The following is a 70,112-nucleotide window of genomic DNA, read 5'->3' as shown; positions in this document are numbered from 1 at the left end:
AAACTTATGAAAATGTCAATTTCCTTACATAAACTTATGGGTCACTAGCATTCTTTTGGAAATGAAAATCTCAATCAAATAATGGAATAAATAGCATGTGCTATTTATTCCATTATTTGATTGAGATTTTCATTTCCAAAAGAAGGAAATTGGCAAGTAAGCGATAAGGAATCCATCATCTTGAGGTTTATGATCTTTCTTTATCTTAGTTTGTTGAGATATTTGTTGACATCTCAACATCTAGAAGCCCTTTAAATGTTAGTAAACGACCCAGTTACGTAGCGGAAAACAAAAAACATAAACTCTATGGATCGTTCCTTAGAACCAAGATTCGGGTACAAAAATCACAGTTTACATAAAATAATCAAATCTGCAAAATTAGTTTAAGGTTTAAGAAACCAACCCACGTTTGGAGGCTCCATCAATATTGTCTCTGAACGTGTTTGCTACCGATCTAAGTGTAGGATCGAACCATAGAGGTTCATACGAAGACAATCAACAAGAACCAAAGAGGGATTTGCTAGATCCTCTTTGGCTTTAAGAAATCAAGAAGAAAACAAAAAGTGTTTGTTTTTCAATGGAACAGAAGTGGCGTGGGAGAGTTTTGAAGCTGGAGGTTTCTCTCTTTTCAAATGAAAAATGAAAATAATAAAATAACACACACTTTTCAACTAAAACCTTTTCTTTTATAGTGTTATTTTAGTTGCCTTATTCCCATATGGAATGGGCTTGGGCTCCAACCCAAACACCCCCAAATTTGCCAAACACTCCCATTTAGATATTTTAATTTAATTTATCATTATCTTAATTAAAAGTCAATTAATATATATATTAACATTTAACAACAATGATAATTTATTTAAATATATGCGAACATATATGTAAACGGAATTTTACTTATTTAATTTTTTTCTAATAAATTAAATAAAAGCTACGACCTCAGCAAATTTAATTGCACTGTGAAATTACCAAAATACCCTTTCGCCCAAAAAGATGAAAACGCCCTTCTTTCTTCTTGAGTCTTAAATTATCTTCTATGTGTGTGACCCATAGGCTCCTCATCATACCGGTAGTGTATAGTATCGCGATTAACACCAATTAATCTTCTCACTAATACACAGATCAAGATTGGCCCATAGCAAGGCATCATGGCCACCTGATAGATTCAGATTCAGCAAAGTAGCTACCTGTCAACGATATGGTTACTGTACAATTCGATCCTTTCATCATACGTTATCTCGACGAGACGAAGGCATAGAAATGGTGTCAACCTTCGGTTACTCTCGATATTATGTATTCAATTTCTAGACCAATGACCCGTATTATAATCCAGATAGAGCAACAACTCAATTCCACTGTGGCCACAGTTTTAGTGTCATTGCCATATACTGAATTGTGCCGTGAGATAACTTCTCCCGTACCCGGGAGTGATGAATCCTCTGTCAATCCACCATAGTCTTGATACACTCCTTGATACAGCCAATCACCACCATACTGACAGCTCTGAATAGAACTGCGTTAGGCTAGTCTCAAACTGTACCAATCGGTGCACAAGGCGCTCCGGTGATCTCAAGTCTAAGGATCACATGCACCACCATTCGTTAGAGGATTTGTTCCATAGACACTGGGGTTACCATCCATATGGAATCCTCTGGTGGGTCAGTCCAGTGAACTTGCTGCGGTATATCCGCCTACAACAAGCACCCATGTGTTGCACCAGGTTGTCACCAAACAACCTTGACAAGTGAGATCAGTCACTGCCTTTCGACAGGGTCGTTCAACACTATGATAGCCTTACCGTATTATCTGTGCCCTTACTTCAGAATAATACTGGGGCTACGGACGTTTCTAGAATGGCCACCATATGTGCTCATAGGGTTCTCACTATCAAGATTTGAAACACTTGATACCCTCGTCACGGTTCTACCATTCTAAGGACATATATCAATACATATTGCAATAATAATGATTTACGCGATATAGAATAAAATGTCTTTTATTATTGATTAATGAACATTATTACAAAGAGTCAATTCTACAATAATTGATTGGCTCTAGGGTATCTACTCTAACATTAAATACGTAGGTTAAGAAGAAATTTATATATATATAAAACATTTGCACAATTTAAATACAAAGATTTAGTGGTTGTCAAATTCCATTATTTACTTGAATTTAATGATGCAATAAGGTTATATATGATTTCTATTTTTGTTTAATCACAAATACAAAATTAAAATCTCAAACCTATCTATTTTATATAATCTTGAAATCTCTTGATGAGCTTTCAATTAATGGTGTGAATTGAATGGCATGTGATCTCTCTTTGTTTAATTTATAAATATATGTTCACATTTCAACGTTTAAAAACCCTTCAATTTCGTAGGGTTGAAAACTGATTCTTTCTTTTGTCCATACAAGATATATATTGTTAAGATATCTACTAATATATCGTTTCCTTTCTTTTTCTGTCTTTTAATAAAAGACTTGATTATTAATATTTTCGTAATTTGAACAAAAAATTTGCAAAATCTGGTATTTCTTTGTTTATTTTGTAAAGACATATTTTCCTCTAATAAGACTCCAATAATATGACCAAAATTAGGAAAGTTGATGAGTGAATACTATGACCAAAATTTGTGTAGAAAAACTTGACAAAGAACAGCGTAACCAAGCAAGTGTTTAATTTCCTCCATGTTCTACTCCCTTATCTTTTGGATTCCAACCCATCGTGCATAATCCACCCACCTATTCATAAATTATATGCAAAGTTCAAACACTGCGATGACTAAAATTGAGCAAATTGATATGATATGGCCCTGGCATAGAGTTTCAAAAATCTTACATCAATGATCCCAAAAATGTGTTGCCAAATCGAACAGCAAAACATATTGCACTGAGTATAAGCTTATGTTAGTGTAACAATAGCTCTAAATCCGTTGTTCAATAATTCCTGCAAATACTTGATACTTGTTAAACAAAGAATAGCCATTCTTTTGTTGAAGCTAGCTTTCATCTTTACAAGGATTATTAGGGTAGAGAATCAGCCATATTTGTACTTCTTTTTCCCTAAGTATTGGAATTTCTTACTAGCATAATTATAAAACTGAATTGGTATATCCTTAACAACTTATAGCCATCTGCCAATTAGAGTTACATAGGAGAAATCTTTCTTAGATCCTTGCTGACATCACATCTTTAGACTTCTTGTAATTATTTTGAACCCTTAACTCCAAAATATTTTCCATAAATCTAGTCCTCATCTATGCAAATTTATAACCCAGAAAAGAGAAAAAGGCCTTCTTAGATGAAAAATCGAGGCAAAGGGCACAAGTAGTAAGAGCAGAGAGTATTTTGTGCTGAATATCATTGATATGTGTAAAACTATGTCTCCAACTTAATTTGTCAAAGACAACTCATGATAATCATTTTGGCTTACCTCAAAATTTGAGATATAGTAAGGACATGAAATATTATGTAACCTAATCAAGAAAATTATATTATATGCTGATAGTCATTACCTTAGGTCGCTAGAAACTGCCATGTAAACACCATAGGCAATTACAGTAAAAGACTCATCAAAGGTCTTTCTCATATTTATCAAAGCATTTGTTATACCTGTACCTATTAGAGGACAAAGAACGGAGGAGTAAAGAAGAGAAACTTGAAGCTATATTATTTCATTATCAGTCACAATTTACAAGTAAAGGATCAAAGTCCTTTTAACTAAACAATACAACTAACTTCAGTAACTAACCATGATTAAAGACAGCTAATTAACTATAGTCAATGTAACTACTCTAGTTTATTGTAACAAACTAAAATATAAACAAACTAAACTAAGTTAACTGTAACTACAATCTGTTACTGTAACTGTAACTTCAATATTTTATTGTAACTATTATTCTCCAATACCCCCCTTCAAGTTGGAGAGTGATAGAGATCTAAAACTCCCAACTTGCACAACAGATGATGATGAGTTCTCCTACTAAGTGCTTTCGTCAATAAATCAGCTGGTTGTTCACTTGTATGAACATATGAAGTTTTGATTAAACCATCCTTGAGTTTCTCTCGAACCAAATGACAATCAGTATCAATTTGTTTAGGGTGCTCATGGAACATTGGACTGGAAGCAATATGGTTAGCTGATTGATTATCACAATATAAAGTAACAGGAGCCAAATTATGAAAACCAAGATCAGAGAGCAGTTGAACAAGCCAAATTATTTCACAAATAGTGGAGGCTATAGCCCTATATTCTGCCTCAGAAGATGACTTGGAGATTGTAACTTGTTGTTTTGATTTCCAGGACAAAAGAGAATTTTCCAAAAAAACATAGTAACCAGTAACAAGTTTTCTGGTCATGAGACAGGAGGCCCATCTAAATCACTATATGCTTGCAACTGCATATAGTTAGTAGATGGAAAAAATAATCCCAAGCCTGGAGCAAATTTCACATATTTGACAATTTTCAATGCAACATTCATGTGTGATTGTTTGGGATTATGCATGAATTGACTTAGAAGATTCATAGAATAACTCAAATCTGGTCTAGTCATGCAAAGATACATAAGCTTCCCCATAAGTTTTTGGAAAATAGTTGGGTCATGCAAGGGAGGATCATCAGCAATGTGAAATAATTGATCATAAGTCTGAGAAGTAACCTCGAGATGCTGATCCAAAGGAATTACAATAGGTTTCAAAGCAGATAAACCTGTTTCAGAGATCAATTCAAAAGCATATTTCCTTTGAGAGATATTAATACCTTTATCAGACCTGACCACTTCAATGCCCAAAAAATACCCAATAATCCCAAGTCTTTAATCTTAAAATGTGAGTGAAGCAATTGCTTGGTGTGATTAATTAAATCTAGATGACTGCCTGTTAAGACTATATCATCCACATATACAAGTAACATCACCACTTGAGAGCCATTTCTCTTAATGAAAAGAGAGTAAGCTGACTTGGACTTATGAAAATCTCTAGAGAGAAGTGCTTAGGTGAGTTTAGAATTCTAGGCTCTAGAAGCCTGTTTTAACCCATATAGAGATTTATGGAGTTTACACACCAAATTTTGTCCAAGCTGTTTGACAAACCCTTGTGGTAGATTCATATAAATCTCTTCATGCAGATCTCCTTGTAAAAATGCATTGTCTACATCCATATGGTAGAGAGTAACAGTAACCATTTTGACAACTAGTGAGAAAGTTTATGTATAGTCTATACCAGCTTGTTGAGTATACCCTTTGGCAACTAAATGTGCCTTGTATCTTTCTAAGGAACCATTAGCTCTATACTTCAATTTATACACCCATTTACAACCTATAAGAATCTTACCAGGAGGTAAAGTGACCAAGGACCATATAGCATTATTTTCTAAGGCTTAAATCTCCTTTTTCATGGCTTCAACCCAATGTGGGTCTTTAGAGGCTTGGTAAAAGTTAATAGGTTTAGTAAGAGAAAAAAATTTGGCAAGGCAAGCTTGGTATTTAGGTGGGAGATGATTATAGGATAAAAAATTAGAGATAGGATATTTAACAACAATGGCTACTGGTTTTTGTGAAATGGTAGGACATATGAAATCAGATGTCCAGATTGGAGGCTTAGAGGCTCTAACAGATTTTCTAAGGGGTCTAGAAGGTAGGTTAGAAGGTGATGATGATGCAATAATGGGCTCAAGTGATGGTGAAGCAATACTTGGTTCTGTAATTTGAATAGTTTGTATTTCTCTATCTTAAGTGTAAGGAGATGCAAAGAATGTAGGATCAGAAAATGCTTCTAAATCCATAAAGGATTCAGATGAAAACATGTTTCGAGAGGATTTAGGCCAGGTAAATGGAAATATATGTTGATAAAAGATAACATCCTTTGTAACCTGAACAGTATGTGATTGCTAATTATACAACAAATACCTTTTTTTTGTTAAAGAATAACCTATAAAAACATAGGGTGTAGATCTAGGAGAAAACTTGTCTTTTGAAGAGAGAATAGTAGAATAAGCCAAAGAGCCAAAAACTCTAAGATGACCTAATGTGGGTGCTTTGCCAAAGAATTTTTCATAAGGAGAAATACCTTGAAGGACTGCAGTTGGAAACCTATTGATTAGGTAAACAGCAGCCTGTACACAATATCCCCAGAAATTATGTGGAATATTAGATTGAAACTTTAGGGGTCTTGCTACTTCTAAGATATGTCTATGCTTTCTCTCAACAACATCAATCTGTTGAGGAGAATAGGTACATGAGCTTTGATGAATAATGCCTTGACTAGTTAGTAAATCATGATAGTTTTTATTAAAAATCTCTAACCCGTTGTCTATTCTAATGCATTTGGGAGTGATATGAAACTGATTATGAACCATTAACAAGAATTGTTTAATGGTTTGAAATGCATCCAATTTGAATTGCATGAGAAATAACCAATTTATCCTAGAAAAGTCATCTACAATGATAAGAAAAAATGTAGCATTGCCATGAGTTGGTATCTTATATAGGCCCTAAACATCAATATGCAAAATGTTAGAAATATGATCAATGGTAGAATTACTCAAGGGAAATAGAACTCTAGTTTGTTTGGCTAATGGACAAACTTTACAATGAGGTGGAATTAAAATAGGTAGGTTTTTTACCATGAGTTTCAACACTGAATTAGGTACATGTCCCAACCTTTGATGCCAAATTTTAGGATTACTAGATGATGAACAAGATGCAGAAGGAAAACCAGACTTTTTTATTCAACTTTGAAATAGAGTTTACAACTGGATTGAAATAAGCTTTATTACAAACTGTACTAGTTATCATATCAAGATCTGATACATTGGAATTCATTTTTGAAAAAGGTACAAAGTAATAAAGGCCCTAGCTTTTTCTACCAGTCCCCTTTAACTTGCCACTCCAAAGATCTTGGATTAAGGAAAAATCAAGATAGAAAGTGATGGAGCAATTGTTGGAAGTAGTGAATTTTGACACTGAAAGTAGATTATATTTAAAATCTGGCAAATGTAAAACATTTTGTAGATGAATACTATTATCCAATTTGATAGAACCAGTATGCTTAATGGAGTTTTTGGTGCCATTAGGAAGTCCTACAGATGAATTAATGGGTGAATTCATAATAATAGGAGATTCTAAACTAGAAAATTTACTGGTCATATGATCAGTAGCACTTGAATCTGTAATCCAATCATCAATTTCATCATGACATGAGAATAAGGAAGTGATGTTACCTACAAGATTAGCTGTTGGCGTTACATTCTCCTTCCCCAGTAATTGCAAAAGCTGAGCATATTGTTCTATTGATAAGACTGTTCTTTATATTGTTCTTCCCCTTAAAATCAGCAGGGTAACCATGCAGCTTGTAACAAGTCTCTCTTTTATGCCCAGGCAAGTGACAATGTTCACACTCAAAATATGGCCTTTTCCCCTTATATTTGGAACTTTGATTATGAGTTCTTTGAGAATTTTGTGCATAAAGGCTATAGTAACCTCTGTATTGGTGTTGATTCCAGATAATACCTTCTGACTCTCATCTTGATTCACCACTGAATAGGCTTGTTTACAGAAGAGAATTTGACTACACACCATCGAGTATGAATCATTTAGTCCTATTAGTAATTGCAGTAACCTCTGTTGATTTAGATGATCAAGATAAGCCCTAGCAGATGCACTATCTGGAGGTGGTAAGCAAAATAGAGAATTCAGCTCATCCTAGAGCGATTTTAGTTTATTGTAATAAATCGCTACTGTAGATGTTCCTTGAGTGAGATTAGCTATCTCCTGGTGAATCCCATAGACTCTTGTTCTATTCACCTTATGATACTGTTCTTGTAAATCTTTCCATACCTGATAAGCACTGGTTGAGTAGACGATTCCATTGAAAATCTCTTTCGACACCGTGTTGAAAATCCAAGCTAATACCAAGGAATTACTTCTCTCCCATTGAGCCTTCAAAGTAGAATAAGATAAAGGCTTTTCACATGTTCCATCAACAAACCTTAACTTGTTCTTTGCTCACAAAGAAACAGTCATCGCTGGGCTCCATATACCATTATTTTTTGTGCCAATTAGTTGTTCTGTCACTAATACAGAACCAGGCGTATCTGATGGATGAATATAAAGAGGTGAATTGGAATCAATTGCACTCACTACTGGTTCACAAATTGACAATTTCAAGCTAAAAGAAAAAGGAAACTTTGAAGATAGATTTCAGATGAACTGATAACGAAGCTCGAAAGCTTTAATTGATCAAGAAAGAGAAAACTGGAAGCTATCGCTCTGATACCATGTTAGAGGACAAAGAACAGAGGAGTAAAGAAGAGAAACTTAGAGCTGTATTATTTCATTATCAATCACAAATTACAAGTAAAGGATCGAAGTCCTTTTAACTAAACAATACAACTAACTTCAGTAACTAACCATGATTAAAGACAACTAATTAACTATAGTCAATGTAACTACTCTAGTTTACTGTAACAAACTAAACTAAGTTAACTGTAACTACAATTTGTTACTATAACTATTATTCTCCAATAGTACCAATATGTAAAATGATGCCATTGGTCAAATGTCATCCAATTGGAATTAGAATAATCAATTTTCTTTTAAGCAAAATTTTAGGTTATATAATAAAATAGATTTACATTTATACCCTAAATTAAATTAAAAGGTTAGATACTTTTTGTTATGTGCCCTATTTTTGTCTTTTAACAAACTTTTTATCCCTTTTTAATTGTTTTTACAAACATTTTGATTTTCTCTCTTATCAATGATCATTTTGTTGGCTCACTCAAGTATTTTAAATAATAATGATTGATAATATAATGTTTAAATTAAATTAAACTTATTAATAGATCAATACTTATTTATTACTAAAGTAGTGTATACAAATATTATAGTTTGAAAATGTAAATTATATACAAACGGTAATGACACCGTCATTGAAGTAGGGTACTAAATTCATGCACCGAATGGTATGACAAAATCCTGACCAAGGCATATTTTATTTTGATATTCTAAATTTCTGATTTAGCTCCAAAAGCAGTTTTATAGTGTGAGAGAAAATGCATATATATGCGCTGATGTTTCTGGTACGAGATTGATTGTTTTTAAGTAACAAAATTCTCATCTGTTATCTGTTTATCATTGACATGGTGCTAAAGGTTTCATCTGTTGTTTGATTCACATTGTTCAAAGTTACTGCCATACCTATTCAGACTATGCTTAAATTCTCTTATACACGTTCTGTGTGCTTGCACTTTCCTTTTTGCTTATATATATACACATAGGGTTCAATATGATTCACAATAATCTTATTTACATATCACTTTAATGGTCTTGCTTAACGCTAAACTGCCGATTATGGCAAAGTGTGCTTAACTTTTACCTAAACAAAGAGAGATTTAACAGTCAGTTCATTTTTTGTTTGTTTGTTTCTAGTTTTTTTTTCTCCTATTGTTTATCATCCACATTAATTGTTGTTGAATCAATTATCGTTGTTGTTGATTGGAGGTGGGAACCAATTAATATGCCAACTAGAAGGGTGGATGTATAGATAAATACTATATAATACATCCAGTTTTTTTTTTTCTTTTGTTATGTTGGTACAATGAAATGAATGGTTCATTGTGTTTAGCTTAAAAAAACTGAAAGAAAATGAATAAATAGGTCAGCTGTGAAAAGGTTAATGTTCTATGGTCTCTCAAAATTAAATAGATTTAGAAGTTCTCTTCTTTAGGAATACCCTCCTCTGTGTTTTTGCAAAGGACACTGCTAAAATAGTCTCTAAAACATAGGTTAAGAAAAGTGATACTCAGGGCATACAAAACAGAGGTAAAAGCATACAATTCCTTGCATTATTGAGTTAAATATGATGATGTGAGTACCTATTCTCGTAATGGTTAATAAATCCTGGCTGGAAAGATTTCTCTATTCCTCTACCAACTGCTAGGCAATGAATGGTTATAGTCCATTTGGTAAAAACACAGCTATAACATGAAACTTCTTTCAAGTAATTACTGCATGTATCAATTTCATATGCAATTTAGGTTAATTAAAAATGATAACAGTTTAAATGAATAAAAGACTTCAACTTATATGTAACTGTTCTGCTATTTTTTTACCTTGAGCTTGTGCTTTCACAAACCAAACTGAATTTCTAGTTTCACCAGTTTTCCAACCCAAGCACATAATCCTCCACCTGTTTGTAAAACATAAGCACCTTAAAAGAGTGTTTCAAGATTTATGCTTTCTGAAAGTTAACTGATCCTCTGCTTTTATCTAAATTATGTATTTATAATAAATAATAAATAACTCTTAAAAATTATTTTGTTTACGTTTATCCATGTAATGTATTTATAATAAATAATAAACAACAACATTACCTGCATGATCAAAAAGCTGGCCTCACCTGAACTCCTGCAGTTCGCACGCCAAAAGAAAATCCATGGTGATCTCCAGAAATGGGAAAAAATATTTATATATCTAGACAGTGTTAGTTATGCTCTCCAACCTTTTGCCAATATGGAATGGAGATTTATAGTTGATCATTTGACTATACAAACAAGATTATTGACTTAATATTATATATCTTTAAATTTTGAATTCTACTTATCCTAGTTGTTGACAACGGTGACGATACGAGAATATATAAACAATCAAATCAATCGACATCCAAAACTAGAATCTTTAATACGTAAATATAAAATTACTCATATATGATATGAATAATAATACACCAAGTCACCAACAACCCTCTCTCACAACCCTGACGTGACAACTCGCAATTATTCAGTTCATAAAGGATCCCACATGAGTCCCGCATAGGTCCCACTAATTAATTGTAAACTGACTAATTACAAGATGTTACGTTAGAGTTGTGAGAGAAAATTTGTGAAAAATGATTGTTAGTGTAGTATTACTAATATAGTATATAAGGTAAGAATATGTATCAAAATAGTAGAAAAAAGTCTACGATGTAATCGACTGTACCATAAGTTAATGTATGCATATTATATAGGTTATTTTTAGGTTAAAAACCTCCATTACATGAATAATGTATGCATATTATTGACTTATATATATAATGGAAGTATCATTTAGTAAAACTATATTATTTATGCACATTTAAAGTGAACAAATAAACATATTTTGTTTATAGTATCTGATACCATGAAGAACTTCACAGATACAAGAAAGCAAAAGTAATGAGAGAGAGAGAGAGAGAGAGATCGCAAAAATATTTGGGAATTTTATCAATGACATTAGAATAGGCGGGCTATGTTTTGTATAGTTGTTAAACGAACAAAACGCACCGTTTTTTTTACAAGTCTTCTAATTCTTACACTTAAACCCAAGTAGCTTATATGTTCAATATTTCCCCTTAAAACAAAACGTCTTCAATTAACAGACTTTACTCTGCTCTCTGCCTTTGTCATACTACAAGACCTCTGTTCTTTTTATGATCATATTCTTTTACTACAGACTATTACTTCAATAACACCAACACTACAACATTAACATCACTTCTCATCATTCTGCACTACATATTAACACCCCACCACATTACCAGAGTCAGCCTTCATCAGCACCAACAATACTTCACCTAAACAAAATCAACATCAACATCACTTCACATAAAAATCAGCACTACACATCAACATTACTTCACATAATTCCTTTAAACTAACTAATTAATCAGCAGCACACAACTCAGAATCAACTTCACTAGCACCAACACCACATAAGCAACATCACTAGTAGCATTATTTATTCGGGTAACTCGCAGTGACATTCAGTTCTTCACTCAAGAAAACAAACCTGTTACCAGGAAGTGCTTTGGTCAAATTAAAATTAAAAAGGGGTGTGTTTAAAGCTTCAGAAAAGGCGGCTGCAAGAGTTCTCTCAAGTGTGGTACAGGAGGTGTGGCATTATCCTAATGAGGCCAATCACATCTCTTCTGTTTCCAGTAAGTCTTAATTGTTTATATATACATCATAACACTTGTTATATTTTAGGTTTGATGCTAAATGAAAACGTGCACTTGCAGGAATGGACATAAGAAGGCTGGCTGGTAAAGGATGAATTGATGTGAAAAAGCCTAGCACAATCCACTCAAATCAACAACAAAGCTTTAGCTGGACTACAACAGTTTTGATAGGACTGACCTAAACAACACGAGATTCTCGCACAATCAATTAGAAAATGAAAAATCTACCACACTCAAGCAAAATCATACATGGAGACTGTTCGGCTGCTTGTTGATTGGCAAAGTGCACTTGGTCCCATCTACAAATTTACCCACTTTGATTCGATTTGCGACCCGACCCACATGCACCCAAAAAAGGTGCTGCACCATTCTGATAACACCATAATTCATCATAGGCTAATGCAGATGAAACAAGAACTTGAACTTCCAAAAAAAAATAAAAATGAAAAAAAAATCTATAAAATCTCAGAACCAAAGTTGCTTATCACTCTCACAAAATAAAGTGCATATATATTATAACTTTTATCCTTACAATTACCACATGAACGTATCTCCAAATTTCATGGACATACCCAAACTTTGGCATAGTTAAAACCCCACCCTTGGATGGAAAAATCGCATAATGAAAAAAAATTGTCAAGGGTTTACAATCCTAAACATCTAACAACGTACCCAGAACAAATTTTCGTCCAATCATAACAAAGATGACAAATATCAATGGGGTTGAGAAAAGATAGAATTTTACCACATATTCAATAGAATTGAATCCAAGAACAACATTGTTAGATAAATTGTATTAAATGCAATCCAACCTAATTAAGGATTAGATGAAATTCAATTTTTACTTTAATTAGTTTCCACACAATATTCTTTTAAGTTCCTAGTACAAAATTGGGATACAAAACTATAAAAAGTTCATCTAATCATAAATATCCTAACTATCAAGTGTCATCTTGGCCTCAGACAGTATACTCTCATATATCCAGAACTAACTGCAAAGAGTTTAAAATAACTAGAGGAAGCAGAATTCAGTGAGAAAACAAATTGAAATAAGCAAAAAAACTTACAATAATATAAAGGATTAAATGCGTGAAGATTTATGATCAAGAGGTGCTATATAGAAAAGAAAGAGAAAATACTATCACTTGTAGTATAAATTTACAGACATTCACAGCATTGAAGATGGTTTTTATAGTCAAGCACAGCAATATTCATCATGTCAGCCTCTTGTTGACTTTTGCGGGAAATTGAGGAAGCAACTTCAAAAGTTCTTTATCCTTTGACAGTAAATCCACAACTAGAAAATGTGATCATTTGGTATCACATTTCTGTCCTTCATTTTGTGAAGAAGTTCAACCACTTTAGCTGCCTCATTATTTTGCAAAAAACCTCGCATAGATTATTGAATGTAAAGACATTTGGAGCACAACCCTTTTTTTCCATATCAAATCACAATCATATCCTTTCGTAGTTTTCCCTCTTTACAAAACCCATTGATTAAGATGGTATATGTCATAACGTCTGGCTTTAGGCCTTTTTGAGGCAATTTGTCAAATATCTCCCAGCATTCGATCATTCCATTTTCACACAACCCATCAATGAGGCTGCTATAGATTTCAATACTAAGTTTAAACTCATAGTACTCCAAAGTACGAAACCATTTTGCTGCCTCCAGAACACGGCCATTCTTGCATAGCCCATCAATCAAAATATTATATGTAAATGAATCAGGTGCGACATTATAAATTTTCATCTCAGCAATAGTTTTCTGTGCAGCTCCACCTTATTTGATAGAAAAAGACCAGTCAACAAAGCGTTGATGTAAATACTGCCGGTCTAATTTTCTTTGAAATCTTTCCCTGAAAGACTCATAGCATTCTCTAATTTCCTATTCTTGCCTTGGCATGGATCAAATACTATAACTGACAACGTTAGGCTTACAGCCCTTAGTCTCCATAGAGATTAGCAGCTCCCTTGCATCATCAACTCATGCAGCAAGCAATAACCTCCATCAAGTACTATAAATAAATATGTCTGGTTGCAAACCTCTTTGGATCATCAATTCTAACAATCCATTAGCTTCCTCTATCTTTCCCTCCTTGCAAAACCCTTATAATGTATTATATGTAGCACATTAGGCTGCAAACCTTGATCCGCCATCTCAGTAAACAAACAACTACAGCCTCCTCCAAATTTCCCACAAAACACAAACCGTAAATTAGAGAGGTACAAACGACCACATTTGGCTTAATTCCTCTACTCTTCATTTCCAAAAAAACTTCTTTGGCCCTATCAACCAACCCATCTTTGCAAACACCATCGATAATACTACCATAAGAAACAATATCAGGCCTAACCCCAAACACAGCCATTTTTTTGAACAACCTCATAGCGTCCAAACTCCTATTCTCCAAACACAAACCTTTAATCAAAGAATTAAAAGTCACGGCATCTGGGTTAAAACCCCACCTCACAATCCTCCCAAAAACAACAAAACCATCACAAACTCGACCCACATTACAACAGCAATTAATCAAAATATTCAAAGTAAAAAGATCCGGCAACAACCCAATTGAACACACTCGCTTGTAAAGCGAAATGACGTCTTCATAAAACTTCTTCTTAGCAAGAGCTCCAAACAACCGGTTGAATGATAAAATTGGTGGTTTGGGTTGCATATGAATCATTAAACGAAAGAAATAGCGTGCTTCATCAAGAGTGATATTACCTTGTTTACAATTTTTTTGAAGGAATTGATCAAGCCTCGCTACCTCTTCAACGTTATGTACTGAATCTTGTGGTACAGTTGTAGTCACTTTACATGAATTTGTGAATGAAGATGAGAGTTTGGTTTTCGTAACCGTTTCAGAAGAAGAAGAAAAACGCCGAAGAAAGGTTTTGTACGCCATTTGAGTAGTGCCGTTTGTGGATGATCTCGGGTTCGAACTGGCATAGTCTTTTGTAGGTTTACATAATAACAATAACACAATCTCATCGGAAATGATTGAGATTTGAGAGTGGGATAAAATGTATTTATGTGAAACCTGTAGGGTTCACATGTTATTATCCAGACACCACGGGCATGTTAAAACAAGCAAAATTATAATAAAATTTTATCACTCCCTCTTTCATTCTCTCTTTAATATAATGACCATGGTTGTTAAATCGGGTATTATATCATGTATCGAAAGCCTAATTTTTTGAATCGTATATCGCATATCGTATCGTATCGTATCTTAGGATACACTTTTTTCAAAAAAATTAATAAAATAATCAAAATTTTAAAAAAATTAATATCATTCCCAAGATTAATTAAAGAATTTTGTGGTATTATTGACTTTAAATTATGGTATTACATAATCAAAATTAATCACAAAATTAAAAATTTATATTATTTTCTCTCAACTATTCATATCATTTCCAGGATCAATGATATCTCCACTTATATTATTATTATCATGTAAAATGGGTAACACGTATTCCTCTTCATTTTCTCCATGCAAAATGGGTAAATTTAGACAGGTTTTAGTGAATCGGGTTGGGTGACCCGGTTTCGACCCGATTTTTTTTTTGGGCCTTTAGCCCAAATTAATAAAGTTGTATCGATCTATATTAATATTTTTAAGGATATGAACGGATACGTATCATATCGTAGGATACATATCAACGTATCGAAAAGTTTAAGATACACTTTTGATACGTATCGTTAGCGACCTGTATCGAATCGTATCGTATGATACATATCGAATATCGTAGGATACTAACAACCATGATAATGACACGTATTCATCTTATTTTTAAAGCACATTTGCTTTATTTTATTACAACTTCGTCCATCCTCTTTACCGACCAAACTTCCAAGTAGTATTGTCCTAAAGACAACTTTCACCCTTGTCGAAAAGTATCTTAGAGACTGAATAACCTCCAAAATTCAATGACCAAATTTTAATGAAAGAAACATATTAATACATTCAATTAAAAATGGTGTCCGTTACTTAAACAGTGAATTTAACATTACGATGAAACTGTATGTGAATCGATGTCGGAATCTATGTCCTCATGGACTGGACGGTATTAGAGACGAGTGCAAAGAGCCCTTGGTCTTTACATGAATCAGATTTATTATAGATAGGCGTCCGTCCAAATAATTTAAAAAAAAAATTTAATTTATTATAGATAGGCGTCCGTCCAAATAATTTAAAAGAAATTTGCATTCAATGGACAGTCATCCCTTTTAGATGGATGTCTATCTATTATTCATATTCATTAAATTTTTGTCATTTAACTTTTGAGTAATTGGACAAGTTTCATTAAATTTTTGTCCATAAGATGGATGCCCAATTAAATAAATTAATGTATTAAATAACTTTTGACAACTTTTGGACAATTAATGCATTAAATAAATTTAAAATTTGTTAATATTAAAAGATGGACAAACGTCCATAACTATGGACAATCGTCCTAATAAGAGGATGGGCGTCCATAAACAATTTATGCCAAATTTTTTAAGTTTAAACTATGAACAGACGTTCCATTCTAGGTGGACGACCGTTATATGGATAGTCGTCCATTTCAAATGAACAGCCGTCCAATAACAATAGATGATCGTCCATATTTGATGGACGACCGTTCATTCGCGAAATATTTGTTAACGTGATACATTGTTCGTCTAATTCAGTGGACATATCGTTCGATGTCCGTAGCATTTTCCGTATAACTTTTCATTATCAACAGATTTTTACAAACACATACAATTCTCCGGGACTATATGCAGAGCCTTTTGACTCACATCATATATGCTCACATAAGGAAGTATAAAAGACAAAGACACAATGAACTTTTGATTGAATGTATTAATTTTAATCACCCTACTTTGTCCCCAAGAAAAGAAAACAACTTTCACTTGTTTCCCAAGCATAGATATCCAATATTTTAAGTATTCCATATTAAATAAAATTAACACTATAGTACTGTATTGAATCTTAGTCAACTAAAGGCTCTCAATAATACAATCATGTAAAATTACTAAGCTCATTCAGCCTAATAAAAATTAAATTATAGAATAAGGTGCAAAGTTTGCTTTTGCATCAAGTAAATTTAGCTATAAATCCAGAACATTTGCGTTTCACCATTGTAATAATTTCTATTGCAAAACAAATTAAAATTGAAAATGGTGTGTTTAAAGCTTCAGAAAAGGCTGGCTGCAAGTCTTCTCAAGTGTGGTAAGGGGAAAGTGTGGCTTGATCCTAGTGAGGCCAGTCACATCTCCTTATCCATTTCTAGTAAGTCTTAATTGTTATATATATACATCATAATAGTTGTTATGTTTTACGTTTAAAGATAAAAGAAAACTTGCACTTGCAGGAATGGACATAAGAAAGCTGGTAAAGGATGGATTGATAGTGAAAAAGCCTAGCACTGTCCACTCAAGATCAAGAACAAAGCAAGCCCATGAAGCAAAGAGAAAAGGGAGGCATTCAGGATATGGGAAGAGGAAGGGGACAAAAGAAGCAAGGCTTCCATCAAAGGTTTTGTGGGTGAGGAGAATGAGAGTGCTTAGGAAATTGCTTTTCAAGTACAGGGAGCTCCAAAAGATTGATAAGCACTTGCACCATAAGCTCTACTTGGAGGTCAAGGGAAGTGCTTTTAAGAACAAAAGGGTGCTTTTGGAGAATATTCATAAGTTAAAGAGTGAAAATGTAAGAGAGAAAGAGCTTTTTCATAGTCAGTTTATGACAAAGAAAACTCAATAAATTTAGTTTGTAAAATGCAATCCAACCTAATTATGGATTAGACCAAATTCAATACTGAAATAAGCAAAAAGACTCAAATCAACCTTATTCAACTTTAATTAGTTTCCACACAATACTCTTATTAAGTTCCTAGTACAAAATTGCAAAGAGTTTAAAATAACTAGAGGAAGCAGAATTCAGGTGAGAAACAACAAATTGAAATAAGCAAAAAAAACTTACAAATAATATAAAGGATTAAATACGTGAAGATTTGTCATCAAAGGATGCTATATAGACAATAGAAAGAGAAAATACTATCACTTGTAGCATAAACTTACAGACATTCACAGCATTGAAGATGGGTTTTATAGTCAAGTGCAGCAATATTTATCATGTCAGCCTCTTGTTGACTTTTGCGGAGGAAATTGAGGAAGCAACTTCAAAAGTTCTTTATCCTTTGACAGTAAATCCACAACTACGGAAAATGTGGTATCATTTGGTATCACATTTCTGTCATTCATTTGGTGAAGAAGTTCAACCACTTTAGCTGTCTCATTATTTTGTAAAAAGCCTTGCATAAGAGTATTGAATGTAACAACATCTGGAGCACAACCCCTTTTTTCCATATCAAATAAAAAATCATATGCCTTTTGTAGTTTCGCTTCTTTACAAAACCCATGGATTAAGATGTTATATGTCACAACAGTTGGCATTAGGCCTTTTTGAGGCAATTTGTGAAATAACTCCAAAGCAATATCAAGCATTCCCTTTTTACACAACCCATCAATGAGGCTGCAATAGATTTCAATATTAAGTTTAAACTCATAGTACTCCAAAGCACGTAACCATTTTGCTGCCTCCAGAACACAGCCATTCTTACATAGCCCTTCAATCAAAATTGTATATGTACCTAGATTAGGTGCAACATTATGAAGTTTCATCTCATTAAATAGTTTCCGTGCAGTTCCAACCTTATTTGACAGAAAAAGACTAGTAAGCAAAACGTTATATGTAACAACTGTTGGACTAATTCCCTTCGAAAGCATTTCCTTGAAAAGACTCATAGCATCCTCTAATTTCCTATTCTTGCCATAGGCATTGATCAAAGTACTATAACTGACAATGTTAGGCTTACAACCCTTAGTCTCCATAGAGATTAGCAGCTCCCTTGCATCATCAAATCTATGCAGCAAGCAATAACCATCCATCAAAGTACTATAAATATATGTGTCTGGTTGCAAATCTCCTTGGATCATCAATTCCAACAATCGATTAGCTTCCTCTATCTTCCCTTCCTTGCAAAACCCACTTATCATTGTATTATACGTCAGTAAATCAGGCTGCAGACCTTGATCCACCATCTCAATAAGTAAGCCTTTAGCCTCCTCCAAATTTCCCACAAAACACCAACCGTAAATTAGAGAGGTACAAACAACCACATTTGGCTTAATTCCTCTACTCTTCATTTCCAGAAACAATTCTTTCGCCTTATCTACCAACCCATCTTTACAAAGACCATCAATAATACTACCATAACAAACAATATTAGGCTTACAAATAAACCCTCTTTCACCATTACTAGCAACCATTTCTTCGTGTATCCTAAGCGCAATACTCGTGTTCCCTGTCTGGCACAACCCGTTAATCAAAGTCCCATACGTAATCACGTTAGGCCTAACACCAAACACAGCCATTTTCTTGAAGAACCTCATAGCCTCCATACCCCTATTCTCCAAAAGCAAACCTTTAATCAAAGAACTAAAAATCACAGCATCTGGGTAAAAACCGCACCTCAAAATCCTCCCAAAAACAACAAAACCATCACAAACTCGACCCACATTACAAAAACAATTAATCAAAATACTCAAAGTAATTAAATCTGGCAACAACCCCATTGAACCCACTCTCTTGTAAAGCGAAATGACGTCTTCATAAAACTTCTTCTTAGAAAGACCTCCAAACAACCGGTTGAATGATGAAATTGGAGGTTTGGGTTGCATATGAATCATTAAAGAAAAGAAATAATGTGCTTCATCAAGAGTGATATTACCTTCTTTGCAATCCTTTTTAAGGAATTTATCAAGCCTCGCTACTTCTTCAACGTTATGTACTGAATCTTGTGGTGTAGTTGTAGTCACTTTACCTGGTTTTGTGAATAAAGATGAGAGTTTGGTTTTCGTAACCGTTTCAGAAGAAGAAGAACAACGACGAAGAAAGGTTTTGGAGGCCATTTGAGTAGCGCCGTTTGTGGATTATCTAGGGTTTCAAACTGGCCCAGTCTTTTCTCTTTTGTGGGTTTACATTTAAATTGTGGGATAAAATATATTTATGTGGAACCTGTAGGGTCTACAGTAATTATCTAGACACTGAGGGCATGTTAAAAGAAACAAAATTATAATAAAATTCCCTTTCACTCCCTCTCTCATTTTCTCTTTATTGTAATGACACGTATTCATCTCATTTTTAAACCATATTTTCAAGGTGGAACGACTTACACACAGTATTTTAAAACTCGGCCCGGCTCGACTGGTTTTATTGGGACTTGGAGGCTTCAATGGGTCGGGTTTAACTTTTTCGATTCACCCCAAAACCCTAAGATTTGGGAGGATGATCGACGAACAATCAACGGCCGAAAGGTTGGGGCTTTTGAAGACTAAGTGGCACTGAATGTAATGGTGGTGACGGCGTTGATTTCCGGTGAGTAAATCGATCGGAAATCAAATAAATATAGCAGCGGCAACAATGGAATTTTGCCAGCGATTGGCGAGGCTAACGGGGGTAGGGTGAGCTGGGTTTTGGTTGAGAGGAATAGGAGAGTGTTTTCTGGATGATGGGGAGGGTTGTCGACGCCGGCGTGGATGAGATCTGGCTTGGAATGCCAACGCCAACGTCGGTGAGATCTGGCTGAAATCGAACCTATTTCGGCCAGATATTGGATAGATTTTAATGGAAATGAGCTCAAGGGACGATTGGGGTTGCATCTGCGGTGCTGCCGCCGCCAATCAGTGGCCGGTCGATTTGTATTTGGGGTGCGTTTGATAAAGTTCAAACATATGGGACTTAAATGTAATTTTTAGGGGCATATTTGAATGAATTTAAAAGTTTTTGTCAACCGATTTGACCAACGGTCAAATCGGTTAAACCAGTCAACCCGGGACCTAGAAACTTTGCCAGGTTTCACCCCAGGTTGGGTTTTAAAACACTGCTTACACATACCCAAAGTTTGATGCAAAGACAAAATATTATCCAAAAAGTTTGGAAATGACAAACACCCACTTTTCGTCATGTTTTATTAGGAATTTCTATCTGCTAAAAGACAAAAATGATAAAAAGACTGAAATACCCATCGATCTCTATTCCCAATGCTTACCAGTAAGGGTACTGTTTATCACCGAACTTTGCAAAAAAATGCTAAATCCTGTAAAAAAAAAATCGATCGATGATGCAAGAGGGTTGTGCAAACGGGCTTAGGATGAGAATGGAATTACTATATTGTCTTTTAGTAGACAGAATCTCTAACAGAATATGACAGAAAGTATTTGTTTGTCATTTTTTAACTTTTTGGATATCAATCTGTCTTTATGCCAAACTTTGGGTAGGTGAAAGTCCTTCGGCCTATTTTCAATATTATATTAAAACTTTGCCATTTTCTTTAGGACCGATTAAAAAAATTAGTTTAATTCTAAAACTCTCGTAAGGAAAGGGGGAGCTATAGTTCAGATACAGGGGGTGTATTTAAAATGAAACTAAATATGAGGGGAGGTCGGTGTAACAAACTATAAAAGTTGTAGTCCAATTAAAATTTTAATAGCTCATGTGCAAATCACGTGCATAACTTCCAAACTGAGATTTAATATCCAGAGAGCTTTAACTGCCCACCATACACTGCTTCCTCATCCAGGTTCTCTTTGCACAAGAACACTTTTTTTTTTTTTTTTTCATTTAATTTTAATTTTAAAGTTCTTTTTATTAATTTTTCCATTTCTTTTCTTCCCAAGAAGAGTGCAGTGCAGCCATGGTCTCTCTTCAAAACTTCAGCGGTTTATGTAAAATTCCAACTAGTTCTTTTCATGGTGTTTCCCTTCCACGTNTTAAACTTTTTGGATATCAATCTGTCTTTATGCCAAACTTTGGGTAGGTGAAAGTCCTTCGACCTATTTTCAATATTATATTAAAACTTTGCCATTTTCTTTAGGACCAATTAAAAAAATTAGTTTAATTCTAAAACTCTCGTAAGGAAAGGGGGAGCTATAGTTCAGATACAGGGGGTGTATTTAAAATGAAACTAAATATGAGGGGAGGTCGGTGTAACAAACTATAAAAGTTGTAGTCCAATTAAAATTTTAATAGCTCATGTGCAAATCACGTGCATAACTTCCAAACTGAGATTTAATATCCAGAGAGCTTTAACTGCCCACCATACACTGCTTCCTCATCCAGGTTCTCTTTGCACAAGAACACTTTTTTTTTTTTTTTTCATTTAATTTTAATTTTAAAGTTCTTTTTATTAATTTTTCCATTTCTTTTCTTCCCAAGAAGAGTGCAGTGCAGCCATGGTCTCTCTTCAAAACTTCAGCGGTTTATGTAAAATTCCAACTAGTTCTTTTCATGGTGTTTCCCTTCCACGTCTTCCACCCTTGCTGCATATGAGAGGTCAGTTTTACATTTCATCTCCAAGTGCAAATTTTTAGAACAACCCACTTCCAATTAAGTTTTTTTTTTTTTTTTTTTCTTTTAATTAAAATTTAATAGGGTATTATGAAAATCCCTATACTTGAGTTTAACTATAGAAATGGAAATGCTGTTCTTGCCCTGTTGATATTTTATCAGGTTTATTTCTATGTTTGGTGTTATTTGTGCTGATGATTTAAAATGTTATTTGTGGTTTCTTTGCACCATGAATCCATTGAAAACTTGTTTAAATATTCTGTGTATACCCACTGTAATGATTCTTACATGATTCATCATCGCAACAGGTTTTGTATTTTTTAGATGACCCTTGATAATGAAAGGTAGAATTTACAGTATCATTGAATTATCTTGTTTAATATGACAATGCTATTTATCTGACATGATTTCTGTTATTCTAATTTATTAGGAAGAGTTGTTTCCCAGAGTTTATATAGAAAAGAAAATTACAATTTCCCAAGAAAACGATTCGGCGACATAATGTCAAACAGAGTGAGGCTTACTATCCCTAGAAGTAGTAGCAATTCATCAGACTCTAACAGCAGCAAAGATGAATCTTCTGGTCAAAACAAGGCATGTATGAGCTAAATATAAGTGAATGCGATGGTTTCAATCTTTGACTTATAATTTTCTGGAATTTCATATCTTTCATTGTGCTACTGCAGACACCTTTTGGGTACTCAAGGAAGGATGTTTTATTGATTGGACTTGGAATTACTGCCATTGGATATGGCTTAAAAAGTGGATTAGAGGTACTTTGTAATTCTTTCATTTCCATGAGTACGTACATTTGATCTGGTGACACATTCAGGAAGGCAAGGAGCATCTTTTATATATCGCGAATTCACGAATGGGAAATTTGCTTTATCTTTCTGGTTTGCTGTGCAGTTTGTTGGAGTAGATTCATTGCAAGCTGGGAATGTTGTTGAGTTGGTAATAGTTTTGGGGCTTACACTTGGTTGGGTTTCAACATATATCTTTAGAGTATCAAACAAGGAAATGACTTATGCTCAACAATTACGCGACTACGAAAACAAAGTCATGGAGGTTTAGTTGATTTAGACCCTCTTTTTAGCTTTAATTTCAATGATATGTGGCACTTCTTGCTTGCTAAAAGTGTTCATGAGTATCGTTTTGAAAAATATTAACTTGCATCAAATTTGATCTTTAGATGTGAAGCAGTTGTATCGGAATCATTTTGACCATGCTTCACTTCTTTGAACATTATATAGAACATTCAAACTCTTTATCTATCGTCATAAATAGAAATTAGAAAGTATTTTTCACCAATGTTCTTCCCTTTTGAACTCATGAAATTAGTGTAAATATTATTCTTATTTATTCCTACTGTCACTCAGATTGTTTCGAGTTCTACCTTGCATCATAAAAGTTTCCCCAACACTGATTTTGGAAAAATTCTGGTTTTGGCAGAAGCGGTTGGAGGGCTTGACAGAAGCAGAGCTGGAAGTATTGCTCGAACAAGTTGAAGAAGAGAAGAGACGTCTAGCAAGTGGTGAGCAAGTTAATTGAAAGGTCATTTTGGGAGTTGAAAGACAAAGAAAGAAAGAAAGAAAGTAGCCAAAAGCAAAAGTCTCTTTTTTATGTGTATATTTTTGCTTCATTTATAGTTTTTATACTGGTCCAGGAACTAGAATCCGACTTTTTAGTTGTATTGGGCGCAAAAAAATAAAAAATGAGAATAAATTTGCAGATGAATCAAGCCACTACTCCAAGTTGAACCATACTGGGCTGGTTTGTAATATTCAATGGACTTTTTTCACTTGACCACTTTCATTCGTTTGATTTATGTATTTGGAATGAATTTTAGACCATTTTCATTCGTCAGATTCATATATAATTGGAATGAATTCAAGAGATAGTATTTGTTTAAGCATATTCTGTGTATTGGGTAATTAAAATGAATACACCATTTACCGAGTTCCCATGATAATTAACTCTCAATCACCATTGTTTTAACACTCGGACCAGACTGGTTGGGCCGGTCCAACTGAGATCTGACAGCCTCTCCAGTCTGGGTTTACTGTATTTTACTATTTACAAAATCTCTAATTTAACCGTCAACGAATGAGGGGCTATCAAGCTTTGAGGTTAGAGAGATTTTCTGATGTGAAAGACGATGATTCAAGTGGTAGATTACTAGGATGAATTTTGGCTGCCAAAATCAACCAAAATAGTCAAAACCCAAACAGATCACAAGGATGTATTTACTAGATTTCAAACCTATAGGATTGATTCATCTTTTTCAGGGGTGTTTTTGCAAGATTTTAAATTATTTGGATCACCGGGAAACCCGAGACCCTATCACCTTACCGGCCTCCTTTTAACAGGTCGAGTTTTAAAACAATGTCAAAAGATCCAAGAAACCATGATCAGATAAATCAACACATTGAAAACAGGAGAGTCGAAGTATGGCATTTACTATATCGAATTTTACTGAACTTTTTGTATTATAAACATAATTGAATTTAGGTGCCCAATACATAAAGATCCATATCTAAACAAATATACGAATACTACCTTACTTTGCATACATCTAGGTTTGTCAAATAGTGGCTAGCTAATAGTTATCTATTCAATCTTCATACACAAGACAGGATCCAGTTGAACCCAAAGCATTCACTCTCTTTCTTGTCAACATTTCTACTGTTGGGAACTTCCTTTTACGGCCACCCCTAGGCCTTGACCTGAATTCCTCATCAGCTGCGACAAAATCACCCTGATTCCGAAGCAATTGGAATACTCAGTAACAAGTTTTTGTCCTTCTATGATAATGAATTACACTTAAAATGATGCCAACAAAATTTCGTGTAAAACTTACTGGGGTATAAACATGGCACGAAGACTTTTCGTGGTTGTCTCTCACATGCTTGTAGGCGAATCTCATGTCACAAAGTCCGCAAGCAAAACGTCTGATTTCATGGTGCACAGCTTTCACATGTTGCTGAAGATTTGATTTCTGTGCAAATAGAATTCCCCATGGGAGAAAAAATCAATAAAATACAAAGCTAACAATTCCTTCCAGAAAAACATAGAATAGAAAGCCAACACTCTATCCCAGACTCGAAATAAATGCTACTCAGCTTTTAGTCAACACAAGTTAAGAAATCATATTTAATCAGAAGGAACAAAAGAAGGTAGTAGCATCTTACAGTGGAGAATGAGTGGTGACAACCCTTGAATGTACATTCAATTCTTTCAGGTGAATCATTCACTTCATGTGTGCGAATGTGGCGCTTGATGTTCTTTCTCAACTGCCTGCTACCACATATCTCACATGTAATATGTTGGTGGCAGGACCGAATATGTGCCTCAAGACATTGCTTGTTTGTAAAGTATTTCATACATCCTGACTCAGAACAAAATGCCTCCGTAGAATCCAACTTAACTGTGGTAGTACAGGCATATATCAAAACTTCAAATCAAAAAACAATAACCAGATTGCAGATTCTAAGAAAAGTAAAACAAACTTTACAACGAAATACATTAAAACAAAGTAAAACTTCCACATAAAGAATTTGATATCAAAATAACTTACCATGTGATTCCTCGTGCTTTCGCAACTTAGATTCGTATTTGAATATTTTTCCACAACCAGCTTCCTGGCAGATATACTGCTTCTGACCTTTAACATCAGGGGATGAAGAATTCTCATCATGAAATTCTTTAACATGTCTCTTCATGTTACTTTGAATGGTGAACTCACGATTACAATTCTCAATTAGACAGGTGAATAATTTGCCTTGGTGCTGAAGCAGGTGGCGAGTCAAGTGATCTTTTCTTCTATAGCTGGCATGGCAATCATCTACTGTACAAATAAATGGCCTCTGCAGTAACATCAAAGGTATGAGAAATGGAAACTTCACAGTCAACAAAATTAAAGTTACTGATTCTCTGTTTCTTCTCAAAATAAATAAATAAACTGAAAATTGAAATACACAGATTCAAACCTCCAAGTTAAAACAACGCGTGTTTGAGGCTTACTTAATGAAGCTTCTCAGGAGGTCTCCCAACCTGATACTAGTCCATTAAGTTCAAATCTACAGCCTCGCACATTTTGGAGTTCTTTGTGGGATCCAATGCTTCACGCTATACATCCATGGTCATATACTCAGAAAGCAATAACTTCTGCAAAATCATTGATCATTATTTTATATGAACAATTAGAACAATTCTCTCTGATAACATTCTCAAAGCTGTATAAATGGTGTTGAATTATAAACGGATTAAATGGCCTTCAAATATATCATACAATGCATTTACAACCATAAACAAATAACTCCATTTATTAACTTGCTAAATAATTGTGACAATAATAGACAAAATTATAGTTAAATACCTCAAGTGAATGACTCTGCATGTGTTGCTTTAGGTAAGCAGGTTTCTTGAAACTAGCACCACATTCTTCACAAGTATTGGATTGTAATCCATCCATTTTCTGATCCCCGTCAAAAATTTCTTCATTGACCATTTCCTAAAAGAATAAAGAACATAAATTAGGAGGAAAAAAGCAGAAAATCAATATTGAATTATTTCAAGCAATTTCAAAAGAGATCTAGAAAGAGAATTCCTTCTCTCATGCCAATAGTTCGATTTTAAATCATTCCCATTAATGATCATTCAACTCATTTTTTTAAAAAGCATCCTTTCTTTTAATGTTATTATACAGTCACTAAATATGACAAGTTAACCAATTGATGTAGGAACCTGAATCTGTCACTAATATAAGCTTTAAAGTCTATGATTCTTGATCTTGCACAACATAATGAGCTTCCAAATGAGAATAGGGTATTATAAGTTACAATATGTTTGTCACAAAATATACTTGAAATCTTATTATTAAAATCATTTGCATTCTCAGTCATTGTAAGGGAGGAGCTGAAACCATAAACCAGACAAGCAAAGTCATGAATTTCAATTTCTACCCCATTAGTAACCATGGTATTTTGCTTTGCTAAACAGAGAAATCCCTAAGAAACCATACTAAAGCAGAGCTTTGGATCAAAATCTGAAGAGTGAATCAAATAAATCAACAGATAAATACAACAAGCAGACTAATTGAACCTGGTGGTGGGTGAGGATGTGAGATGTGATAAGAGACTTCTTCGATCTACAAATGCCACAATAATCACAGTAATAACGCCTTATGTCTCTAAATATTGGCTTTTCTTCTCCTCCTATATCTTCTTCCATTTATTTTTGTAATAAATAGATGAGCAGCCAACAAAAATTTACAACATTATAGCCGCCCTAACAAACTTCTCCAACAACCTGCACAAGGCCCAATGATTATCTGAATTGTAACAAAAAAATACTTTCATACAAGAATATAGTAACTTAATGAAACCAAAACTCTACTCCCAACACCCAAACTTCAAAAACCCAAAGCCTAAAATGTCTAAAACTTGAAATCCAGATTATGAAAACCATACTCTAAAGCATCTATCATTTATTTATAAAATTTTCAATTCTACGTATTTCAAATATTCAATCCTACATCCACATAACACTATATTGCTTTCAAGAGTTAAACTACTCATAATTTTCCAGATCACTGACAATCTACAATATCTTAAATTCAAATCATGCAATCATATTTTACAATCATTATGCTTCAAATTATTCACTGATAGTTCTTACTAAACAATAAAATGACATAAAAATCATAATAACACAGACAGCCAGGCAAACCCTAATTAGAATTCATTAAAGCAAAATTACACACCAAATGATAATCAAAAAGAAAATAAAGCTGTAAAATTAAAGTTCAAGCGCAGATCAAAGAGCGAGAAACCATAAAAAAGAAGAAAAGAAGCTTACTTTGCAAGCTCTGTAAGCAGCCGCGAATCCAAGAGAAGCGCTAGGTTTAGTGCAGTGAGAAAAAGGGGTTGCGGCGCTTAATTTATAGCCACTTGGTTTACGAAGGGTAAAGAGGGGTGAATTGGAATTGGGCCAGCTCCAAAGATTATGGACTGGGGCTAATTTAACGAAAATCTATTAGTACCCGTAAAGTTTCAAAAGTTGACAGATAGGTGACAATTTTTGTATTTTTTAGCCAGCGAGGTAAATGATACTTTTATAATTTATTTATTTATAATTAAATGATACCTCAGGGGGTCTATTTTTAACCCATGTATACCATTATATATTTTACTAAAAAATTAGCGTCTACAACCTCTCCCTCAAGCTTTTTCTCACAACCCTGATGTAGCTTTTCACAATCCAGACGTAACAGTTTGTAATTGGTTAATTACAATTTATCAAATAGGACCCAAATGAAACCCATTATGAGCTGACCAATTGGGAGCTATCACATCAAAGTTATAAGAGAAAGTTTGTAAAAAAAAGGTTGTGAGTATAACATTTTCTTTATAATAAACCCTGAAGGTTTTGAAATTTACATTTTCAATTTCAAGGGTATTATTAACCTTTCTGTTTCTCCTCTTTTTATTTCTTTGTTATTCCCATTTTTTTTTAACCAAAATGTCCGAACTAACTTACGCACACCTCAATTAATCCTTACAAGAGACTAGCGCAACAACCCACCGTCACACCCCTACTTAAATCGTAAATGCACAAGTAGGAAATTGAACTAAGACCGTGCACATAACCACACTATCCTTAGTTCACTTTAACCATCAGGACAATCCAAGAATGGGTCCCACTCCTTTCTTCTTCATGCACTTATTGTAAATTGCAAAACCTTGAGGATTTTACTGTAATTACACCTTTAATCTGACAAAATAGCTAGGTCCAAATTTTCTTCATATAAGAATTGATGGAACAACAAATTATATTTCTTTTAAGAACCTTCCCTCTTCTATCATAAAAGCTTACACAATAGAATTAAAATGAGTAATGCTACAGACACCGAAATTTTTAACCGAACGACGTGGCATCCATTAAGACGCGGCCACGTTGGACAGAAAATACTAATTCCATNAAAATTTAAATAAATAGAAATAGAAATAGAAAATCTGAAATTTTTAAAAAATTGAGTGGGGGCCGTGGTCCCCACTCGTCATTCATTAAATCCGCCCCTGGTGGTGGAAGAGGACAGACAGTGGCGATGGTGGTAGAGGACAGACAGCGGTGGTGGTGGAAGAGGATAAATTGGTGGTAGTGGAAGAGGTTTTGTTAGTTTGAAATGGAATTAGGGTTCAAATTTGACTTAGAGGAGAAAGGAAAGAATTTTGGGGATTTTTTTTTTTAATTTTGGAGGGAAACTGATGTGGTATGTTGGTGACGTGGCAGATGAGATGGCTCTGTCATGTTGGTTGCCATGTCAATTAGTAAGGGTGGTCAGTAAGACTAGTATTATTGTGCGTGAAATGTAGCAAAGGCAAAGTCTTTACCCTTTTTTTTATCATTTGTCTCGTTGGTCCACGCCCATCTTTTAATAGCTTTGGATTTCTTAGGCCCATTTCAATTTTAGACTAAATACTCACCATTTATTACTTTATGTAGGGGTAAAATTAAGCCTAGTTAGTAAATATGGATACGGCAAAAAAAGAGGTATGGGAATTTCACAGGTATAATATGGCAAATGGTGAAAAATACGTTTATAAAAATTCGGCCATAAAATTCAGATACGGGAAAAATATGATACGGGTATATACGGGTTTAATATGGTTCATTGTCAATAATACGTTTTGAAAAATACGGCAATATTAATCTTAGTTTTAACACTTTTATGAATTACCGAGTTAAATAAGCTTATTCTTTATGTTAAATAACCTTAAATAAAGTTAAATAATAATTATTATAAAGAATAACTAATACTTAAATTATAGTCTTCAGACTTAAACACAATATTTAGCCATGATTTTTTATTAATTTAAAACTTGATAAGTTTGATATTAAATGCAATCAATTTTAACTTCTCATTAATCCATTAAATTATATTAAATCAAGAACTAAAATTTTGTCTCACAAATCTATATAAAATATTAGGGTTACAATAGTCTAACTATTATTTTATACCTATAATATATGACTTTAATTGTTTATCATTTATTTATTTATTTTGATTCAATAAAAGTTAAGACTACTGGATTACTAGGTTGAATATCAATTATTCTTTATAATAATTATTATTTAACCTTATTTAAGGTTATTTAACATAAAGAATAAGATTATTTTAATATCATTAATCCAATCTAAAACTCCTTTTCCAATCTCTTCCCTTACAAACGAAGACAATATAATTGTATTTTTATAATAATTATTATTAGGAAACCCCATATATTTTTTGTTGGGTTAATTAGTATTTTATTTCGATTTCATAATCTCATGTTACTAATAAATCATCACTTAATTTAGACCCTACACGTCACAGATTGCTTTGGGATTCTGAATTTGGACAAAATAATTAGATCTTGTCCCATTCCACTCTTCTTCTAACATCTGGCTATTAATTTCCACTGATTTGATTTCTTCTTCCCCCACCAAAACGACGTCGTTTCAATCAGTTTCCTTTTGTCAATCATTCGCGAATAATTCGGCAACCATTTAAAAAGTAAACTAGGAAATTAAGATTAAAAGGGATATACAAAGTTGGAGTTAGTTACCATTGTCACCACCTTTCTAATCCTCAATCAAATTCCCCTTTCAACCATTTGTACTGGGTATCCACCCAAATTCAAAGAAATTGGAATCAAAACAAACTAGTTCCTTGGATGTGAAATCGAAACAGACCAGTTTCAATTCCTAGAAGCCAGGAACCGAAACCTGAAACACAGATTCCGGTTCTGAGTTAATTTCAGTTACCCCCTATTTTTTTAAAAATGACAAATAAACCATCTAAAAATTATAAATATACCTCCAATAATTTACAGAATTATAATTTAGTCCCAGTTTCTACCTAGATGACCAGTTCCTATTAGATTTCTTATAGAGTTTAATGGAAGAGAAAACTGCAGGGGCCTATATAGCAACAAATTTTGTTGTATTGGGCCGTCCAGCCCAATAACTTTTCAGAATTTCTCATTAACACTAGTAGTGAGATAATAATTAGTGCCAATTTTAACCTATAAAATATTTTTTTAAAGTTAAAAAAAAAATTTGTAAAATATTCTTAATTAATTTAGACGATAAATNGTGCTTATTGTAAATTGCAAAACCTTGAGGATTTTACTGTAATCACACCTTTAATCTGAACAAAATAGCTAGGTCCAAATTTTCTTCATATAAGAATTGATGGAACAACAAATTATATTTCTTTTAAGAACCTTCCCTCTTCTATCATAAAAGCTTATAGAATAGAATTAAAATGAGTAATGCTACAGACACCAAATTTGTGCACCAAAATTTTTTACCGAACGATGTGGCATCCACTAAGACGCGGCCACGTTGGACAGAAAATACTGATTTCGTGAATGGATGGTTGTCCATCTTACACGGACGACCATCCATACGTTATGGACGACCGTTCATCACGAATGGACAATCGTCCACGAAATATCAATGGACTCCTGTCCATATAAGATGGACACCTATTGAGAAAAGTTTAAAAACAAATAATGGACGATCGTCCGTTGATGGTCGTCCATACCCAAATTCTAATTTAATAAAAAAATTTCTTCAAAAAATTCTACAATGTGAGTACTTTTAATTTATCTCTCTTGCTTTGCATTTTTTTTTTATAAATGAAAAAAAAATTGTAAATTAAAAAAAAAAAATTATTTGAGTATGGACACCGGTCCATCTCATTTGGATGGCCGTCCATCCTCATTAGATAGACTGGCGTCCATACTTTGTACTTTAAAAATCAATTTTTTTTCCTTTATTTCATCTAAAAGTTTTGTGCTTTAAAAATGAATATTTCATATAAAAATTTTGACTTAGAAAAGCCTTTTATAAATGAAAAATAAATTGTAAATTAAAAAAAAAAATTATTTGAGATGGACAGGCGTCCAATACTTTGTACTTTAAAATTATATGGACAACCGTCCATAGTAAAGGGACGAGAGTCCATTGATATTTTCTGGACTCTCATCCATTCGTGATGAACAATCGTTTATTCACTGAATACCTGTGTTGTATCCTACGTGGCTACGTCTGAGTAAAATGCCACATAGATCGGTGCAAAATTTCGATACTAGCATTTGGTGTCCGTAGCATTTTTGAATTAAAATACAATCAAAACAAAATTTAACTCTCCCTTATATGTTCTATAAATAATACTGTACATTTTGTACAAGAGAAAACCATGATCATCGACCAAAGAATACAAATCAAAGAATATTGAGAAACAAAACCACAGCAAATCAGGCAAAAAACAACCAATTGGAAACTAAAAAGCCCAAGCGAAAAGAATAGAATGAATATGAACTAGCAAAAACGAGAACGAAAAGGCTTCATGACATGCATCTTACGAGCAATGGAGACTGTTTTTTCCCTGCATGCATTGCCTTCAAAAGTGCCACAAAATTTGATAGACTCTCTTGGGAGAACCATTTGAGCTTCCAAATTTGAGAACTCGTGGAAGTCTTTTTCTTGTGAATTGCGGCAACTTCATTGGAGGCGGTGGCTGAGAGGCAAAAATCTGATGCAGCACATTCAACAGCTAAGGTCACACAACTCTCACTTGCTTCAATGACCTGAAAAAAAACCGTATTTCAAATATATCGATGTAAATATCATGCAACATAACAATCCGCGACATTCAGTTCTTTTAGACTTCTGTCAAAGCCAAAACCAAATCACCCAAGCCTATTGCCACGGCAAGCTATAAACTTCAAAATTTTGATCAGTATCAAATGAATCTGCAGCTATAGCATCTCCTAACATGTGTGTACCAAACACAAACCCAAAGCCACTCCTGCATCTCATATTTATCCTTGATGAATTAAACTCCCAAGCCAATTGAACTTCAAACAACTACCTCTAGGATAGTTACAATAGAGCACATTCTCAAGGCCACTCTACAAAGAATCTATAGAAATTCTTTTTCCCATCAGAAAATTAGAAAACAAAGATAATCCTTTTACAACTTATAAAGATAATGTTTCTCCACTTAAGACGGCGTCAAATGTATGCTAAAGACAGAGCCCGCTTTACTTTCAAAATGGTTATCATTATAGTGATATCTTATTTGTTATTGGATCGGAGAATTTATGGTGTATAAAAAAGATACTGATGAATGAGGATAAGAGTTTAAGTTACCATCTCAGACACGGCATCAACAGAGCAACATAGATGAAGTGAGTAATATGGAGGGAAAGAAGCATCCACTGAAAAGGAGCCGAACTGCATAAGGTCCTCCGAGCAGACAAGCATATGCCCTCCAATCAGAAACAGTGATCTCGCAAGCCATAACCCCTCTGTTTAGAAGCATGGGAATTTAAGTATTAGAGAATACAAGAATGCATAGCTTTGAAAGTCAAAAATAAAAAAGTAACTAGCTTCTAAACTGAGTTGCAATTTACGCAAACTTGTATTGCCCTTTTGTACCAAAAAAAAGTAAAAGAAAATAAATTCTTTAACCAGGACTGACCAACCCTATCCCACCCATCACTCAAGCACAACTAATGTCCAAAGGCAAAAAAGAATAATGTTCCCTTTCAGCAGAAAACCAAGACAAAACCAAGTCACACGTGCACAGGATCTTTAGCATATTAGACATACGAAATCATAATCAAGATGAACTTGTGAGAAGTATACCTTCATTAGCACTGCACCAAAAGAGTAACATAGAATATTGGAATATGCTCACTTGTGAACCTCCACATATATGTTTCTCAAACAACTCAACCTGAACCTGCTCCAAACTGCCATTTAAATTTCCAAAACCCCAGTCTATCATAACAAAGAAAAACAAAACAATATATAACTGTCAAGCAGTTATTAAATTCAAATTTAAGTACATGATACCAACATACATGTACACAGAGGAAGAATAAACCCAGTATTGAGTTTCAAATGAGTGTGAGGATAGAGATAGATCACCTTCTTAAGGAGCATTTATCATTTGTTGGAACTAAATCAAGAACTTGCAATGTACTAAGTAGTTGCCTTGATTTTTCAATGCTCCTTGTCACAAACAGGTATGCGGCACCAGTCTCAGTTGAAACCCTAACCGAATCATGTAAGAGGAGACAGTTTTAGAGGAGTGATCAGTTACTTGAATAGCCAAAAGTACCAGAAATGACTAACCTCACAACCTGAAGTCCTAGACCAAATAACACCTCTCTAACATCTTCAATCTTGTGGCAACCCAGTAAACTTAAGGTAGTCGCTGTAAAAGACCATTGATAACTTCAGCATCATGAGGTTCAATAGCAAGCACAAAAACGTCCAAATTGCCAACATTAAGAACAAATCAGATAAATTCAGAAATGACTTCATAATCAACCTGATCCATCAAATGAGACACCAAAGAGCAACACATACAACTTGTTCTTGCTGCTACTTATAATGGCTACTTCTCTGCATAGAAATTGAAAATAAAGATGATAAAGAAAAAAAGAAAAGAAAAGAAAAGAAAAATATATATAGAGAGAGAGAGAATATGCAAAAGATAGCAAATAGCTCAACAAATGAATTTTAATAACTGTCAATACCAAGAATTGTTTTCAATTCTAAGGACCTATTAAATATAACCAATGAAAAAACAGGTGTGGAAAACCTCCAGAAAGAAAATATAGAATGACATGCTCAATCAGTAATAAAAGAACAAATTCAGTAAAAATCTTGAAAGGCACAGGTTTGATATATGGAAAGCAAGCCTCATATCATTGAATCTTAGAACTTCAATAGTCAGCAATTAGGTAACAATATTGCACCTCCCACAGAAATTCCAAATCCATATCCATAAATACAAACAGATGGCAATTCTTAGCAATTAGGTGAAAATATGATCCTATCAGTTGTATATTTAGGCAAAAAGTAGTCTAACTCATTAAAAGATCAAGTTAGAAAAGGAAGAAAATGAACATTTCCTAGGTACTACCTAAATGAAGAAACTTCAGAATGGCATAAGATGGCAACTTCATTTACATTCCAAGTACGCTGCAAATTGAAGACTTTTAACCTAGATGACATAATAGATGAGCTTGAAGAACAGAAACAGGGAAGCAACACAATTTTTTTTCCGAATACTGCAATTAATATACAGGACATTCAAAAAGGCAAAAAAAGTTACATCATATTAAATCAAACATGAAATTTATAAATAAATCTCACACAACAAAATCCTGTAGTATTGATAATCTACATCACCATCACCAAACAGTTTGTAAATTTAGCATGTAAAATGGTGATCATTTTCTTTTCGCACATCAGCTAAAAAAAATCCCCAGCCTAATTAATTACAGTAATTACCTTTCTCTGTACATGGAATCTTGCTCAAGCATACAGCAAAACATATACTGCCTACAAGTTTCATGACTTCTGGAATCAGCAATATTTTTATTAAAGAAGTCTTCAACAAAATCATCTCCCATTAGATATGAGCATTTGGCCACAGAAGATCTTCCAGAATTATCAATTGAAGGGGTTGAAATAGCAATTTCCTGGGTCTGTTTCTGGTAGGTAGCTTTCTGAAGATCACTCCAAGCAAAGATTTGCTTTCCTTGTTCATTTTCGAAACCAGCTCCACTAGTATCCAAATTGCCATTTGATTTTTGTGATTCTTCTACCTCGCCAACCATAGTCTGTTCCTCAAATAGAGAAATAACTCTTTTTCTATGTTTCTTTCTTTTTTTCCTTTCCAACCAATCAGCCTCTTGGTTGACTGAATGAGCAACTTCATCATCATTAGGACCAACAGACGAATTATTGATTACGCCATTTTCTCTCACATGATCAATGTCATTTAAATGTCCACAATCATGACCCTTAAACAGGTTAGATGAAGAATGCCCTTTATCAGTCCTATACACATCTTCATGGTTAAGAGACTGATCAACTTCAGGCATTGATGGCCCGTCTATGCAGGAATCATCATCACTGCAGCTAGTATTACTATCAGATGAAGCCAAGGAATAGGAATCTGCAGATAGTTGCAAAATTTCCTCAACCAAATTGTGCCGACGATGCAGAATATCCACTTGGTAATGTGGTGGAGATCCAGGACAAGCAGATGAGGAATGAGCATCTGTGATGTCATCTATTGAAGTCAATGGAGACCCACTAACATTTTCCACCATCCTATGACCTTGAATAGTAAATATATCAGGATAGGAGCTTTTAGATTGCTTGGAAACAGTGCCAACCCCTTCATGTAGAGAAGGTTTGTGATGCTCCTGTCTCAAGTCCATTCTCCCCATCCCTGTTAAAGAAACCTCACCAGTTATCCCAAGGGAACCAATATGGTCAAAATATTGATGAGTGTGCAAACCCATGGGCATATCTACAAAGGAATTATCAGATTCTAAAACGTTCGTACTACTCGCGTCTCCAGAAGCATGAACAGAGTCTGAGACATATTTTGAACTTTCAGCAAAATGCCTCTGGCTCTTCTTATTCTTCAAATGATCTTCTTTCCTTGAATTCAAAGTACTTGCATCCAGTAAATTTCCAGAAGAATGATCCATCCATTCTTTCAATTCGCGTAACCATAGAACAGAACGCTCTTTCTTCATATGCTCCACTTTATTCATCAAATCAACTATTTCGATTTCATCATCAGACATGGGAGTCTCCTCTTTGTTTTGAATCTCATTATCACATGAAATAGACCCTTGGTCAGAACCAACATATGTGCTCTCTTCTTCACTTTCAATAGCAGCAAGACGAGAGACCTTTTTCTGCAAAAGTACAATCAGATTTCATAACTATCTATATGAACACTAATAGCTAAGAAACTGATATATGTAAGGATATATGCATATAATAGTTAGGAATGCTTAATTCCCAAAAAAAAAAAATCACTAAACTTTGAGGCTATTTCACTTAGCATACACTTAAAGGATCTAACAAGTGCTCCGCAAACCCAGCATCAGACCCCAAGGCCAGGTGCAGGGGCTGCATCCATACGTATAAACACATTTAAAAGAGCTTGTCTATATCTACTTTTTCCTTATATATAATATTCATAGTCTAGCAAATTGCAAAATATGTATATACACATATATAAAGAGCATTCTGACATAAAAAGCTAATATGGAAAAGTCCCTATTAAAATAACGCACCCTTTTTCTGTTGTCATTCCCTTCACCATCAGCATCACCTTTTGCAGGAGAATAGAATCCAAAGGCCGCAGGTCGCTTCAGCCTGCTTGCAATTATAATTTGCCTCTTCCAAAATTCTCTTGTGCTGATTTCCTTGTCATCTAATTTCAACTAGTTCGGCACACAACAGAAAGGGAAAGTAATGTAAGTCTAGCCAGACTATAAAGCTCGGTATTTAATTATGCAGTTCAGACTTCAAATATTATACTTTGATGACTCAATTCTTCAAACAAAACCCCCAAAAAGAAATTCTTTAATAAGCCCCCAAACACTACAAGAGGCTGCAAATGTTATCACTGCAAAAGTAAGAACAGAACAATGTAGAGACCTGGGAAAAGTAAATATAAACAAATCCTTACTTTCTCTGGATAGGTGAAATAACTGTACACTTGTGCTCGATACCATCGAGAACAACATAATGGATTTCCCTCCAACCACAATCTCTGTAAAGATGAAAGGCCTGTAAGAAACTCTAGCTCCGTAAAATTGGAAATAACATTGTAGGAAACATCAAGGTCTTCAAGTGACTTCAAATTCTCAATCCCATGCAATGAAGTAAGAGCATTGTTCCTCAAAACAAGTTTAACAATATGGCAGGAGACCTGCATAATCCAACAATACACAAATATCAGTCCGTAGCAAATACCCAAATAGCAAATTACAGCATACACCAAATAGCGGTGAATCACAAAACAAGGTCCACATATAATCAAGTCAAGTGATTTGCCTACAAAAATATAACTATGTTTATCGCTACAAATGACAGCAGTTCATTGTAGCAGCCACTTATCCAACATCAAATCTGACAGATTACAAAGCATCCTCGATAATTCACCCAAACTGCATTCAGTAGAGCAACAATACTTAAGTATAAACTACAAATTAAGCAATATGCATTTTGCATTATTCCTCTAAACAAGCTTAATAATATGGCAGGAGACCTGCATAATCCAACAACACACAAATATCGGTCCATAAACAATACCCAAATAACAAATTACAGCATACAACAAATACCGGCAAATCATAAAACAAGCCCTACATATAATCAAGTCTAGTGATTTGCCTACAAAAAATATAATTATGTTTATCCCTACAAATGATAGCATTTCATTCCAGCAGCCGCTTATTCAACACCAAATCTGACCAATTTTGAATCAAACTTTATAATCCAACCAAACTGAATTCAGTTGAGCAACAATACTTAAGTTTAAACTGCAAATTAAGGCAATATTCAATAATTTTGAATGCGATTTGAACCTCACTGAAGCCTGTAATTGATCTGAGGTGATTGAAACCGAGATCGAGGTGCTTGAGTTTGGTACATTTACGAAGATTATCAATCTTGGCAAACTTGTTTCGACTCAAATCAAGAGTTTCAACGGCCGGCAGAAGTTGCAGCGACTCGTCCATCAAAATCAAACGGTTACACGCACACGAAACAAAACCTAATCGATTCCACTGCGGCGACTCCTTTATCTCCGCTATTCTACTCGCAAACACATGCCGCAATGCATTCTAAAAATAACAAAATTAAATTAAAATTTTAAATCTCATTAACTCAACTTAGTTAGTTCATTCATTAATTTAAGCAGCTGAACTCACAGTAGAATTGTGACAAATAATCTTCTCGAGAGTATGTCTCAACTCGAGCAAGCCTTTGGCATCGGAAGTGGAGAGGTCACAGCCACGGAGCTCGAGAACCTTCAATCTCCCAAACGGCAGCAGCGAGATGCGCGTAGGATCCCGCGCAGGTGGAGGGAGAATGGATACGACTTTAAGAGACGTCAAAAGCCTCAAAATGCGACGCAATTGCTCGAGGGCGCGGTGGTCACCGAGGTCGGAGACATAAGCGCGGAGGTAATCAACCGGAGCGCCGGCGAGGAGGCGCTCGAGCTCGCGCAGGGCCTCGAGCCGCGACTGGACGTAGTGGAGACCAACGGGGTTGAGTTTCAAGACGATGGATCCTTCGAGCAAGGGGCCGGCCTGGCGGTCGATGAAGCTGACGAGCTTTTCGAGGTAACGGTCACCGGTGACGATCGCCATATGAGAAGGAGAGGGGGCAAAATAAAAAAAGGCATTAAATAAACGGGGGTTTGGGAGGGACAGAGAAAGAGAAAAGAAAGGCAAAGCGCCCATGGTTGAAGTTTGAAGAGTTGTGAAGTTGACGGGGGTGTGATTGTAAATTTTTTGTTATTCGGGCTAATGATTGGGCTCCTTAAGTCAAGTCTTTGGATTTGCCTCTGTTACTTAGTTCGTAACGTTACCTCTTATCTGACTGTAAAATCGTGAGTAAGTAAGGGGGTGTTTGGTTGGGGTTTATATGGGATTACTAGAGTAATGTCATCTTATATTACTTGATTATCATATTTGGTTGTCAAGTAGTATAAGATACCAGTAATCTTCAAATGCCAATAGTGGTTACTATTGGTAATATGGGAGTTAATCTGATTACCTTCATTTTCTTAGGTATTCTGAGATTACCAGGGTTATCATTTTTTGTTACAATTTTATCCCTTATTAATAAAAAATTTGGACAATAATACCCCTATTTTAAAACAAATTTACAGTAATATCCTATTTCAATTTTACCCCTGTTTAATTAAATTTTTGACAATAATGACCTTATATTTAAAATAATTTACAGACCACTACTGCCGTCCAACCATCACCATCGACGAGCCAACCACCATGGGCCGCCACCGAAAAATCACCGGAGTCCCTAAAAAAGAACGAGATTCGGTGGGAGACTCCGGGAGGCTTCGATATGGCCGTTTCCAGCCATATTGATGGCAAAAAACGACCATATCGGGCCAGATCGGGTCGAAAATGGATATTTTAGTGGGAATTGAAAGGGGAAGGGGAAAGGGAATTGTAATGGGAATGGGAATAGAAAAGGGAGTTGGAATGAGAATGCGAACCTAAAATTATCTGATAACATTTCATTTACATGATTTTTTTTCAATAGTGTTTACCCTTATTTGTCTTCGTAATTTGGTGGGTATCGTTGCCACTCATCAGGCCATGAAACCGTGATTCAATCAATAACAAAGTGAGATTACTAGGGCCAGTAATGTTTACTCTTTTTTCTTTGTTATGATCAACGTGTTCGGTCTTTTTTTTTTTTTATGATGAAGATGTTTGGGCCAGTTTACACATACCTCAACTAATCTTTAGAACGTGATTTTAAAACCCACTCGATCCGACCAGTTCAACCGGTTGAATCGAGAACCAGTGATTGAACCAGGTCAATTCAACTAAAAAAACTGAAAATATTAAATAACCCAGTTTGAACATGGTTAGACTAGATTTTTTTGTTATGAACCACCAGTCTAATCCGTTCGACCCAACAGTTGAATCGCATTTTTATTATTTTTTATACGTCAGAACGATGTATCACACTAATATCAGTATGATAATATCACAGTTTGATCATATGGTTAAACCTGTTTAATCGATGAACCCAATGACCTAACTGGGTCACTCCTCATATTGGGTTTTAAAACCTTGCTTTGATCCTATGATTGAACCGGTTCAATCCGTCAATCCGATGACCTGTCGGGTCACTCCTCAAATTGGGTTTTAAAACCTTGCTTTGGGATTTATGGAATATTCTACGAGTTTGAACACAAAAATTAATCAAGGAAGCGACCCTTTCTGCAAGGTGCAAGCGGCCAATCCTTGGGGTTGATATTTATACTTACCCGTCTGTCAAATCATGATTCAGTCAATCTAACGGACTGAGTCTTGATTCAAATAAAAAAAAAAATAATAATAAGGAATAAACGTGGAAGGCCAGGCATCTGACGTGGCAGACATGCAACATGGTGGGACCCATGATATATTTGTTTGTATGTCAGTTGGAGTTCGAGTACTGCCGCCTGATCTCCGTTCGCCGACAATCACGCTCATTTTATCTTCCACGGTTTTCGCTTTCGATATTTACATAGTTATGGTACCGGGAATGGGATTTGGGGGTAACGTTACCCGACACCAGTACAAATAAACAAATTTTTAAAATAAAGGTTAATGACGTTAATCTTCTTTTAAGTATGAACTAACAAAATCTCTACAAAATTTTAAAAAACAATATTCACACCATCAATTTTTAAATATTAAAATAAACAGTAAAATGACAATTAGATAATATTTACAAACTCTTACTAGGATTAAATTTTAATAATTTACTAATAATTCGTTAATAATAACGGTATTCTTGTTATATAAAAAGCTTCCAATGTTTTTTTTAATTATTTTATTATACCTTGGGGTTTATTTTTAACTTTTTAATAATTTTATAAAATGGATATATATTTTTTTCTTTTTTTTTTTAACCGAGATACACCTCGATTAAAAATTTTTAAATGTCTGTCTTTTGTGAAGCTATTATAAAATATGTTTATTTGAAGTTAAAAATTTTACATGTTTTATGATTTCAACATAAAATTGATTAAGACTTAAATTAAATAGAAAAAATATTGATAAAAATAACAAATTTGATTGAAAAGTAGATGAAAAAATCAATTCTTTATGCACTTACAAAATGAAGTTTTAAGTTTGTAGCATTGAAGTAGGAAGCACTTTCCTTAATAATAATAATAATATTCCAAATATGTCACAATTATTTCCTACTCTCTTTTCTCTATCTGAGGAAATTCCTGCTCTTTGTCTAATTCAAGCAATCAAGCTCAAACAAAATTTAGATAATACACTCCAACTTCATCCACAAGCTTAATAAATCAATTCAAGCCACTCTTTAGAGGGGAACATTACATTGTCGCCCTCGATCTATGACACGACGATAATCTCATTCTCTTGGTTTTAGAAACTAACAACGTCTTCATTTGTTCGCTTGAACGTCTAACTTTGGAAATTGCATGGATATTGTTAGTTTCTGAAACCAAAAGGCTGAAATTAAGCTCGGTTTAGAGTTTAGAGTTTAGGGTTTAAGCATAAAGACAACCTCGCCGCTTCAGTTTTAGAAACTAACAACATCCGTCTCCCAATTTTCGAAATATGACATTTAAATTCTTAGCTAATGACAAACTATTGATGAAAACTAAATCAAGATAAAATCATTTCCTTCAAATATGAATCCATCGCCACTGTGTGACCATATCAGCTAGGCTGATTAAGAAACCAGTTGATTACATTTAACAGGAAATATTTTCCAGTTCAGCTATGTTGGCAGTGATGAAAAGCTTAACGATGCTAACATACAAAAAATTTCACTTCGAGAAGGAAAATGCCGAAGGTAAATGTATTCTATAGCTCAAATATTATTGTGAATCTAATTCTTATGCAACATTGAATGTCAAATTAATTGGAAAGGCCAAATATCTTTTAGTAAAGAGTTGCTACCTCCGGGTCTTTTTTGGCGCCAGTCTCTTGTAAGCCATGAATGTAACAGCAGCAGATAGAGAATACCTGCTCAAAAATAATATGAATATATCATATAACATGCTTAATAGCATAAATCTGCGAGCTAAGTTCTTTCAGTACAATTTCAAATTTGAAGATAAAAAAGATATAACAAGCATACCAGGTCAATGTATAATTTAGATGGTCCTGTGGCATCACTGAACTGCGAATCAAGGTATTAACATCCTTTGGAACAGGGTAAGGGTTGCTTGGATTGACGTTTTCATTGATGTCTTCAATGTATATAGTGTTCTCAGGAAGCCCAGAAGCACAAGCAATTGCGGGAACATCAACATAGAACCACTGGCAAGAGCTTGGATCATTTGCTGGTACAAATATGCTAGGCTTCTCACTTCCACGAATTACTCCAACAACTTCTACAGGGGCAGCAGCAGTGACTTGATCCTGTAGATCGCTAGAATAATTAATTTTTCTTCAAACTTGCATATATGAAGACAAAACATATCATACGAGGCTAAGAAATAACCTCAACCGTCGTAGGCTTCTTTGACCAAAACCTCCACCAAGAAATTCTTTCATTTTGTTGTGCGGAGGGAGGTGCTATATTTAAAGGCTGCTTATGGTCTCGTGAATCTTCCAAAGACTTGTCCCTCCAACTACGCGGCACCCATCCTCTATTGACCAGGACAGGAGACTGCACACTAAAAGAACATACTGATTACAATGTCATCTGAAAAGGAACAGAAAATCTATCCTATTTATTAGTCAAAAACACCAAAGCGGACACAAAATTTACCATGAACATAATTGTGATAATGACAAATAAAAATGTTGAGCCCTTTCTCTATGCTATTAGAAGTCTATACTGCTTGTATACTGAAACATGATGCTTGATCAACACTGCGAAGTCTATGACACAATCTATCTCAACAGCACTGACTTGATAAACTTCCTCAAAAACTTCAGTGAATTTAAGTTTTCTTGAATAACTTATAAGAAGATATATATTTCCTTAAAAATAAAGTAGAACCCTTGAGCACTCAAAAGCAGTTGTCTCTAAAGCATTCCTGAGATGAGCGAAATTACTATATAAATATATGAACGAAATCACACATACTTTAAACAAATAAACTGTCAATTAACTTAATGGCTTATAAAGAAAAGCAAGAATGCTAACTTTTTAAAGAAATCAGTTATATAGGGCTAACCGTACAACTAAAGGAATAAAACCAACATATACATACCTCTCAGGGTTGTTGGGGATTGGCATCAGAGGTGTTATAACATAGTAGCCGTTTTCAGTCACTCCGGAAATACTTCTAGAGCGTGGACCGACATACACTGACTTTTCCTCATCAAAAACGCCTTTGCATATCACCCTCCTAAACTCCAGAGAATCCACATTTTCAGTTGAAGGTGATAAGATATTTAACTTCAAAGGTTCAGCTTCCAGCCTCTTCCGTCTATATTCCAACATTTGTATCTGTATGTGTAAAACATTATCCATTACTATTTTCCATTCAACGAAAAAACTCTGCAGTCCCCTGAGGCCATACTTAAAAAACTACACTGCATAAACATGGTAACTGAAAAAAAGTGTTTTACTTAATACATCTCAAAGGTTTACATGAATGAATAAAAATAATTGTCTTTCTTCCCTTTCTCGAAGCAAGGCATATAAGCATCCGAAAGCATTGTAGCAAAACCTCAATTAGAGACAATCTGAGAAAGTAAATGTTGGCTTAAGCTTCCAATTATCTATCTAATACAATTCAATTGAAAATTGCATCCCGAGCATATCTGGATGTCAAAATCAGTCTCAAACCATGACAAAGTCTCATGACACAATGGCGACATGCCACCATGAGCCTCGGATGCTTATGGATGAGCATTTATCTGAACCAACTATGATCATTTTTTTTTCTTTTTGAGCTTTAAATGACATTAGCAAATATATCATACTGACCTAGTGATTTATAAGCCCTCATAACATCTTCATCATTAAAAATTTCAACTTTTTCTTTGTCCATTAAAGTTTGCACAAAATGAAAAAACCCCACCTAGATAAATGCATAAATATTACTTTAAACGTCAAGTTACACAGTTTTAGTACAGTTTAACTAATAATAATAATAATAATAAATAAAAAAAAAAAGATTCAGATTGCAATTATGAAAATAAATAAAGATGAATGAAGAAAAAGCTCACCTTATCTTGCCTTCGAAAAATTTGCCAAGTTCCAAGGCCAAAAGTGATAGCACCAGGCAAAAACAACAACCATTTTGACAAAGTTCTCGACCCTTTCTCTGACTTTCCCCCGGTTGAAGAAGCAAATTCAGAGGCAGAGTTAGAGTTAGAGAAGGCTCGCGGAAGCCCATCCCTAAGCTTATACCTTGAAAGATAAAAGAGGGGATCACGACCTCCAACACTACGACACTTCGTTAGGGTTTTGGAGATGGATGCTGCCGCCATCTTTACTCTGTCATTTGATTTCTGAACTCGAGTCCTATGGGGGGCAAAATGTAATGAAAAGTGATTTTGTTGTACTACTTTGTAAATTATGTTTAAAATAAATTATGCTTTTTTTTTTTTTTTGGCTCATCTTTATGACTTTGTGGAATTTTTAGGGCAATTATAATAACAATTTTAGGGCTTCTTAATTTGTGAACAATATAATAAAATAAAATAAAATAATAAAAACAAAATGGTGAATTTAATTTGACCTTACTATTATACCATTAAACGGTGACAAGAACTATACTATCTTTTTTAATAGTTAAATATCGTAATTCAGGACAATAAGACGATTGTCACATATAAATCAATGTGTCGATATTTTGTGTTGACAATGCTATTGAATCGTGGAATACTATCGGATATATTGTTATCCTTAGGGTTAAAGCCAACAATTCTTTAGTGGATCGAGTGACATTAGTTACAACAAATTAGACATGTAATAAGGTACTATATTCGATTATTCATGTTTCGAATTTAAAAAAATGACTCGACTTATTATCATATTTACTTTTGTTATATCTCTTATATTTGTTATATTCCACCAAAAGTCACGATAACGTTATACATTTTAAGAATTATTCTAATTTTTTTTACGTGTATATGTTATTTGATATTATTATATATTTTACGAAATTATAGTTTTTTTCTTTACATACGATAATATTAGGATATATTGATTAAATGAGTAGCATTATTTCTTAATATTATTGGAATATTGATCTTAAAATTTAGTTATTTCCATAAATTATCAATTTTACTTTAAAAAAACCTCATCCCTTTTTTTTATTATTCTGATAGTTTTTAGAATAATATTTTGAAAAAAGTTAAATTGGGCGGATATTACGATATAAGATTTAGAAATTAACAAAAATACCCTCTATATTTGTTTATTTACTAAACACCCCTATAATAAAATATTAAAAGTTAATAAAAATACCTCTAACCCACCCATTAAGTACAGACAACCGACCACAACCGCCGGAGGGTAATCAGAGTGTTTTTATAATTTCTAAAAAAAATATTTGGGAGTGTTTAGTTAAATTAACAAATTTAATGAAGTTTAAAAGAAATTAAAAAATATATAATAATTTTTGAAAATATGACATTTATTTTCTTGAAACATTTTTTTGCATAATTAAGGCCCATTTGAGTCCTACAAAAAGCCCATCAAAAAACACGTATGGAAATTTAGGGTTTCCAAAAGCACACTATAAATAGCCCCTTCTTATACCCTTCCTCTTCTCACTCTGTACTAAATTTCTTCACAAAAAGCTCAACAGAGCTCTCTTGTACTATTTTCTGTTCCGGTAGCGTCGGTTTTGTCCATTTCAGTCGCTTCAGTTCTGTAAGTTTCAGTTTTGTTGTAAAGGCAACGCGTCACTGATGGGCTTTTTGTAGCCCAATCGGTCCTTTTAGTTGCCGACATTCGTTTCTGAGTAAATATGCTTACGGTTGCCGTTTTCTTTCTACTTTCGTACGGCCACCGCATTCAGATGCTCGTAAATTTGCACGTTTATTATTGACTCTTCACAAGGACCTCCTAGTTTTAAAAACTAACAATGTCACCCCTTTGATTAACTTCTGTCCGGGTTTTTATAAATTTTATTTTAATAAGGAGAGTTAATTTTCATAACCTTCTATTTATGGCTTAACCCTTTTTACCCTCCAGGTTTCGAAAACTAACAATGTCACCCCTTTGAGAAATTTCAAGGTGGTTTTCGCATATATAATTGAAGGAATTGTTCTATCTATGGAGTTCACCTTCGCCTTCAATTTGTAATTTTTTATATAATCTCTTTTTCAATCTTTTATTTTCGTAAATGACCTAAATGCCCTCCTATTTATGGCTTAATTGTACCCTCCAAGTTTTGAAAACTAACAATGTCATCCCTTTGAGAAATCTTAAGGTAGTATTCGCATATACAATTGAAGGAGTTGTTTTATCTATGGAGTTCACCTTCGCCTTCGATTTTTAATTTTTTATATATTCTCTTTTTCAATCTTTTATTTAAATGACTTTAATGTCCTCATATTTACGGTTTAATTTTACCCTCCAAGTTTTGAAAACTAACAATGTCACCCCTTTGAGAAATTTCAAGGTAGTTTTCGCATATATAATTGAAGGTAGTAAATGACTTAAATGCCCTTGTCGAGAAATTGGTTGTTAATACGAATGAAAATTGACCTTTTATCATGTTCATTGGAAAAATGTTGTACTCCTGCATAAATGGCTAAAACGTAATTAAGAAGCAAGTTTCAGGTAAATTTTCTTATTAAAAAATGAATGAAAACAGTAGAACCTAAAGCGAAGAAAAACACAAAGCAACAACAAAAGAAATCAATCCGAATTTAGCAATCTGAGGTACTGCGGCACGATTTGAAGGTGGACTACCTGAACTGTTGTTTGATGATGGAGGCCCTATATATGAAGCAAGCACAAAAGAAAACCATTAAAGTTTCTGTAGAAATTAAGTTAATTATAGGAGGGAAATATATATTGACGAGAAGAAACTCACCTGAAGATGGTGTAGGCGATGATGCTTTAGAGATCAGAAAAGAAACAAGATAGATTCAGTCAGTTCATGAAAACGGAAATTATATAACAAAAAAGAAGACATGGAAGATCAAAATGGCACCAGAGAAGACATGGAAGATCATCAAGGGAGGGTTCTTAATTACCAGTCTTGCATTTTGAAATATCAGCGTTAGCACCACAAGCTCTGGGAAATTTAAGAGCTTCATCCAGTGTAACATTAAACGACTTCAAGATCTCAGGATTGTGAAACACATTACACAAACATGCAACATCCTTCGACAATATTTCCCTCAATGGCACACAGCAATACCTCGGTGCCGTACCCGATTTCAAAAAGGGTTTGCATGGGATAAGACTCTTTATACACGACGTCGCATCACCTGAACCTGAACCTGAACCACCATCACCCTGGCTCATCAAGTCACTGGAAAACCCCACATGAACCCATGAACACAATACAACAAAACGTAACAAAATTAAAAGCTTGGAGTCCATTTTTTTGTGATTTTCCGAGTGGTTTTAATATTATATATAGTGTTTGAGAATTGATTCTTTTTTTTTTTTTTTTTTTTTTTCAGGGATAGTTGAGTTTGTTCCTGTTATCTCTGGATATGGAAACCCTAATTTCAGCTTGCAGTTACAGATTTTTCTCCGGGTAAATCCAACTACTACGTTTAATCTAATTTTTTTTTATGAGGATAAATAAAAAATCCTGATAGATTGAATCAGGATTTTTAAGCTGGGTCACAAGGAACTCAAAATCAGGACTTTGCCACCCTCCCATAAAGCCAGTAACGGATCCATAAATTTTTGTTAAGGTGGGTCAAAATAAAAACTAATTACACATTAATATTTTTGTTTATTAATATTTTTATTAGGATAGACTAAAATTCAGAAATTATATATATATTAGTATTTTTTAAAATAAAATTGAGGGTGGGCCATGAAAATAGGCTGGATCCGCCCCTACATAAAGCCAAACCTTTGGGTGTTAATTACATGATTAGATGATGGTAATACTAAATTTACAACCCAATCTTACAAATTTTTTTCTCACAATCCTGACACAGTAGTTCGCAATTGATCCGCTTGTAAATGGGTTTCGTTTGCTCGTTATAAGTCTTGTCTACTCAATTACGAACTACCATATTGGCGTTATGAGAGAAAGTATGTGAAATCGGATTGTGAACGAATCTTTATTGATTATGTAATATATTATGTGTGTATACCTCGAAAACAATAAAAGATTACTTGGGATAAAGAAATTTACGTATTTAGAAGAGCCGTATGGAATTTCTGTTATACCAAAAAAAATAAAACAAAATCCTAATAGAAATGTGCAGAGATTTCATGCCAAGCTAACAAAACTGTTCATCTACTTTCTCTACCAAATTGTTTTCACAAAACATATAAAGCAAAACAGGATAATATTATACGCCATGTTTGATGTGTGCCACTCGTTTTCAGAAAGATATTTACTCCACAATAAATATTGTCTAAAGAAGAACACTTCTGTTCTTGTATTGTAAAATCTACACGTTACACAATTGATACAAGAAAGAATAATATTAGAAAGACGGTGGTGTTCGTCTTATCGAAAGTTTTAGATAAGACAAATGTATCATTTTGTTAAAATTATATCGGGTGCGTTTATTTTAGTATTTTTGATAATATTTTTGAAAAAGTCTTTGTTTGGTGCACTCTTTAAAATATTATTCTGATTTTCCCAATAAAGTTAAACAGAAAATTATCTTTGGTTCTCTTATTATTATTCAATTTTTTTAAACCCCCTAAATTTGTTAATTTAACTAAACACCCTAATTTTTTTTAAAAAAATTGACAAAAACACCCCAACAACCCACATTTACCAGATTTCGGCCACCATTGCCGGAATCTGGTATAATGGCACACTAACGACTGAATATGGCCAATAGCGCGCCGATCTAGCCTTTTCTAGCCAGATCCACGGCTAGATCTGGCAATTGACGGTCAGATCTGGCCGCATTTGGTCGCCAACGACGGCCAAAGATACGGTCGTCGTTGATGGCTGGAAAATGCCATATCGGCTCACGACCGGCTAGATCTAATAGGTCTTGCGCTAATACGGCGACTCCGACCACCCTCCGGCGATGGTGGCCAGCTGTTTGTATTTAATGGGTGGGTTGGGGGTGTTTTTGTTAATTTTTAATATTTTATTATAGGGGTGTTTAGTAAATAAACAAACATAGGGGGGTATTTTGGTTAATTTCCAAATCCTACATCGTAATACCCATCCAATTTTACTTTTTTCAAACTATTATTCTAAAAAGTATTAGAATAATGAATCAAACGGAGCCTAAGAGTTGGGTGGTTATTACGAGGTAGGATTTGAAAATTAACAAAAATATTCCCCTTAGTTTGTTAATTTACTAAACACCCATGTAATAAAACATTGAAAATTAACAAAAACACTCCCACCCATCCAGTAAATATCGGCAATCAGCCACTACTGTAGGAGGGTGGCCGGAGTCATCATATCGGCGCAAGACCGGTTGGATATGGTTGGTCGTGCGTCGATATGGCCTTTTTCAGCTAGATCCACCGTGGATCTGGTCAGAAAAGGCTAGATCTAGCCACGTTTGGTCGTCAACAACGGCCAAAGATATGGTTGTCGTTGATGACTAGCTACGGCCAAAGATCTAGACGGCAATGGCCAGATCTTTGGTCTAGATCTGGCATTTTCTGGCCAGGTCTACGGTAGATCTGGTTAGAAAAGGCTAGATTGGCGCACTATCGGCTTGACCACCTTCCAACAGTGGTGGCCAAAATCTGGTAAATATGGGTGGGTGTGAGTGTTTTTATAAATTTCTAAATTTTTTGGAGTGTTTAATTAAATTAACAAACTTAGGGTGTTCAAATAATTGAATAAAATATAATAGTATTTTTATAATAAGGAACAAATGTGTATTTTGAAAATGATAAGAATAGAATAGGGTAAAAGTAGGGAAAGGCACCCGATCCTTATGGTTGATTGTTCGTTAAAAAAAGAAAAAAGAAAAATACCCAGAGTCTAACCTTGGCATCTTACAATCTTTCTCTGAAGGCTAACTGCACTTTAAATCTGGTGAAGCAGAACATCTGCACATAAAAAACTTTGAAGAGTGAGGGCAAAAGGCACGCGATATTGGCGCGGCTCAACCAAACCAGAGAGTCGAGTTTCTGATCATCGACATTGTGGTGAGGTTGAACCGAGCCAACACCTCGGGACTTAATTAGAGCCTGAAATTGAATTGATGATGGAAATTAATGAAGAGAAAACTGGTTTTAGCAAAGCTTTTTGTCAACCTGTTATATGTATATAACATAAATAAATAAATAAATAAATTAGTATCGGATTTGTTTTGCTTTGGGTGCGTCCAAATTATAAAAAACAAAGGTGGGTTTTGGTCGGTTAAAAAAGACAGAGAGAATCAATCCAAGGAAATATGTACTGGTCTTCTAGGTGATGCCGGCAATATTCTCAGGATATCAGCCGGCCGTCTACTGTTTCATATTTTTTCATGACATGACGAGAAAGTCTTCGATACGAAGTCAACCAATTGCATGGCATGTAATAAGTCATACACATACATCAATGTGGCATGTAGTGATTGGACAGAAACACGTGCGTTTTTGTAATAAAGCTGTACAATATATTTGTTATTAGATCGTTCTTTGAACTTCAATGGTTATACGATCTTTAAACCTACTTTAGATATATACTGCATATGTGTTTTATATTTTAATCGTGTAATATTACATATACAAATTTCTCTTACATATTAACTAATCAGATAAATTTCAAATAACTATATATAGAAAAAAAATTCAGTAGAATGAATGTACATACGTCAATCATAGGCATCTACACACAAGGAAGGTGAAGATCATATGAACATATTGATACAAGCTGCAGCAGTTAAATGAATGCATATATACCGATTCCGATTCCGATTCCGATTCCAATTCTATTGTAGAGTACTTCTCAATAACAGTGAGTTAAAAGCGTGTAAAGTAATGCATAATTAGTTTAATATTTGCTTATTTTGTTGTCACACGAGCTATTTTCTTTTAGGTATCCAGGCAGACTAGACTCATATTGAAACCTGTCTAATCTTTAGGGCCACGGAATACTCTACAAATCCAATGAATTGACAAATATAGTAGGTTTGTCTCCTCTAATTCGAACACAAGACCTTCTAGGTATAGTTAACTCCAATAGCTAACGGATTTACCATCCAACTAGCTATTTTAAAGTTCGATTAATCTCCCAAAATTTCAATAAGCATGGATTGCTTTAGTTATTGTAATGCTTAAAATATGGAGAATGAAAGGAGCCAATTTATTAATGTAAATATGAAACAATGAGTACATAAATGGAGACAATTTTATGTGATATATTAATCTATTTTAATAACAAATCTAAGCCAATTAAATTATTCTTAGCTGATTAACTGATGCTATCTCACAGTGTTTGTTCATCAATGCTTGGCAAAAAACTTTGTTTACCATGAAAGAATCAAATGGGTATTCCATCTTTTTCGTGATTTTTTACCGTTTCTATAAATTCAAATGTTACCGGTTGATGCATGTTAACTAACACTAAAAGACAAAATTTATTACGGGAATACTTATCTGCGAGACGTTACAATAGCCAATGCCAGAAACCAGTTCTAGTATAGTTGCACTTTGCCAATGCCAACATGGTGTCGGGGCCTTGTTACATTACAACGACACTACTAGGGTTGAGGTGGTGGTATTACTTCGACACCAACACTAGGTGTCAGATTAATATGAAAGAGTAACAAAATAGAGACGTACGCCAAATTCATTGCCTCAATTAACCACCCATGGGTGATAAGGTGAGACGATAGTGACTCTTGGGTGTATTGTTAGAGGTCTTAAGTTCGATTTTCCTTGTTTGTTAATAGGGATGACCACTGGAGGGTTTACCCAGTCGCTAACTCTCTAGAGATTAGACAAGGTGCACACCCAAGCCCAATTACCAAAAAAAAAACACTACACCAATGCCGCCCATGTGCATAGAATTTCAAGTTTGCTTTCTTCAATTTCAACGTCAGATTCACGAACTTACTTTTTTTTGCCACAAATAATTGTACATATATAATAGTTACTTCTCATGTGATTTAAACACAAGACCCACCAATATAGTTAACCCTAATAGCTAAAGGGTTTGCCATCCGAACATTCCAACTCTGTATGTAGAAATTGTTAAGATTGTGAAAAATCTTTGTTGATGCGTGATTTTGACACCAACCAAACGAACGTGTGAAATACTGAGCTGGCCCAAAAGACACACGTGGATGAAAGAATGGAGAGTAGAAGTAATGGAGAAAAGTGTTTAAAGTGGTTCGGATGCTTTAAGGAAATAAGTCCTACGTCCACTGATATTGTATTAATGACAGCAACTAGGTCGCGCTCAATGAGCTGACTTTACAAATGATTACACAAGAGAGCGTGTATGCTATTTTTTAGAGAGATTAGCTAATCCCCAAATTGAGAAAGGAACTCTCAATTTATAGTGGGATAGATTAAGGTTATCATTACTGAATCTGTGAGTTAGTGGGATTATCCGTACAAATCTTTCTTTACGTCCCATTGTCTACCTTCCACAGCGATTTACGCGATTTTGGTAAAGGCATTGGACACGTGGACATCTTCCAGCCTTTCTTCAGTCTGGCACGCACCCACTGCACTGACAGGAGTGTCCTACCTATATCATCACGCGACGTGGCTGCGCCTGCATGTCAGCATGACCTTCCCGAGGTTTGACCATTCGCGCTGACAGGGCTCTTGCGTCAACCTACTTTTCTAGGCATAACAATCTTAAACTCACGACTTGTTGGAATATCAGTAGCTTTTTAATGTTTATTTTCGGTAAGATTGTAGATGCCGTAACATATATAATGAAGTTTTCTATATCAAAATAAGTCCTTGAAATGTATTGCCATGAGCGGAAGAAGACAAAACCTGAAACTCTTACTGCATAATGAAACAAAACCTGAAGTTCTCTCCCGGAATTATCAAAGCAAATTTAACGACAAAACCAAAGCCAAAAGAAACAAACTTTAGTCTTGCCAAAATCGTCACCTCAAATAACATTCTCTTTTTATAACTTCACTGCTAATAGGAAATTTGATTTAATTAGTTTCCCGAAAACTTCGAAGGCCAGGCCATGGCGAAACTCGGGCAAACCGACAGGAACAGAAACCTGGAGACTCTCCTGGACTTGGACAACTCAAAAAATGCAGTCCCTGCTGCCGTTGCTCCGCAGAAAATTATTCCGGGGCATGGCCTAGAGTTCAAGAATTTGTCTTACAGTGTCCTAAAAAAGCAGAAGAAAGATGGTGTTTGGATCACAAAAGAAGCTTATCTTTTGAATGAAATTTCCGGGCAGGCTGTGAGGGGAGAAATCATGGCAATTATGGGGCCGAGTGGAGCTGGAAAATCAACTTTTATTGATGCTTTGGCTGGTCGAATTGCTCAGGGAAGCCTTGAAGGGTCTGTCAGAATTGATGGAAAGCCGGTTAGTTAGTTTGGTTTTTTTTTCCGTTGTCTTCGCTATCGTTTTCGTTTTCTCTGTTTTCTTTCTGTAATTCGATCTTATAACCTGTTTCAAACGATATCAAACGTGTTTCGATACTTGTGTTTTCAGAAAATGATAATGAACGTATTTTCAGATCCTGTAAAGAGTGTTTTGATTTGGTTTGCAGGTGACTACTAGCTACATGAAGATGATTTCATCTTATGTTATGCAAGATGACCAGCTGTTTCCCATGCTCACTGTGTTTGAAACCTTCATGTTTGCTGCTGAAGTTAGGCTTTCTTCTTCCATTTCCACGGATGAGAAGAAAAAGAGAGTTTATGAGCTGCTTGACCAACTGGGTTTGCAGGTAAAAATCAATCATATATACTCAAAACCTAAATTAATAGTTTTATCTTCTTTAGTCAAGTGAGTTTACTAGCTTAAGTGGTACTTCTGAGTCCTAACTCAGGTTCGAGTCAGGAGGGCGGGCTCTGAGTCAAACTCTTATTCTCCCACAACTTGACGTAACAGTTTGTCAATGGTCAACTTGCAAAATGAGTCCCGTCTATCCATCTGCGAGCTAATCAATGACGAGCTAATCAATGTCGAGCTATCATGTCGGAGTTGTAAAAGAAAGTTTGTGAGAAAAAGTTATACACGTATCATTTTTCTTAAGTGAACTTTAAGAAACATCTGCAAAAGAGGATGACAATACATATATACTCAAAACCTCAATTAATAGTTTGACTTTGTACATGCTGTATATGCAGAGTGCATCACATACATATATTGGAGATGAGGGAAGAAGAGGAGTGTCAGGAGGAGAGAGAAGAAGGGTTTCCATAGGAATTGACATTATCCATAAGCCATCTTTGTTGTTCCTTGATGAACCCACTTCAGGTCTTGACTCTACAAGTGCTTATAGTGTTGTGGAAAAGGTTAAAGACATTGCAAGAGGAGGTAGCATTGTCCTCATGACCATTCACCAGCCTTCTTACAGAATTCAAATGCTTCTCGATCGCATCACAGTTCTAGCAAGGTATGTCGTACATGATTATCTACAAAAGTTCTTAGATTCAGATGTCTTGAACACTTTAAAATCCAATTCTCGTTTTCTGGTGCGAGAAATCTGCTAAAAAGACAAGATTTTGGCTTCCATCTTGCTCCAGGAGTTTGCATAGTTTTGTCTTTTGACTTATTGCACGTTATTGATGCTTGAAATCTGTCAAAATCTTTGGGTTAACAGGGGCAGACTGATATACATGGGAAGTCCAGTTGCTCTTCCTGCCCATCTCTCAGGTTTCGGAAGGTCAGTTCCTGATGGAGAAAACAGCCTGGAGTACCTTCTCGATGTGATCAAAGAGTATGATGAATCCAATCTGGGACTTGAGCCACTTGTGCTCTACCAGCGTGATGGAATCAAACCTGATCAAGCCACGAGAACCCCCGTTGCAAAAACACCAAAAACACCGCGAACTCCTTACTCGAGAACACCTGGATCCAAATATGCCATCAGTCTCCGTAGCCAAGCATTCTCAGGAAGTGGAACACCTCGAGCAGACTCAGGACAATCCGGTTATGATAATGAGGATGATGATGAGGAGTTTGACAATTCCCTGGAACGCAAGTCGATTGTTACACCAATGACTATGCCAAGTGGTGTCTATAATCAACGTTTGGCTTCTCATTTTTACAAAGATTTCTCAGTCTGGCTGTACAATGGTGTCGTAGGAACTCCTCGTCGCCCGCCGTCCTGGACTCCTGCAAGAACTCCAGGACGAACTCCAGCAAAAACTCCAATGTCTGGTGGTATGAGTTTTGTTTCAAGCCAATACTCAATTCCTCAGCATAACCCTTCTCGCCCAAAAACTCCTGTAGTTTTTAGTCCATCTCCGGATCCTTATGCAAGTTCTTATGAAGACTTTGAGTTTGAAGAAGAAGTTCTTGATGAGCCTGAGCATGGTCCCAAATATGCAAATCCATGGCTCCGGGAGGTTGCTGTTCTCTCCTGGCGCACTGCACTCAATGTAATTCGCACTCCTGAGCTCTTTCTTTCCAGGGAAATCGTCTTGACAGTAATGGCACTCATTCTGTCTTCACTTTTCAGACGTCTTGATCACCACGACTTCAAAACAATCAATAGGCTTCTCAATTTCTACATCTTTGCAGTGTGTTTGATTTTCTTCTCTTCCAATGATGCCGTCCCAACTTTCATTCAAGAAAGATTCATCTTCATGAGAGAAAGCTCCCACAACGCCTATCGTGCTTCATCTTATGTCATTTCTTCACTGCTGGTTTATCTCCCATTCTTTGCCATTCAAGGTTTCACATTTGCGGTCATTACCAAATACCTGCTAAAACTCAACAGCAGTCTCATTATCTTCTGGATAATCCTGTATGCATCTCTCGTTACCACAAATGCTTATGTGATGCTTGTGAGTGCACTTGTTCCAAGTTACATCACAGGCTATGCAGTTGTGATTGCAACAACAGCTCTTTTCTTTCTAACCTGCGGGTTCTTTCTGAAGAGAGAGCACATACCTATTTGGTGGAGGTGGCTCCATTACGTCTCTGCAATTAAGTATCCCTTTGAGGCGTTGCTTGTGAATGAGTTCAAAGGCGACCAATGCTATACCGGGTCCATTGCTGACCTTTCTCCAGGACCTCTCGGAGAGCTGAAGTTAAGCAACCTGCATTACAAAATCAAAGCAAATTGTTTCATTGGAGAAGATGTGATATCCTCCTTGGATTTTCAGTGGGACAACCTTTGGTATGATGTCGTTATCTTGCTAGCTTGGGGAGTTCTCTACAGATTACTTTTCTATGTGGTTTTGAGATTTTACTCCAAGAATGAGAGAAAATAATCATCACCACTTCAAGTTACAACTTTCAGGTTTTAGCTAATACAACATAGACTTTTTCTCATTTCTTTGCTTTGGTCTACAAGGATATTGAAAATAAAAGGAACATCAACATCAACAACAAGGCCTTTTTGTTCATTTACATTGAAAGTAACTCTTGATCGCACTAATAAATAATTGGCGATTGTTCATATGGAGTTTTACATGCAAATTAGACCAAAAGTTCATACTGACCAAAAGCTAGATAAATACCTACTCTTGCTTTAAAAACATTCTCGTGCTTGATAAACAACTAAAGCTTTGATGGGGACACCTCTTGAGCAAATTAATTTGTTGAGACAGGTTAAATTCCCGGACGTTTCTCTCATGGGAAATCTCAAACAGAAGTTGCTCCTATCAGGACTTTAACTACTGGCCTGCATGCTGTGCAATCTTCTTTTCAAGGGCACTTTTATCAGTGCCAACTAACGTGTCAACTTCTTTGCCGTTCTTTATGAAAAAGAAGGTTGGAACACTGCTTATATTCCATTTTGCAGCCACATCCCGAGCCTCGTCTATGTCAACTTTCAAGAAAACAACTTTCGGATACTTTGAGGCAAAACTTGTGTAAACTGGAGAAATGAAACGGCAGGGCCCACACCATGTTGCAGTAAAATACATGATTGCCAGACGAGATGTTCTCGTAGCAGCATTCATCTTAGTTTCTAGTTCACCAATGGAGTGAATAGCCATAACGTCCCCTATTAATCGCAAAAACCATAATAAGATAATTAACACGAAAACATGCTCTATAAACGCTACTAACAGTAACATATCAACCAACTTTGCATATCAATGGCTAATAAAAAAACCATCAAACAACTACAAGCCTTAAGCTTGGACTCCTGTATGAGAGATTTGATGATTACAAATGTCAGAAACACAGTAAAATAATTCTTTCTCTTCCCAAAGAGGCTTACTTTAAAAATTAAGCCAAAGGCTGCTATTAAAAAATTAAAATTGAAAAAACAAAAGAACAAAAGAAACATGACAATCATGACAGAGGATAAGTGTCTAGAAATAAATAAAAACAAGAACAATAGAACCCTGTATTTATACAGGATCAAAAGCTTATAATGGTGCATCAAGAAATTCCAGAACGAAGAAAGTTATGATCAGTAACATTGACATGAATGTTTAGGGTTAATTTGCAATGACAAAGAATCAATTGCACCGAAAGGTTACTGAATAGGAGCCCCCCTCAAGGCTGTTAACCACTAAAGCTTGACTGATTCGGGAAAATTCTTGATATGCCCATTAGGTGAACTCTATTAGCCTCCCATAAGGTTGGAAAAGTATTGGTAAGTCATATATAACTAGAAACTATCCATAGAAATTGCTTAACCTATCCATTGATCCTGGAGAAACAATACATGCATTCACATATCTATCCTTTTCAGCTACGTTTATAATATATACAGCAACATGTGACAAAATAAACTATCATAACACCTCAAAACCAATTGCCTTTGTTCAATACTACATCTTTAGTAAAGAAATGCAGCAAAGTGCAAAACATGCATATATGTTTATTGAATGTCAAACAAGTGATGCATATAGCTATGAATTGGATAAGTGAAGGCCAGACCAAATGTTTACTACATAAATATCTCTGTACTGAAAGTATTAGTTATCAAATCAATGCCATCCCCACATTATTATAGAAATGAAGGATGCATAGCCTCAATTTATCAAAACTATTCTCTTCTAGATGAGCTTGATTAAAGGTGAAGACCTATATATATCATATGAAACACAAATTGAAAAGAAATCAGAAGCCATACCCTCCTTTAACGCAGACAAAGCTTCCCGTTCCTGCATAAAATTGAAAAGTTTATAAGCATCAGAATAGATGTTTTCATGCTCCTATAAAAGAACATAACATAGCAACACAAGGAAATTAGGAGAGGAGCAATTATCCAATTGTTGAGAAATCAGAATACCCACAACCCCATATAGAAAAAAAGTAAAGAAAAAACTGGATTCAGATCAATCTCCTCGTTAATGACCATATCCTAACTAACGACAAGATAAACGATGGACTCAAATGACAACTCAGCTAGGTAAACATTAAATATGATCTAAAATTGGTTGTTTTTTATGAAATAGCCCTTGGTCAAAACTTCCCACTTTAAGAACACCAAAAATAAACCCTCAGGATCTAGTTGAATAATCATGTCTGTTGTTCACTCCCACAAGGACACCAGTCATCTACTAAGCCAAAAGCCACAAGTAACCAGCTCCCTTCATGGGGAGATAGAGAAGAGAGAAGGGGGGGTGGGAGGTGGGGTTGTTTGTAGATACTGACTCAAGTAAACTGGTCCAGGGAATTTCTAGGTTATTCAAAAATGCTAGAGTGCGTGAGTCTTATTGTTCTAAGGAAGTTCATTTTGTTACTATGTATCAATATTGCAAATGGAAAAAAACCTATGGGCAAAAAAAAAATAATCTATGCTTCATGGCAACAAAATAACATCAAGATGATTACATTGCTTCTGGATATTTAAAAAAAAAAAAAAAAAAAAAAAAGTCAGATAATAGTGAAATAAGGTTAATGCCACTTACAGCTTCAGCTTGTCGTTTTTGCTTCTCACGTTCAGCTTTTTTTAGATCCTTTTCTTTCCGCAATTTTTCATATTTTCTTCGATGCTCTTGCAATTTACGAACATTAGGTTCAACCTATGGAATCCAATGCGGTTGTTTTATATAAATGAATACATAAAAGTAAATGTTTAGATGAGTCACAAAAAGGTCAACTGCTAAAAATCAATAAAAATCGTGTCAAAAACCCTTATTGAAACAACCCACAGTGGATTTTACTTGAATAATGCGATATTAAGAAACAGTTTCTATAGCAAGAACCATATAAGGCTTATCACCTTTTTGAGCACTGAACCAATCTCTTCATCATAATCTAACTTTGATGCAACGTGCAGATCATTTGTTGCTTCTTCCCACTGGCCCAACATTGCCCTTGCCATTCCACGCACTTTATATCCTTTTGCTGAATCAGGGTTAATCTAGAGCATGTAAATGCAGAAAGTTAGGTTATCTTGCTCACTCCAAGATAAATACATATGCAGATACTTCATAACCAATTATAATTAACACTTCTTTGGCAGTCTATACAAGTACAGATGAAGGGACATATCTACCTGTAAAGCTTCATTAGCATCACGGACTGCAGCATTTGGTTTGTTCAACTTAATGAAGACACCAGCTGAAAACAAGCATGTCAAATTAGGGCAGATACAAAGAAAAATCAGCAAGCACAAGAATGATGCAAATCAATAATACCTCGAGCTGCATATAAAATGGCTGAAGTAGGATTCAACATTATTGCTTCTGTTAATTGATCAATGGCTTCATCCGGTTTACCTGAAAAGCTAGAAAAGTTTGTCAAGAAATACTAGGGAGGAGATTAGTTAAAACAGTTTAAACACAATAAGATAATGCCATGCCTTCAGAGATTGAATCCATAGCTTTTAGTTTCGCTGCATTTGCAGCGTCACGCATTTCTTCAGTAACTTCAACTGACGGATCTCCCATCTATGTTAAAAGACACAAAGTGTAGTATTTCAATTTAGATGCCTATCACAGGCCTTTGGACCAAACCAAAATAGATATATGACAGGTATTAATAGATTCACGTCCAACTCTATCTAAGCCCACCTTTTGAGGAGGATCATTGTCAGGCTCAACAATATCTGTATTATCCAACTCAATATCCGATTCGACAATTTCATCATCATCTTCACTAGTTAAATTGGACTTCTTGGCATCAAAATGCTCCCCAGGGTCTGACATGTCGACACCACTTTTATCCTCTTTCTGTTATTAGAATATACAAAGGCATAAGATCAAGCATAATGAACTGCCTAAACAAATTTTAGCTGAAAAGAGAATAGCCCAAATTTAATGTATTTTTAAGACTGCACCAAAAGGGTGCCAGTATTTTAGCCCAAATTTAATGGATTTTTAAGACTGCACCAGAAGGGTACAGTATTTTGCAAAGGTATGCAAGTGATGTACCCTAACTGAATCAATCAGTTGACTTATCCATTCAAACATGTAGCACATATTGCCAAGAATTTATGAAACTGCTAAACACAGCACATTATGGGAGATAAATAGAAATCATTTTCCCATATGCAAGAATATGCTCAAGAAATCAAACCTAATCATGCTTGAAACCCCTTTTAAAATAAGGTTCAAATAGAAAAACAAAACTTACACCTCAACTTAAGGCAGGAAATCGAGTCATTTAACTTATGAAAATCATACAAAAGAATAAATAAGAAACCTTTTTTATTTAATTCTCTAATTTTACACTAGTTTAAAACTGTATCCGAAAACCATACGGGAATCATTTCAACCAAATGAGTTTCTTTTTTCAAAAAAAAAAAAAAAAAATCTTGGACCCCTTTACTTGGGCTCTAAATTCTTCCTTTGATCAAAACTTTCCCACCCTCTAAGATTTCTTCTTTCTTTGATATGAACACACTACTAAACAAATAAAAAACCCTTTAAGCTACTAAAATCAGACAAAAGAACAAATAAAAAACCCTTTTTCCATCTAATTCTCTAATTTTACACTAGTTTAAAACTGTGTCCGAAAACTATACAGAAATCATTTTAACGAAATAGGTTTTTTTTTTTTTTTTTTTTTTTTTTTTTTTTTTTTTTTCTAAACCCCTTTTCTTAGGCCCTAAATTCTTCCTTTGATCAAAACCTCCAACCCTCTAAGATTTCCACTTTCTTTCTTTGATATGAACGCACTACAACCAGCATAGCAAACTGGGTCCATTATAAACTAAATTCCACCACACAAAAATAAACCATAAATTACTTAACACAATAATAAATAAAATTAAAGCCAATTTGAGCTGCTTAAACTCTTGAAACTACAAAAAAATTAAAAAAAAAAAATTGTCTCACCGATTCCGTGGTCGGTGGGATTTCAGCGCCCAAGCTGAAAGATTGAAAACCGAACAAATAAATAAATAGACGAAAGAAAACAAGCAAGTATTAAGCAAAGATTTGAAGCTGGAAAAAAAATTTAAAAAAAAAAAAAAAAAAAAACCTGTCGAGATAAGACTTGAAGAAAGCAAGAGAGGGATGGTGGAGAAGAGAAGGGTTTGATTTACAGAGATGAACGAAGTGTCTTAAGTCAGAGATTTTTGAAGAATCCATTTGCGAATAAATTCTGAAAGCAATTGAATGGGAAGGAAGAGTCGAGATGAAAGAAGAATTCTCCTTTATTCTAACAATGGACTGACGGTGGCCCACTCTCTAGTGGACTTGTTTCTTTGAATATGATTCTTCCCGGGCTTAAAAGAAATTAGATTTAGATCTTAATCATCCCTCCACTTTTAAAAAGTTTCAGAAAACACCCCAAAACGTGCCACTATTTAAGGGTAAAAAAGGAATTTTCGTGTTCATAACTAAAATCCGGATTTAAACTGTTGCTTGCCTATGCTAATTCATGCATGCACCTCTTACGTGCCAAAGTTAAAATAAACTAATATTTCAATATTTGAAAATATGTTTGATATAATATTTTTTTTAATTATTTTTGTATTGAAAATTATAGAAATTGTAAAAATAAGATGAAAGAATTAATTAGTTAATTATCTTTAAATACATTTACTATATAATCTAATTTTACATAATTTTTCATGGATATAAAGACACATGACAATTTTACCATCTAACGGTTACAATTAATTCAAAAACTATACTTAATAAACAAAAAACTTGTTACCCAAAAAGATAAAAATAAAAAATAAAAAATTTATTCTAACACACTTCCATAATAAAAAAAAATTATTATGGACATGCACGAGGGGGTTGGGTTCGGATTTTGTTAGTGTTGTTTTTTGAAAATAACAAAAAATGTTTTTAGTTTCAATAATGTCATGTCCGTAACCTAAATTTACAACTTTTTCTCACAACTCCTAAATTGGCAGTTCGTCATTGATTAGTTTGCAAATAGGTAGGTGAGATCCCTACAAACAAACAGAACCCATTTTACGAGCTGACCAATAATGAATTGCTACGTCGAGATTGTGAGATTAGGTTGTGAACATAATATTATTTGTTCAGTTTAATTGTATTTTTAGTTTTGGTCCCATCCCACTCACTTTGGGGTGGGTTCTCGCCTTGTGTTTTTGTTTTGTTATTTTTAACTTCGGGCCCTTAGGTACACAAGATTTCAGTATTCTATTCCATATTCTATCCAAAATACACTTTTATTTCCTTATTCTTAAAATATTATTCTATATTATTCAATTCTTTTAAACCTTTTAAATTTGTTAATTTAACTAAACACCCCTCAATTTTTTTTTTTAGAAATTGATAAAAACACCCTAACAACCCACATTTGTCAGATTCTGGCCACCACCGCTAAAAGCTGGCCAGAATCTGGTATAATAGCACACTACCGGTAGGTTTTGACCGGTAGTGCACCGATCTAGTATTTTTCGACTAGATCTACGGCCAAAGATTTAGCCGTTGACGGCTAGATCTTTGGCTGTAGCCAGTCGTCAACGACGGCCAAGATATGGCTGTCATTGACGACCAAATGCGGCCAGATCAAGCCGTTAATGGCCAAATCACTTCATAGATCTAGCATTTTCTGGCTAGATCTACCGTGAATTTGGCTAGAGAGAAGTCATATTGGCGCACGACCGACCAGATCCAACCGTTCGTGTGCCGATAAGGCGACTTCGGCTATCCTCCGATGGTGGTGGCTTGTTGTCGATATTTAATAGGTGTGTGGAGATGTTTTTGTTAATTTTTAATATTTTATTATAGGGGTGTTTAGTAAATAAACAAACATATGAAGTATTTTTGTTAATTTCTAAGTTTTACACCCTAATAACCACCCAATTTTACCTTTTTCAAAGTGTTATTCTAAAGATTTTAAGAATAATGAACCGAGTGCACCCTCGTTTTCCTTTTTTCCTTTTGTTTTTTTATTTATATTTGAATTTACTAACAACTAACCAACGGATTGAACTATCGGCTCGCAATTTTACGATTTTTTTTAAACATTTTATCCTAATTTAATCAGCCACTAGTATAAATACACGTTGCCACCTGCTTTAATTTGCCAATTCTGGGAAAATCAATTAAAAAACCTATGTTAAAAAAATTGAAATAATTCTCAGAAGCATTTGATTTATAATTAAAAATAAATTTCAAAAATGAAAATTTTCAATATGTTTTAATTGTTACGTTTGCCAAAATACTGTATATCCCATCTTTTGTAGTATAAGACTTACTTAGTATTCCATTTATTATTTATTTAATATTTAATGTTTAGTAGATGGTAGATTAATTTTTTCTACGGGTATCACAAGCTAAATGGGCCTAGCCCTCTGTCAGATGGGCCTAACCCTGTCTCAAATGGGCCTAACAACTTTGAAATAGAAATAAGAATGTCCAAATTAAGGATTAAAAAAATAAATTAATTGCAACAAAAATTCCCAATTAAATGTAGATATGCTTGGGGGTAGAGATGGGCATTTTGCCCGCCCCAATGAGGATCCACCCCGACACATCCCGATTGGGCCGAGGATTCCTCAGATTTCACTGGTTGATGGGTCGAGGATGGACAAAAAAAACCCCCACATCTGGGGATAGGGCGGGTATGGGGGCTAGCTTGCCCCGACGGGACCTGCCCCGCCCCCATAAGCCCCATAAAACTTTGACCTATGTCGTCCCCGACCTGCCCTGAAATTTAATATTGATATTCTATATAATATTTTAAAATTTGGTCAGTTAATTCAATACAATTTAATTACTTAATAATCTAATCACATTGTAATTAAGTAATTAATTACAATTTTATTAAATAATTAATTAATCCCTTAAAGATTTGTAATTTGTAAATTTATGGCACTATTACATAAACTAAGGTAATTAAATCAAACTTGCTTTGCAGGCCCATGTTTTCTACTGACAATATTAATTCAGACAAGCACAACTGCACAAGATGGAACATGGAAGAGACCAGTAAGTCCATTATGTAATGTAAACCAGTAGTTGAACTTATGTTACATTTATTTTCATATCAAAATTTTATTCATATATTTCAATGAGTTTTCATTTTACTGTCTAGAGTTATTACTAAAAAATTGTACAAAATCAATATTTAAAAAAAAAAAAAAAAGTTAACAATAATTCATAAGTCATTCGGGAAAAATTCCCCCGTTGAGATTATCCTTGTCGGGGGGAAACCCCCATGGGGATTAATATTTGCCATTTCCTAACCTCCGAGTTGGGTCAACATCTCATACCCACGGGGTGGGGTTGGGGATTCCCCAGCCCCCTTGTCTTGGGGATGGGCGAACCCCCAAGGAGTCAAGTACGGGTTTGGCGACCCCAATCCTTGGCCCGCACCCATCCCTACTTGGGGACTGGGGCACACTCAAAATATAGTTTTGGGTGGAATTTTTGGATTTATTCCATATGGTTTATGGTCTAACGTTTTAATTTATTAGATTATCAAACCATATATGCAGAGATCCAATTTTACTTATTTTACGTTGCTTCTAGATATATATTTATTAATAGGCCCTTCTAAATGTAAAAGAATAAAAAAGCTAGATAAGTAGGTTTAGAAATCGAAATTCAAAAATAGAAAAGCATATGATAAAAACAAAACAAATGAAAATAAAAATCATAATATATCATATTAGTCGCCCATATTGTTGACACTTATAGATGAAAATTGTAACACATTGATTAAAGAAGACGACCTACATAAGTCAAGTATATATTTGATTTTCACTTGATAAAATCCTACTAATATAAGGGATTTTGTTTGTAATAAGATACACTTTTGTTTCCTAAATCAGAAGACCATATAGACAGTTCTTTAGAATATCTCAGTATCAGATGGCATTTGTGCAACTTATTCTACCATTTCATTTATGAAATCACACACCATCATTTGGCCATTTTCTTTTATGACATAAACCATGGTTGTCAAATCAAATAATGTATCGTGTATCGAAAACCTAATTTTTTGAATCATATATCGCTTCGTATTATAGGATACGCCTTTTTCAAAAATAAAAAATAAAAAAATTAATAAAATTTTTCTAAAAAGTAATGTCATCCCCAAGATTAATTAACAAATTTTGTGGTATTATTGACTTTAAATTATGGTATTACATAATCAAAATTAATCACAAAATTAAGAATCTATATCATTTTCTCTCAACCATTCATATCATTTCCAAGATCAATGTCAATATCTATATCTCCCATTTGTATTATTATTATCATGCAAAATGGGCAACATATCTTCCTCTTCACTTTCTCTATGCAAAATGGGTAAATTTGGGTAGGTTTTAGTGAACCGGGTTGGGTGACCTCGATTCGACTCAAAACATTTTTTAGTGGTCATGTTCAGCAATTTAATTTAACGTCGTGAAAAGGGATGCAAAAGAACCATATGCCAAGGTTTGGAGAGTGTTAGTATCCAACTTCGAGAAGAGAAGCACTTGCCTTCTGCTTCTAGTAACATAACTTGGTGAGTCATATTCTTTGAGAAACTGTAAAAACCTTATCGGTAAGTGGTGGGCTTGTCCGGTGATAGAATCAGCCATGGTGTAAGTTTAGATATAAATCTAAGCTTCTCCATAACTGCAACAGATAGCCATGAAGTACAAACCAAACCGAAAGCAGAGAGATCCTCGTACAAAGTTAGCTGCTTGATAATTTGAATCAAAAGGTCCTCATTCAATTTTAACCAGGCGCCCATGTTGACACAAACCTGTAAGAATTAAGATGGAATGGAAGGTGTAATAAACAACCTGACTCAACAGAATCTAGATGTCTTTCTAACCTGGTGATTAGTACTGAAAACTTGAATGAATAAAACTTATGGATTATCCAGATATTTATAAGAAAACCATTAGAGCAAGAAATTATAAAATAATTGTGAAAAATCAGAGAGAACTGTATCTCCTTTATAATGATCAGAAGATAATACATCAATATATAGGAAAATAAAGAACTAATCTGGTAAACAAATGATCTAATCTAGGAAATGAATAATCTAACTTCCTATTTTATAGATCTTGTTCTTAATATATATTGATTACAATCCTAATATCCTAATATAGGATTATACACTTCAACACTTCCCCTCAAGTTGGAGCATATAAGTCATATGCACCAAGCTTGCTACAGATAAAATCAATGCGCGGACCCTTGAGAGATTTAGTGAGGATGTCTACTAACTGGTCGTTGGAACTGACATGACTAGTGGTAATACATCCAGATAGAACTTTTTCCCGAATAAAATGACAATAAATTTCTATGTGCTTAGTTCTCTCATGAAATACTAGATTAGAGGCAATATGGAGAGTAGCTTGATTATCACAGAGTAACTTTATTTGTGACACTTCTACAAATTTCAACTCTTGGATCAATTGCTTTAACCAAATGAGCTCACAAGTAGCTAAGACCATTGCATGATATTCAACTTTTGCGCTTGATCGAGTAACAACGGCTTGCTTCTTAACTTTCCAAGACACTAGGTTTCCTCTAATAAGAACACAAAAACCCAAAATAGAACGTCTATCAGATGGAGATCCTGGCCAATCAGCATTAGAATATCCAACAATGTGTGAATTACCCCTGTTCTCATATAACAAGCCTTTGCTTGGTGCACCCTTTATATATGTTAAAATCCGAACAACTACCTTCCAATGACTATCACATGGAGACTGTAAGAACTGACTTATAACTCTAACAGAAAAGGAAATATCAGGTCGTGTGATGGTGAGATAATTAAGTTTACCAACCAGTCTTCGGTATCTTTCAGAATCAGCCAGCAGCTCCCCCTGTCCAGGTGAGAGTTTTAAATTAGGATCCACAGGAGAGTATATTGGTTTACAATCTGACATTCTTGTTTGTTCAAGAATATCTAATGTATACTTTCTCTGAGAGATAGCAATACTAGATTTGGACTGAGCAACTTCTATATCAAGGAAGTATTTAAGAAGTCCTAAATCTTTGGTTTGAAAGTGTCTGAATAAATGCTTCTTCAATTGTTCAATACCATCTTGATCACTCCATGTAATAACAATATCATCAATATAGACAACCGATAGATACATTGCCCTAGTGTTGTATGTCTTTAAAAGACAGAATGATCAAACTCATACCGAATCATACCAAATTCTTGGATAACAGTATTGAATCGTCCAAACCAGGCATGAGGAGACTATTTCAAACCATACAAAGAACGAAACTAACTCCCATGTGTGATTATGATGCAAAGCAATCATCTCATCAACCATTGCCTGACGCCATCCGTGATTAGAGTGTGCCTCATGAACATTTGAAAGGACAAAAACAGAAGAAAGTGTTGACATAAAAGCATAATATAATAAAGATAAACGATGATAACTTAAAAAATTATAGATCAAATGAGGGTTGCGAGTAGACCGCAAACTTTTACAAATGGCAATGGGAAACTGATCATCAGGAGAGAGGACCGTGGCATTGGAGGAATCAGGAGTAGGATTGCCATTGACAGGAGCCCCAAGGACACTAACCGGATCAGGAGTAGTACCTGTAAATGGAACAAGACTATGGTCTGTAATAAGAGGCTCGGTAGTAGAAAATTGTGGGGCTATGATAGACTCAAGGAGATTGGTAATGGACGGTATGGGAAGGACCGTGGTTATGGACTCACAATCTAAGGTAAAAGAAGAAAAGAATGGAGACTACTCAAAAAACGTAACATCAGCAGAGAGAAAATAACAATGTGTTGATGGAGAAAAAACACTTATATCCTTTCTGAAGAGGTGAATACCATAAGAAAATACACTTGGTAGATTTAGCTACTAGTTTGTCTTGACCAGGAGGGAAAACATGGACAAAGCATGTGCACCCAAAGACACGAGGAGGGATAGAATACAACGATTAATCAGGAAATAAAATGGAATGAGGTACCTTGTCGTTGAGGACAGAAGAGGGCATCCGATTTATTATGAAACAGGCGGTCAAAACAGAGTTTGCGTAAAAACGAAAAGGGACTTTATTATGTAAAAGCAGGGTACGAGCAATTTCAATGAGATGTCTGTTTTCACGCTCACGCACAAGAAGAATGATGAAGGATTCCTTGAGAAGACATGAATTTAGTAAAGGGATCAGAGAAATACTTGCGAGTATTATCACTGCATAATACTCAAATAACAAAATTAAATTGAGTCTTAATTTATGCACAAAAAGATTCAAAGATGGAAAATAACTCAGAACGAGTTTCATTAGAAATAACCAAGTACAACGTGAGTAATCATCAATAAAGGTAACAAAGTACTGAAAACCTAAAACATGTGATGCACGACAAGGTCCCCACACATCTGAATGAACTAACTCAAAAGGGGACACAACCCGTTTATTGACATGCTTTGGAAAGGTGATACGAGAATGTTTTCCAAGCTGACATGACTCACAATTTAAAGACGATAAATTAGATAGATCAGGATGCATCTTTTTAAGCTTTACTAAACTGGGATGACCCAAACTATTATGAAGGAGTGCTAGAGATTCAGTGACAATGCATGCTATAGATGGTAGATGGAGATGATA

General features: G+C 34.7%; 10 protein-coding genes across 13 annotated transcripts; 3 read left to right on the top strand and 7 right to left on the bottom strand.

Moving 5' to 3' along the window:
• Positions 1 to 13,426: 13,426 nt before the first annotated feature.
• Positions 13,427 to 14,891, bottom strand: LOC116140526 (pentatricopeptide repeat-containing protein At1g62680, mitochondrial-like). Its single transcript, XM_031426151.1, has 2 exons — positions 14,130 to 14,891; positions 13,427 to 13,750 (listed from the first exon to the last, which is right to left on the bottom strand). Exons 1-2 carry the CDS (start codon positions 14,889 to 14,891, stop codon positions 13,427 to 13,429), a joined length of 1,086 nt encoding a protein of 361 aa, XP_031282011.1.
• Positions 14,892 to 17,114: 2,223 nt separating this feature from the next.
• Positions 17,115 to 17,996, top strand: LOC116140478 (60S ribosomal protein L19-2-like). The gene is made up of 2 exons (XM_031426105.1): positions 17,115 to 17,264; positions 17,347 to 17,996. Exons 1-2 carry the CDS (start codon positions 17,153 to 17,155, stop codon positions 17,733 to 17,735), a joined length of 501 nt encoding a protein of 166 aa, XP_031281965.1. The 5' UTR covers positions 17,115 to 17,152; the 3' UTR covers positions 17,736 to 17,996.
• LOC116140471 (pentatricopeptide repeat-containing protein At1g63330-like) lies at positions 17,956 to 19,996 on the bottom strand. Its single transcript, XM_031426098.1, has one exon. The coding sequence runs from the start codon at positions 19,943 to 19,945 to the stop codon at positions 18,110 to 18,112; it is 1,836 nt and encodes a 611-aa protein (XP_031281958.1). The 5' UTR covers positions 19,946 to 19,996; the 3' UTR covers positions 17,956 to 18,109.
• Positions 19,997 to 22,117: 2,121 nt separating this feature from the next.
• On the top strand, positions 22,118 to 24,197 carry LOC116140540. The gene is made up of 6 exons (XM_031426164.1): positions 22,118 to 22,154; positions 22,254 to 22,367; positions 22,813 to 22,976; positions 23,069 to 23,155; positions 23,292 to 23,450; positions 23,762 to 24,197. Exons 2-6 carry the CDS (start codon positions 22,268 to 22,270, stop codon positions 23,888 to 23,890), a joined length of 639 nt encoding a protein of 212 aa, XP_031282024.1. The 5' UTR covers positions 22,118 to 22,154; positions 22,254 to 22,267; the 3' UTR covers positions 23,891 to 24,197.
• Positions 24,198 to 24,872: 675 nt separating this feature from the next.
• Positions 24,873 to 27,711, bottom strand: LOC116140489 (transcription factor IIIA). Its single transcript, XM_031426115.1, has 6 exons — positions 27,486 to 27,711; positions 26,761 to 26,895; positions 25,960 to 26,248; positions 25,574 to 25,809; positions 25,243 to 25,380; positions 24,873 to 25,140 (listed from the first exon to the last, which is right to left on the bottom strand). Exons 1-6 carry the CDS (start codon positions 27,612 to 27,614, stop codon positions 24,997 to 24,999), a joined length of 1,071 nt encoding a protein of 356 aa, XP_031281975.1. The 5' UTR covers positions 27,615 to 27,711; the 3' UTR covers positions 24,873 to 24,996.
• A 4,856-nt stretch (positions 27,712 to 32,567) lies between these two features.
• LOC116140486 lies at positions 32,568 to 39,748 on the bottom strand. 4 transcript variants are annotated; one of them, XM_031426111.1, is made up of 11 exons: positions 39,200 to 39,746; positions 38,855 to 39,112; positions 37,954 to 38,196; positions 37,556 to 37,705; positions 35,745 to 37,171; positions 34,777 to 34,850; positions 34,578 to 34,659; positions 34,371 to 34,496; positions 34,086 to 34,192; positions 33,588 to 33,745; positions 32,568 to 33,022 (listed from the first exon to the last, which is right to left on the bottom strand). In XM_031426111.1, exons 1-11 carry the CDS (start codon positions 39,731 to 39,733, stop codon positions 32,780 to 32,782), a joined length of 3,402 nt encoding a protein of 1,133 aa, XP_031281971.1. In that variant the 5' UTR covers positions 39,734 to 39,746; the 3' UTR covers positions 32,568 to 32,779. The 4 variants fall into 4 exon arrangements, 2 of the variants coding, with proteins under 2 accessions (XP_031281971.1, XP_031281972.1); XM_031426112.1 differs by lacking the exon at positions 32,568 to 33,022 and having other exon boundaries at positions 33,604 to 33,745; positions 34,086 to 34,182; positions 39,200 to 39,747; XR_004129636.1 differs by lacking the exon at positions 32,568 to 33,022 and having other exon boundaries at positions 33,697 to 33,745; positions 34,086 to 34,220; positions 39,200 to 39,747.
• A 2,801-nt stretch (positions 39,749 to 42,549) lies between these two features.
• Positions 42,550 to 45,496, bottom strand: LOC116140495 (surfeit locus protein 1). Its single transcript, XM_031426121.1, has 5 exons — positions 45,185 to 45,496; positions 44,221 to 44,459; positions 43,503 to 43,677; positions 43,137 to 43,420; positions 42,550 to 43,021 (listed from the first exon to the last, which is right to left on the bottom strand). The coding sequence occupies exons 1-5, from the start codon at positions 45,446 to 45,448 to the stop codon at positions 42,952 to 42,954; spliced, it is 1,032 nt and encodes a 343-aa protein (XP_031281981.1). The 5' UTR covers positions 45,449 to 45,496; the 3' UTR covers positions 42,550 to 42,951.
• Positions 45,497 to 47,793: 2,297 nt separating this feature from the next.
• On the bottom strand, positions 47,794 to 51,274 carry LOC116140524 (protein YLS3-like). The gene is made up of 4 exons (XM_031426150.1): positions 51,084 to 51,274; positions 48,173 to 48,453; positions 48,010 to 48,033; positions 47,794 to 47,912 (listed from the first exon to the last, which is right to left on the bottom strand). Exons 1-4 carry the CDS (start codon positions 51,089 to 51,091, stop codon positions 47,794 to 47,796), a joined length of 432 nt encoding a protein of 143 aa, XP_031282010.1. The 5' UTR covers positions 51,092 to 51,274.
• A 2,969-nt stretch (positions 51,275 to 54,243) lies between these two features.
• Positions 54,244 to 57,458, top strand: LOC116140484 (ABC transporter G family member 17-like). The gene is made up of 4 exons (XM_031426109.1): positions 54,244 to 54,594; positions 54,782 to 54,961; positions 55,365 to 55,633; positions 55,841 to 57,458. Exons 1-4 carry the CDS (start codon positions 54,244 to 54,246, stop codon positions 57,456 to 57,458), a joined length of 2,418 nt encoding a protein of 805 aa, XP_031281969.1.
• An 87-nt stretch (positions 57,459 to 57,545) lies between these two features.
• On the bottom strand, positions 57,546 to 62,722 carry LOC116140485 (TPR repeat-containing thioredoxin TDX). The gene is made up of 10 exons (XM_031426110.1): positions 62,578 to 62,722; positions 62,433 to 62,466; positions 61,167 to 61,325; positions 60,956 to 61,043; positions 60,792 to 60,872; positions 60,650 to 60,714; positions 60,374 to 60,514; positions 60,060 to 60,173; positions 59,279 to 59,309; positions 57,546 to 58,195 (listed from the first exon to the last, which is right to left on the bottom strand). Exons 1-10 carry the CDS (start codon positions 62,685 to 62,687, stop codon positions 57,864 to 57,866), a joined length of 1,155 nt encoding a protein of 384 aa, XP_031281970.1. The 5' UTR covers positions 62,688 to 62,722; the 3' UTR covers positions 57,546 to 57,863.
• Positions 62,723 to 70,112: the final 7,390 nt, after the last annotated feature.

The sequence above is a fragment of the Pistacia vera genome, unplaced genomic scaffold, assembly GCF_008641045.1.
Source record: "Pistacia vera cultivar Batoury unplaced genomic scaffold, PisVer_v2 Contig373, whole genome shotgun sequence".
NCBI lineage: Eukaryota > Viridiplantae > Streptophyta > Magnoliopsida > Sapindales > Anacardiaceae > Pistacia > Pistacia vera.
This window is presented reverse-complemented; position numbering and strand designations above follow the sequence as displayed.

Coding starts and splice junctions, on each gene's coding strand:
- LOC116140526 (XM_031426151.1), bottom strand. CDS start 14,891: ATGGCGTACAAAACCTTTCTTCGGCGTTTTTCTTCTTCTTCTGAAACG. Junction 13,751..14,129: donor TACTGAGATGGCGGATCAAG/GTTTGCAGCCTA, acceptor GGAGCTGCACAG/AAAACTATTGCTGAGATGAA.
- LOC116140478 (XM_031426105.1), top strand. CDS start 17,153: ATGGTGTGTTTAAAGCTTCAGAAAAGGCTGGCTGCAAGTCTTCTCAAG. Junction 17,265..17,346: donor CATCTCCTTATCCATTTCTA/GTAAGTCTTAAT, acceptor TTGCACTTGCAG/GAATGGACATAAGAAAGCTG.
- LOC116140471 (XM_031426098.1), bottom strand. CDS start 19,945: ATGGCCTCCAAAACCTTTCTTCGTCGTTGTTCTTCTTCTTCTGAAACG.
- LOC116140540 (XM_031426164.1), top strand. CDS start 22,268: ATGGTCTCTCTTCAAAACTTCAGCGGTTTATGTAAAATTCCAACTAGT. Junction 22,368..22,812: donor ACCCTTGCTGCATATGAGAG/GTCAGTTTTACA, acceptor CTAATTTATTAG/GAAGAGTTGTTTCCCAGAGT. Junction 23,156..23,291: donor GCTTAAAAAGTGGATTAGAG/GTACTTTGTAAT, acceptor TTTGCTGTGCAG/TTTGTTGGAGTAGATTCATT.
- LOC116140489 (XM_031426115.1), bottom strand. CDS start 27,614: ATGGAAGAAGATATAGGAGGAGAAGAAAAGCCAATATTTAGAGACATA. Junction 26,249..26,760: donor TGCAGAGTCATTCACTTGAG/GTATTTAACTAT, acceptor ATGTTACTGCAG/AGGCCATTTATTTGTACAGT. Junction 25,381..25,573: donor GTCACCACTCATTCTCCACT/GTAAGATGCTAC, acceptor CTATTTGCACAG/AAATCAAATCTTCAGCAACA.
- LOC116140486 (XM_031426111.1), bottom strand. CDS start 39,733: ATGGGCGCTTTGCCTTTCTTTTCTCTTTCTCTGTCCCTCCCAAACCCC. Junction 38,197..38,854: donor CAATTACAGGCTTCAGTGAG/GTTCAAATCGCA, acceptor TGGATTATGCAG/GTCTCCTGCCATATTGTTAA. Junction 37,172..37,555: donor GGAATGACAACAGAAAAAGG/GTGCGTTATTTT, acceptor GTACTTTTGCAG/AAAAAGGTCTCTCGTCTTGC.
- LOC116140495 (XM_031426121.1), bottom strand. CDS start 45,448: ATGGCGGCAGCATCCATCTCCAAAACCCTAACGAAGTGTCGTAGTGTT. Junction 44,460..45,184: donor TTTTTCGAAGGCAAGATAAG/GTGAGCTTTTTC, acceptor TTACACATACAG/ATACAAATGTTGGAATATAG. Junction 43,421..43,502: donor AGAAGCCTACGACGGTTGAG/GTTATTTCTTAG, acceptor AGCGATCTACAG/GATCAAGTCACTGCTGCTGC.
- LOC116140524 (XM_031426150.1), bottom strand. Junction 48,034..48,172: donor TATTTCAAAATGCAAGACTG/GTAATTAAGAAC, acceptor TGATCTCTAAAG/CATCATCGCCTACACCATCT. Junction 47,913..48,009: donor ATCGCCTACACCATCTTCAG/GTGAGTTTCTTC, acceptor CTTCATATATAG/GGCCTCCATCATCAAACAAC.
- LOC116140484 (XM_031426109.1), top strand. CDS start 54,244: ATGGCGAAACTCGGGCAAACCGACAGGAACAGAAACCTGGAGACTCTC. Junction 54,962..55,364: donor TTGACCAACTGGGTTTGCAG/GTAAAAATCAAT, acceptor CTGTATATGCAG/AGTGCATCACATACATATAT. Junction 55,634..55,840: donor CGCATCACAGTTCTAGCAAG/GTATGTCGTACA, acceptor TTGGGTTAACAG/GGGCAGACTGATATACATGG.
- LOC116140485 (XM_031426110.1), bottom strand. CDS start 62,687: ATGGATTCTTCAAAAATCTCTGACTTAAGACACTTCGTTCATCTCTGT. Junction 61,044..61,166: donor ACAATGATCCTCCTCAAAAG/GTGGGCTTAGAT, acceptor CTTTTAACATAG/ATGGGAGATCCGTCAGTTGA. Junction 60,873..60,955: donor TATGGATTCAATCTCTGAAG/GCATGGCATTAT, acceptor CTAGCTTTTCAG/GTAAACCGGATGAAGCCATT.